Below are 65,980 nucleotides of genomic sequence, written 5' to 3' on the forward strand. Positions count from 1 at the left end.
TAATGTTCATGTTAAAGGTTAAATAACTGTTAATAGTTATCCTCCCTATCCGTGTGGAAGTGGTAAGTTTTTGGCTATTTAAGTTTAAAGGAAATAACTTGAAGGCTACCGTTTAGGTCGCTAGCTCTCTAGTTTGCGAGTTAGCATGTGTCTCAAGACCCTGCAGTTGCGCAATATGTTGTAAATAAAAAGAGTATAAATGTGACTATAGTCGTGTTTTGTCATGTCTACAGGGCTCTAATAATGCTTTGTTCATTTTAATCTGAAAAAAATAATTTGTCTACCCACCAACTATATGTGGTTTCTTAAGTTTTTATTATTTGCCGTTTTATTATTATTATTATTTTTATTTATTACTGATTGATTGATTTTCTTTATTCTTGATTTGGGGGGGGGGCTGATGCGGCCCAGACCCTAGCTCCACTGGTCCCCAGGTAAATTGAGTTTGAGACCCCTGATTTAAATAAACCACAATTCTTTGTGGCAGGCAATTTTTTAATTCCTGGCTCCATTTATCCAGCAACAACTTTTTTTCACAGGCAAACTCAACAAATGTTTGGTGACAAGTTTTAACACACTTCCTACATTTCCATCTGTTAGCCTCCCTCAGGCACCATCTCATAAGATTGCAGCAGTTTTCTTTAAAGCGGACCTATTATGCTCATTTTTCCACTCTTTGTATTGAGTTGTGGTCTCCTATAGAGAAGCTTTTTAACTTTGTAGATCTCCTTGCAGATGCTCCTGTTTTGATATTTTTTTGCAGGTAACCCAAGATATTTCAACATCATAGTAGTTAGCCACCATCTCTGTGTGGAGTTTGCATGTTCTCCCCGTGCATGCGTGGGTTTTCTCCGGGTACTCCAGTTTCCTCCCACATTCCAAAAACATGCTAGGTTAATTGGCGACTCCATATTCATACATCAAAATACAACAGCCAATACAATACAATAAAATACAATGCAAATAAACCACCCAGATTAGGCACAGCAAGTGAAGACTGGGGCTGGAGCTGGTCATCGGTTTGAGCACAGACCTGAAACCTTGCTTTTTAATGCCCAAGACTAGACACACACAAACTAGAAAGCACGTCTAAAAACCTCAAGGTAGGGTTTAACAAGAAGAAACTGATGTTTGGGTTGGTCACCTGTTCAGACACAGTCTCAAGTTCTTGTTTTTTAATGCACAAGATTAGACACATGCAGTCCAGAAAATGATATGTAAATGTTACAAAAAAGTGGACTAATAAATTGACAATAAAAGCACAAATACTGCAGATTTCAGAAAACAACAGATGGAATGATACAGCACTCTACAAGAAGCAATGAAGTCTGGAAAATTAAATAATTTAAAAAAAATCCAAAAATTGTTAACTATAATGATGGAAATGGTAATATTAATGATGATTATAATGATAAAGATTATAACAATAATGATAATAATGATAATGATAATAACAATAATAATATTATAATGATAATAACAGGGGAAAACAAGACAGTGGCATGAACATGATTATATCTTGCAAAAAGGGGTAGGCATTTATAAGCTTTTGCTTCAGCCTACTCCTTTTGGGCTTGTGATCAGAAAGCTGAATACAAATGTAAATTAAAAGTTATAATCCCAGCAAGGATTGGCCATATGTCCCCAACTGGGATCCAAGTGTAGCGTGGGGTTATTTTATTTTAGGGCTATCTGAATAAATAATGCAGAAGAATAGTTCTTAAGAGTCTGAACTGGTGTTAATGAAACACAGGTGCTTTGCAGTGAAATCATATATTGTAAACGGGGGGGACAAAATGACAAACAAAAGCACATTTTCACAAAAGAGGATCACAGCAATCTTGGTATAAGTAGCTGGTATAAGAGTTTGATGAGTCTCTGGGGTAATGGTGGATTTAGGAACGCCACACTAGAGCAGTGTTTTTCAACCTTTTTGAAGCCACGGCACATTTTTTACATTGTAAAAATCTTGTGGCACACCACGAACCAAAAATGTTACAAAATGTCACCACGACCTCACACGTGCATCAATAAGTCTATGGGAGGAACAAGGTAGGTGTTGCCACACGGACCAATATTACATTGCTCTGCCAGTCTTTACACCACAGACACTCCACAGTAGCCACGTTTTTACATCACCACTTTTTCTCTTTCCGAATGACCTTTCGGGAAACAATGGTATCCATGGAAAGGAATATTCCAATCTTGTCTACATGCGCCGTGAAAATCAAACAGAATAGTCAATAGGGCATGCCCAGTAAAACGTAAACATCAACATCACGTTATATCGGCTTCCCCAAGTTTTTCTTTCACTTGTTGGAATAACTCCGTATTGCCAGTTTTTCATCTGTCCAGTCTTGAAATTTAGTTTGAATCAAAAACAAACTTTGCTTAGTCCAGTGCCGATTGCTGGCCTCCATTTTTAAAAGTGAAGAACGTCTGGATCTGCGTGTTACGTCATATCTGAGCATGCGCTGAAAGAACGCACCCGGGATAAATTTAAACAGGAAAAGATCAAATTCAATCTTGCTAATATTTTATAATTAAACTCAGGACATGTTTTATATAGATATATATTTTCTTTTTTAATAAAACTGCACTTGTGAATGGCGTATAGAAGGGTTTAGATTTTGTTTCACAGATGGCGGTAATGCATACGAAAGCTGCTTGCCAACCGCCAATAAACAACAGAAGAAGAAAAACACCACGAAGAAGAAGGCACCCTGACAACTTTCCGTTTTCCGCAAGATACCTCAATCGGATTGGTTAAAGGAATATTCCATCCCTGTTCAATTCTTTCCGTTTGAGCAAATAAACCAAAGTGAATTGGAATATTTGGGTCCATGTATACTATTGACATAATGGCTATTGACATCATATTTGCAAATGATGATTAATAAATGTTAATTATAAAAAGTGATATTGGATAATTCCTCACGGCACATCTGACGGTTTCTCAAGGTACACTAGTGTGCCGCGGCACAGCAGTTGAAAATCACTGCACTAAATGATGTCTCCTACAACAAAACTTATCTTATACGGAGGTGCTAATGCATGCTTTTATATCCTGTCGTTTAGATTACTGTAATGCCCTGCTCTCTGGCCTTCCCCCAAAAAGTATTTTAAATCTCCAATTATTACAGAACTCAGCCGCACGTGTGCTGACAAGGACCAGAGGGCGGGAGCATATTACACCAGTTTTAAAGTCGCTACATTGGCCCCCCCGTTTGCTTCAGGATGGATTTTAAGATTCTCTTACTGGTTTTTAAATGTCTTAACGGCCTTGCACCTTCTTATTTATCTGATCTGCTTTTACCATATCAACCCCCGCCGACCCTGCGGTCCTCCGGCACTGGCCTTTTAACGATACCAAAACCCAGAACAAAAACCCACGGTGAGGCAGCATTTAGCCACTATGGCCCCCACCTGTGGAACAACCTGCCGGAGAGCCTCAGGACTGCAGAGACTGTTGATATTTTTAAAAAAAGATTAAAGACACACCTTTTTAATCAGGCTTTTAACTCATATTTTTAAATCTTAAAATATTTAATATAATATTAAATATTTTTTTCAGCTTTTAACTCCAGTATTTCCTCACAGGGGGTCCTCCACACTGGGGGCTGTGTCGGGTCTGCTGAGGGGGTGCCATCTTTGGATTAGGGTTAGGGGTTCCTCCCTTTAATGTGGGGGTCCGCCCATCTGTCGGAGTCGGGGGGGCCGGGGTGCTGGTCCTGCGGCTCCCCCCAATGTGGATGGCCCCAAAGGTGGCGTTTCCTTGATCCTCAGTGCCATGCCATGTCTCCCTACTGTGTGTGATTGTGTGTGTGTGTGTCTAGTATGGAGGGAGGGAGGGGCTTTCTTAGTAATTGTTTTTCCTTTTAATTGTGGTAATTGTTTTTAATTCTGTAAAGCACTTTGTGTTGCATGTCCTTGCAGCTCTACAAATAAAGTTGATTTGATTTGATATCCTCCATCCTCCATCTATGCCAGAAGAGATCATTGAGGAATTGAACTTGCCTTTGACGCCTCCCGTGTAGAGGTCACTTTTCTTAAAAAGTTCAGGTGGTAACACAGGTTTTTCTATCAACAAGAGGATGTGATTTGGAGTCAAAAGTTCCAAGACACTGGGATCATCTGAGATTTTTGTTAGAGGACGATCTTTCAATATGGAGTCCACCTCACATAAAAAGGGTTCGCAGTCCATCGTCTGTCTGTTGCTGATGAAGTGCAGAGTTGAGTACTTTTCTCAACATGTGAATGATCCTTTCCCATGCTCCACTATGGTACGATGCAGTGGGAGTGTGGAAACTCCACTTCACACTGCAGACTGAAGTAATGAACTTTGAATTTTCTTGTGGTTAAGAGCAGACAAAGCTCCCCGCAGGTCACGTTCTGCAGCCACAAAGTCGGTTTCATAAATTCCATAAGGTCCATAAATTTCCATAACTCTGCTCAGTGCATTACTGCAGGGAATGGTGTCCAGTGAGTCGGGTTCAAGTCCCTCTTTTGGCAAATCTGCCATCTTCTGTTCACCAAGTTTTCCCTTTTAACGTCTGCAAATGACGCAAGAAGCGAGGACCTTTCTTGCATCGGTGATCTAATACTTTTGACAAAGTCTGGAACACAGATGATTTCTTCCACCATGTCCCAACTGCTGTGGGACGTGGTGGGCTGTGGTGTAAAATGAGCGGAGATGTGCCGCTCTTTAGCAAGAACGACTGGATGTTTCACATCAACCAGCATGGCAGCTTCGCTGAGCTGTCCTCCCACTCCCAAAAGTCCATTTTCCAGCACTGTGTCAAGTTCACAAATGTGACGGCTTTTCTTCACTCCAGATGTTCCACTCTTCAATGTAACCACTTCATCAGTGAACCTCGCCAGTTGGCAACACTGAATGATGGCTTTCTCAGCAATGTCAAGATCTTCAAGAGACAGAGCTTCACCGCCCGTTGTGCCTCTGAATTTTTTCATCTCCTTTTCCACTTAGTCCTTCTGTTGTGTTATGTCAAGTCCACGACTTGAAGCAGAAGTCTTTTATTTACATCCTCCTCTGACTCAACAGATGATTCTCAACTGGAGAAAGCAGGAGAAGTTGGGTATTAGCCAGGTTGTTGCAGTCTGTGCCTCCTTGATGACGGACGGATGTATTGGGTGAATCCTTGAGGATCGCAGTATTTACTGTGAGCCTCTCCTTTGACGTCTTCAGTTGCGCTGTCAAAAGATAGAAGTTTCCAGGTAAAGATAAGGTAAAGGGGTATAAAAGTGTAAAATCTTGGACTGCCATCCAAGGTGTCTGTTTCCGCACACCACTGCAACCTCAGCATTTCCTCAACAGTACTGAGATTGTCTCTGTCATAAGGCAATTATTTTACTTCCTTGGCTTTCTTTAGGGCAAAGCTGGCACAGCTGGGTGATGATTCACTAAAATTTGTTAGTTCACCTTGGTTAGTTCACACGGGCTGCACGATGGTCGAGTGGTTAGCGTGCAGCCTGCACAGCTAGGAGATCCGAGTTTGATTCCACCCACGGGCATCTCTGTGTGGAGTTTGCATGTTCTCCCAGTGCATGCATGGGTTTCCTCCCCTATTCCAAAATAGCATAATTCACCATAATTGGTGATTCCAAATTGTCCATAGGTATGAATGTGAGTGTGAATGGTTGTTTGTCTATATGTGCCCTGTGATTGGCTGGCCACCAGTCCAGGGTGTACCCCGCCTCTCGCCCCAAGACAGCTGGGATAGGCTCCAGCACGCCCGCGACCCTCATGAGGATAATGAATGAATGAATGAGTTAGTTCACGGGTTTCTGATGATTTATTAGTTCCAATGAACAATTCCACATCAGCATCAATTACAGGAAGTTGCACTGACTCTCGGCGAGGCCAAGCACTCAAGTCTTCCTACCATAAAATGTTATCACGGGTCCATAGGCATCTTGAACTGAGTGTATACATCAGACAATTCATCAATGCAGTTGCTATTAAATGCAGCTATCTCCATTCCTCAGATGCAAACCGTCCCAGCATCTGAGTGTGAAGCATCTGGGATGAGACTCAGTACCTCCAAATCAGAGGCCATGGTTCTCAGTCGGAAAAGGGTGGAGTGCTCCCTCTGGGTTGGGAATGAGGTCCTGCCCCAGGTGGAGGAGTTTAAGTATCTCAGGGTCTTGTTCACGAGTGAGGGAAGGTGGGAGCGTGAGGTCGACAGACGGATCGGTGCAGCCTCGGCAGTAATGCGGTCGCTGTACCGGACCGTTGTTGTGAAAAGAGAGCTGAGCCGGAGGGCAAAGCTCTTAATTTACCGGTCAATCTATGTTCCCACCCTCACCTATGGTCATGAGCTTTGGGTCATGACCGAAAGAACAAGATGGCGGATACAGGCGGCTGAAATGAGTTTCCTCCGTAGGGTAGCTGGACTCACCCTAAGAGATAGGTGAGCTCAGTCATCCGGGAGGGGCTCAGAGTAGAATCGCTTGTCCTTCACATCGGGCATCTAGTCCGGATGCCTCCCAGATGCCTCCCTGGTGAGGTGTCCCGGGCATGCCCAGCCGGGAAAAGGCCCCGGGGCAGACCTAGGACAAGCTGGAGGGATTATGTCTCACAGCTAGCCTGGGAACGCCTTGGTGTCCTCCTGGTGGAGCTGGAGGAGGTGGCCGGGGACGGGGAAGTCTGGGCTTCCCTACTGAGACTGCTGCCCCCGCGACCCGGACCCGGACAAGCGGAGGAAAATGGATGGCTGGTTAGATGGACGGATAGATGGATGGATGGATGGTTGGATGGATGGATGGATGGATGGTTGGACGGATGGATGGACGGGTGGTTGGGCGGGTGGTTGGGTGGGTGGATGGATGGATCTCCAGTCCTGAGATGACGTGACTTTCAAACCTTTCTTGGTTCATTGTTCTAAATAGAATTTTGAGTTGTCTTCCTCTGTATGCTGTGGATATTCTCTGCTCATTACCAAAGCGGTCTTGTAGGAGTTACTTTTCTCTATGATATCCCGTCTGGTGGCAACACTTTGAATGGGTTCCTTCATGAAATGCATACCGGGATCCTGATTGTGCGGTACATGTGTTTCCTGTAATTCTAGAAACGTGCTTGGTTTTGAATTCAGAGCATGGATTTTTGTTCCAACATGTACTGGGTTCCTTGGGTCTTGCACACCTTGACATGGTGGGTTCGTTGCCTCCAATTGGTAAAAGATTGAATTGGTTTGAATCCTTGAGCTGTGCTGGCAACACATCACAGCCTCCTATAGATGCTTTGAATGTGCCCGCCTTCTGTGGGTGGATGACTGAACTCATGGTGTGAACTCTGTGGAACAAATTCCATAAGAGTTGTTTTAACCTTTCGAGATATGGATTCATTCCATCTGAATGGGCTCTGGAGCTCTGAACATCAGAACCTGCATTCCTAAATACAGTAGCTTTTGAAGACCTTGAAGACCTGTGGCTGCAGCGGCCAACTTCCGAGCACGTTTTACCAACAATGTTGGAAATGCTGTCACCTGAACCAATATCATCAGTCACTACGTTTACATGCAGTCCATATTCCGGTCGAGTTCAATATTCCAGCGACGCACGGAGAACGTTATGATGTAATGCTCGTCATTTCCGCTTCTTCTCCCTGAATATAAAAACAAACCCAGCAAGGCATCTATAGACCGTCTATAAAGGACTTAAACATGTTCCTGTCTTTCACCGCATTAATGAGATGGTTAGTTTCCTCCTCGCTCCAAAAATGTGCAGTTTTGCGTGCCGACATGTTTTCAAATTCAGTATTACCTTTCAAAAACTCATGACTCATTTCCAATGGAACATTCGCATTCACATCAATAATCCTTTCAATGGGGATATCCCGATAGGCGTATACACGACCCAATATTCCGGTTAGAAAAGGAGTAACCCAGAGGTAATATTTCGGTTATTAAAAACCGGAATATGAGGCCGTTATATTCCAGTTATGATAGGGTTATTTGACTGCATGTAAACGTAGCAGCATCATTATTTTTATTGGCCACGTTTGCTGAAGGTTTTATTTTGGAATTGTATCAGGATTCAGTTGTATCCTTTTGTGACAAGGCCAATCTCTTCCACACAGTTGAACAATCCTGAAACGATCCCAATGTGATTCTGCAGCGTTGTTTTGCCTGGGGTGTTACTTGTCTGCATCCAATTAAGCGGAATCGTCTGGGCAGCGAAGGGGGGTGGGGGGGGGGGGGGCAGCAGGAGTGCAGTGCAGCAGTTGAGAGTTGAGGATCAAAAACAAGAAGCTGAGTTTTTCAACCAATATATTTACAATCTACTACAAAACATACCACTTGAAGGATTTTGAAGTCATTTCCAACTCTCGATCATGATTTCGATATGTGTAATTATCTTTATTACCATAATGAATATATTTATGATATACTTTAAAACTGTGAATGTGAAATACTAGCCACTAATTTAGAATAGTATTTCAAAGTTTACTGGTTAGATATAAAAAAATATGTCAAATGTTTTATCAAAAGATAAAATTTGGACTGAAAAAGTGCGTGCACCCCTGATATACAGTGCAATACACATAAATACTCCTATTTATAAGTATAATAAATACATATTTTTTATATTTGGTAATGGTAATGGTTTTATTTCATTTGAACATGCATCAGATTACAATTGAGTGCATCCCATAATCAGTTCACAGTTCCACATGTCCAAAAGGAGTAGGAAGAAGCAAAGCTTATTAAATCCTACCCCTCCATCTGGTACTTTTACAATCAGTAACTGTTACATTTGTTCACTTCCTGCTTTCCATAATACAGTTTAAGGTTTTTTGTTTATTGTTTTTTTTAACAATGCACCTCGTGCCAAAGTGCAAGGTGATATGACCATCCAATGACATAATGGGTACCATGTACCATATACATAATGGGTACTCAAGATATTTAATTTAATTTAATTTAATTTAATTTAATTTAATTTAATTTAATTTAATTTAATTTAATTTAATTTAATTTAATTTAATTTAATTTAATTTAATTTAATTTAATTTAATTTAATTTAATTTAATTTAATTTAATTTAATTTAATTTAATTTAGTGATATATGTAGTATATAGCACATCATGACTGGTTCAAGACTCTTCATCCTTGTATTTAGCAAACATCAACTGCTTGTATTGTTTCTTGAATTGGCTCATCGTTGTGCATTGTTTGATTTCCTTACTCAATCCATTCCATAGTTTGATTCCACATACTGAAATGCTATGGCTAACATAACGTAGTCCTAGCATATAAGTGTTTCAAATGTACTTCTTCCCTGAGATCATATTTCTCCTCTCTTGTAGAGAAGTATTGGATGACATTTTTAGCTAATTGGTTATTTTTAGCCTTATGCATTATTTTAGCTGTTTGAAGATGAACTATATCAGCAAGTTGAAGTATTTGTGATTTTAGAAATAAGGAGTTAGTATGTTCTCTGTAGGCGGCATTATGAATTATCCTTACTGACCTTTTTTGCAGTACATTTAGCGAGTGAAGATTGCTTTTATAGTTATTAGCCCATATTTCCACACAATAAGTAAGATATGGTAGAACCAGAGAGCAATAAAGAGTGTGGAGTGATTTCTGATTGAGAACAAATTTTGCTTTGTTCAATATTGAAATATTTCTGGCCACCTTATGTTGTATATTTGTAATATTTGTCGTAGAAGGTAGGTGTTTGAGTAAAGTTCCAATATCAATTGAATATTTCCTTGCTGGTCCGAGTGTCCTGGTTTTTTGTCATCAATATGGTCACGCTAAATAAAACATGAAATAAATATGAATATTTTTTCCCATTGAACTGTGTTAGAAATTTATTTTCTGTTTGATTGGAATCACTGTTCATATTTTCTCAAGTACAAAATGTTAAGTTCCTAATCAAATTCAGTGCAGAAACACGAGACGATGCTGCGGCGAGCCTCACATGCTGAATGGCGGCCGAAACGCCTTCCAGATCCTTGTTGGAGCTTACACTAATCCATGCGGAACATCACTCACTTTTATCACTCATGTTGCTCTTGAACATATTTATATTCATACAACTGCTATTTGCATATGGCATATTCCTCATTGTTTCAGTTTTATTGGACTGACTTTTTGGCGCTTTCATGTGAGAGAAAAAAACAAAATGATGTACTTTTTGCTGACCAATGACAGTTCTTTGGTTCATGTTGCCGTTGACGCGAGGTTTTTTACAGGGGGAGGAGCCAACATGAAGCGTAATTCAGGCTTTTCTGTGCAGCAAAATCAGACCTGTTGGAGTCATTTATCTACAGCTGTGTGTGACTGGCCAATCACAGACTTTGAAGAGTGAATACATAATGAGCATATTCTTTATACGGATTTTAATACGGATAGGGCGGCACGACGGTCGAGTGGTTAGCGCGCAGACCTCACAGCTAGGAGACCAGGGTTCAATTCCACCGTTGGCCATCTCTGTGTGGAGTTTGCATGTTCTCCCTGTGCATGCGTGGGTTTTCTCCGGGTACTCCGGTTTCCTCCCACATTCCAAAAACATGCTAGGTTAATTGGCCACTCCAAATTGTCCATAGGTATGAATGTGAGTGTGAATGGTTGTTTGTCTATATGTGCCCTGTGATTGGCTGGCCACCAGTCCAGGGTGTACCCCGCCTCTTGCCCGAAGACAGCTGGGATAGGCTCCAGGACCCCCCATGACCCTCGTGAGGATAAGCAATAGAAAATGAATGAATAAATTAGTTCTCCTATTTTGTGTGGAAGTGGTAACTTTTTGGCTTCTTATTTTGTCTTTCCCCACCCTCGCCATCTCTGTGTGGAGTTTGCATGTTCTCCCCGTGCATGCGTGGGTTTTCTCCGGGTACTCCGGTTTCCTCCCACATTCCAAAAACATGCTAGGTTAATTAGCGACTCCAAATTGTCCATAGGTATGAATGTGAGTGTGAATGGTTGTTTGCTGGGATAGGCTCCAGCACCCCGCGTGAGGAAAAAGCGGTAGATGAATGAATGAATGAATACGGATAGTGACAAAATGTACCCTTTTCATACACATATCTGGCAAAAATGTATTATTTGTAACTCATCCCTGGTAAAAACCACAGATGGTTTTCAGTTTATACATCCTCCACATACTCAACACCCCAGTATGATATTGCATATACAGTATTTTATTCATATGGTATTTGACAAGCGGTACATATGCGCCTGAGGCGTGTATGAAAATATCTTGTAGTCATGCATGCTAAAGTGTCCTTGATGAGTTGTCCCATGCTCCTTGTCGGGCTGCTGCAGTCCCTTTGTCTTAAAGTGCGTTCATGCTGGGAAATTGAGGCGAGCTCTCTGACCACCGATCCGTCGGCGTCCACACGCACGGACTCGTCGCCTGCTCAGCAGCGAGGGTTGCCCATCCGGCAGTAACACACCGTTCTGAAGATGCGACAGTGGCAGAAGGCACAGAAGTTGCAGCAAACGTTCCCCGCAGATTTACAGCTGCCCCACAGGGCAACACAGCCTGCGGGTGGGGGAGGGCGCCTCCTGTTGCCGATCTTGTTCTAAATGGAGGACCAACACGACAAACTATGTCTTGGAATATTCATCGGGGCAGTTTCATGACATGAACATAGTCTGCATAGCAGGCTTGGCTGCGGGTGATGTAGGGTTGACTTTTGGATCCTTTTGAGTCTTTGTACATATTTTGGTTTTGAATCGTGACAATTTTCATTAGTAACTTACAAACAGAAATTCTACTGACGAAATGACACGTATATAACACACAAGACTGTTGTTGGCTGTGGGTGAGCGTGTGAGGTTGAAATAAATACTACAAAACGGTGGAACGGTGAATGTGTCAGCTGCCGTGATTCCCCAAGTATAACACCTAAATTTGCACCAAGTAGGAGCCAATCACAAGCTGTAAGAAAATTCACGACAAGCTTGCCAACCCATCAAAATCACAGGAGGTCATTACTCAATGTAACAATCCGACTCAGTGTCATCTTATGTCATCATACAGCAACTTAACACTCAAAAGGTAACTAAGAAACATACAAGAAAAGCACTGATACAAGTTTAAAATAAATAAACAATAAGCAACTATTTTAACCTCTCCCAGCAGAGCAGTTCATTGGTCAATGTCTGCCATGGCTGCCACCAGAGGGAGCTCTTACTCTCTTAGGAGGTCTGAATAAGATATCAGTGGATGAACAATCCAACTCTTGGTGAATTCTGCTTCACAGTAATAGGAAGAGCCGACATCCATGGATTAAAACAAAAGCTTACAAAACTTATATCACTCTCACAAAAACAGGAAGTCCCACATGCGGCGGACATGGTCCTGGACGCTGCTGCAGGGGCCGAGCTGCTCGGCGGAGGGGATCGCCGTTTTAAAGCAAATGGATACTGTGCTGGGCGGCATGGCGGTCCAGTGGTTAGTGCGCAGACCTCACAGTTAGGAGACCAGTTCCACCCTCGGCCATCTCTGTGTGGAGTTTGCATGTTCTCCCCGTGCATGCTTGGGTTTTCTCCGGGTACTCCGGTTTCCTCCCACATTCCAAAAACATGCTAGGTTAATTAGCGACTCCAAATTGTCCATAGGTATGAATGTGAGTGTGAATGGTTGTTTGTCTATATGTGCCCTGTGATTGGCTGGCGACCAGTCCAGGGTGTACCCCGCCTCTCGCCCAAAGACAGCTGGGATAGGCTCCAGCACCCCCGCGACCCTCGTGACGAAAAAGCGGGAGAAAATGAATGAATGAATACTGTGCTTTTTCACTGATATCAGCCAATGCCAATCGGTGGCCCACGGATCCGAGCACCCCTAATACCGAGACTGACTTTCATTGGTGTTTTTTTGTGTATTTAATTTAATATTTTGTTAATTTGTTTACTTTATTCGAGTAGGACATAGTATGCTTTTAACACTTATGTGACCTATAAATGTTGTTAGAATGTAGTCTGTATGTCTGGGTGCTGCTAATAGCCTTTGAACTCACACACGGTAAGTCAGAGGTCTCCAACTCATGAGCTACCAGTTGTTACAATCCAATCCACTTTTCAAGTAGCTGTCCAACACCTTTATTCATGTATTATCAACAGACTATTTGGAAATCCAAAAAAATACAGCTGGAATAGGAACAGATTCTAGAAGATCTAGAAGGCTTTCTGAGTGGGTTATTGTGTGCAGCTGCCCTATAGAAGTCCACACCTCAATACAAAGGGCTGAAAATGAGTCCCCTTTAATAGCTCTTGACATAACAATTACTATGACAAATGCAAGTTTATTGCTTTTGATATGTTGTATTTGCATTTTTATGTCGTATATTATCATTACATTTATAAGAAAATGGTTTCAAAATAATGTTGACAATAATATATCGGCAATCATTTGTGTCCTAGTGAGAGGCCACATGTTTTTACTGTGCATGTGAGTATAGCTGTGGGTGAGCAAGCGTGCTGTGGGGTTGACTTTTGATTCATTGGGAGTCAATCTACATATTTATATCATTAATCATGACAATTTTATTTTATAGTGTGCAAGGGCAATTAGACTGATGAATTGACATGTCTTTTACGTACATGAATGTAGATTTTTTTTGGATAATGTTGAGCCTTTTCATCTCTATTTATTATATTACTTGTGATGCTAATTATGAATACCCAACAAGGAGCAATTACATTTATTAAATGATAATTTTTTATGACGTACACAAATGTGCTGTACATTATGTACATTAAGTGGGCCCTGAGTATCTACGTATAATCGATTAATCATGCCTCGTGTCACACATTCCCGCTCTGCGTGCATATAATCACTTCCAACTCCTTTAGGAAGCAGATATGCGCTTCTTGGAAGTTAAAACCACGGATGCCGAGCAGCGTTCCATTGCCAAGGAACATGTAAACTAATCCCGGACGTTTAAAAACGCGCACTTAAAGCGTGTCAAGTTGCGAATCGGCGCCGTGAGATTTGCGAGGCGATATTTGCAGACGGAACGCTTGTCCACAATAAAGTCTGCAGAATCCGTGGAGACCTCCAAACAACAATGGCCTCTTTAAAGCTGCGTTTTTAAGGCGGGAATGAGGAACCCTTTTTCCTGTGTTGCTGTCTGTTTGAAAAGACATGGAAAAGATTGGATAGCTTCGAGACCTGTCAACATTTCCATGATAAAATAAAGGAAAGATTCTGGTAAAATACAGGCATATGAGGAAAAATAACAAAAATTTTCATCCATCCATCCATGTTCGATCTGCGACCCTCATTAGGGACTTTGGTTGCTAGTCACTTTTGAGAAAATAGATTAAGCAAGAAAGTAGCCAAGTCGGCACCACTGCTGCTGAACATGAGATGGGAAGCCATTCACAGTTGGCGAAAACAAAAAAGAATCGTTCATAAATAGAATGGTTATTGATTCAATTCAGTGGAGGCAAAAAGTTGAACAAACAACTTTGACGAGCCGATATGTGATGGACACTGATGGCCTTTTTTTATTCTAAAATTGGCTACATGTTGTTTTCATTTCAACCAAACATGGGAACCACTCAGTAAGACTTGTAGAGTTAAGCGTTTACATTTTTTTACTATTAAAATATAAAATAAGTGTTTGTGGCTACAAGTATGTATCATTAATGGTTTCATCCATCTTTTTTCTATGCCACCTATTCTCACTAGGGTCATGGGTATGCTGGAGCCTATCCCAGCTGTCTGGACACCAACCATTGTTGTGGCAACTTTATTTCCTAGTAGGCCCACGCATGTCATCACACTTCTGTTTGTTCAATTTTGTGGTTGTAATATTAGTTGGAATAAGTTTTGAAAAGCGGGCTGCACGGCGGTCGTGTGGTTAGCGCGCAGACCTCATGGCTAGGAGACCAGGGTTCAAGTCCCCCCGCCTCTCGCGGAAGACAGCTGGGTTAAGTGGTAGAAAATGAATGAATATAAATATTTTGAAAAAGTACTACAATTAAATAAAACCTCACCTTTTTCACCTTCTTTGTCTTCTTCTTCTTTCCTGGTTTTGCCAGCTCTGCAGGACAGGAAACAGGAAGTGTGAGTAACGACAAACAACACCAAGGACAACTAGGCGGTGTGTTGCTTTCCACGTGCCTACAATGACAACTGGCGGTTGTGAGCCGACGTCACCGCTCTGAGCGAGGGCGTTGGACATGGTCACCTTGTTGGTGGACAGCCTGTCGTCCGCTATCATGTGGGCGGAGCCAAGGAAGTACTTTGAAGTGGCAAAGACGACACAGCCCAGAAGCAGGAAAGTGTGCATTTTTTTGGTCTTTCCTCTGCAGCAGAAAGCGACATTAATGAACATGTTTGTGTGAGGTCATATGTTACAGTAATAACTAATACTAATACTAATACTACTAATACAGCAATCTCATGCTACTGTGGTTTACTGATGTATAAATCAAAGAAAAGCAATAACGAACTCGCCATGGGTACAATAACAGCATGGTTTGATGTGTGCGGGTGATGAACGGGTAGGCGGCGACGTCTTCGATGACGAGTTCTGGGTACAGTAGAACTATGGTTAGTGTCATTAATTCATTCCAGAACGTGGAATGTGTCTCAAGACTCTGCAGTTGTGCAATATGTTGTAAATAAAAAAAGTATAAATGTGACTATAGTCGTGTTTTGTCATGTCTACAGGGCTCTAATAATGCTTTGTTCATTTTAACCTGAAAAAAATAATTTTTCTACCCACCAACTATATGTGGTTTCTTAAGTTTTTATTATTTGCCGTATGCAAACTCCACACAGAGATGGCCGAGGGTGGAATTGAACCCTGGTCTCCAAGCTGTGAGGTCTGCGCGCTAACCACATTTCATTGGCAATTTCACTGCTGTGTTATTGTGCAATGACAATAAAGAAATAAAAAAAAAAGAAAATCAAATAATTGCCCTTATTTCCCCCAAAATATACGCATTAACATAGATTTAGTTGTAGTTATTTACAAAACTACAGTCAACCCTCAGATTTTGTATGTTTTGGCTTTCGTCGAAAACAAATTCAAATAATAATAATCAATAATTTTTGTATAATATTTTGCAATCTGTGAGTGCCATGGCGAGAAGGCTGTATGGGAAGTCAACATCAACAATAAGTTCCATTCATTCACCATTTATAATTAGTTTGAATTGTTTACTGCATATGAAAATGTATTTATATTCTTGTTCATTTGGTTAAGATTCATAGTAATATTTCCTTTGGGAAAAATTGCCTCAGTTTTCGTCGAAGTGGTGCTGTTTGTTTAAAATGATTGCTTCTGAAAGCAGCCCCGTTGTTGGAGACCCATAGTTTAGAGAGCATTCATCATTGGCTGGGGCCCCACAAAGTAACCCCATGAATCACGTTGAACACCTTTACTATATGGACAATATGTCCATACAAGAGAAGTCAATAATATAGAATCACTAAATGGGCTGCAGGAATTGATCTTTGTGCAGATAACATCTGAGAAGGTCCACACTTCTCAGGTGGCACGGCAGAAACAAGCAGGATATTTGCTCATAGTTGAACCTTTGGGCCATGATGTAAGTATAAATTGGTTGGAAAGTATGGAGATCAACATAACAACAGTGCGGCCTTCATTTGAGCAGAACGATAAGACAAGAATTCTCCATTTCAAGCACCAGAATTTATTTTTGCATTTTTGACATTTGTATTTCAAAAGGTTGTAGCTTGAAAATGGTTAGAGATAAAGGCATACTTTAAATGGGGAAAAACATCACTATGACCCAACATTTGTGATGGGAATTATTCATCTCATTTGCATATTATGACGGCTCCGGGATCACAATTTATCAGATCCACTTGTCATATTCCTCCTCATCTCTCAAGCAAACCCAGCTATCATCATCCATCGTCATTTCATCATCATGGGTATCTACCTATCCACTGCATGGTGATCGAGTGGTTAGCATGCAGGCCTCACAGCTAGAAGTCCCGAGTTCAATTTCCCCCATCACTGTGTGGAGTTTGCATATATGAATGTGAGTGTGAATGGTTGTTTGTCTATATGTACCCTGTGATTGGCTGGCCACCAGTCCAGGGTGTACTCCTGAGGACAGCTGGGATAGGCTCCAGCATCCCCCACGACCCTTGTGAGGATAAGCGGTAGAAAATGGATGGATAGATGGATCAGTGTGCAGGAGTAGGGGGTACATGCCTTAAGGGGTACCCCACTGTAAAAAGTTTGGCAAGCACCTGTGTAAACATTGCCCCCTCCCTCTGCCTTTGCCTGAGACTAAATCAATACAACCTGAACAGACGGCTTCTTGAGAAATTGTCTGATTATGAATGCCAAATGAAAATGACACCCAAGACTATTTACTATTTATTATATTTGGATCAAGTGATGAGCTTGTTGGACTCTAGCCTTGAGTAGATCATCATAGTAAGTCAGAGTGACATTAATGTGTATGTCAGCAGCAATACACACTGTATGTACTGTATGTTAGTGCAGCAGAAATACATTTGTATATCAGTCCATAATTATAACTCATAGTAGTCAAATCAAATGGAATAATGGACACAAACAAATCATATTTTCCTGACAATAAATCAATCATTAATATCAGCAAACAGCACTTTGTGTATATATTCGGGCTGTCAATCAATTCAATATTTGATCGTGATTAATCACATTTTAAATCCATAGTTAACTCAGAATTAATCGCATTTAATCACACATAGGAATAGGTTTTTATCTATAGTAAATAAAGGAAATCACTTTCTGGTAAATGACAAGGATAATTACATCAAATTTTATGTAAAAGGATATCAATTTGTGAACTATGGGCCATTATTTAAAACAATACAGTCAGCAAACATATTCTTGTATTCTTTATTATTAGCATATTAGCTCTAAAACTTTCCCACAAACGAGTGAGACGCCTCACACTGACACTTGTTTTTTGATGACAGTGTCAGCTCAAAATAACATTTGTTTATTTATGATACTGGTTTTCGATTCTAAATGTTTGTGAGTAAAAAGCCTATTTAGGAACATTCATAAAGGATTATTATTAAAGATTTGTCACGATGCACCTTTCCTTCATGAAACGTACAAATGAAAATACCTAAAACATAGGGCAATAGTCATAAAACATTTCATCCAAATTGAAAACCTAATGTCTTTACATTTTTCTATTAAAACACATTAAAATACATAGAAATTAATTATTATATTACAGTAAATATTATTTTATTACAATACTGTAACTATTCAATAGAAATCCCACAGTTTTTTAATGTTTAATGCGAGCTGCAATTTGTCCTGCTTTGTTTGACGGTCATTGAACGCAGCATCTAACGTCCTCCGTTGTCCAATGCAAAGAGGGATGTATGTATGTATTTGGATGTATTTTAGCCCTTTTTCTTTCACCTCATATTCGCTCCCAAATGCTGATACTATGTAGGAATGTATAAAGGTAAGATTTGATGACTTTGAGCGCTAACGTGCATCATTGTGGTAGTTCCATGCTAAATGGCTAACGCTAGCAAAACACTGGACTTCAGCCACGGTCATCACATTGACAGCCAGTCAATAGTAGCTGGAAGTCCAATTTGGCTGGCAGTTTAATTCCAAAATCCTCAGAGAGATGTAAAAATGTAAAAAAACTGGTTAGTTGGGCCACGCTTATGCCAAGGTAGCATTGTATATGACAATAAAAACAATACCTGCAGTGCTCCAGTCTCTGGCAGGCCATATAATCCATGATAAGTCAAACACAGCGACAGTAGATACAAATAACTTTGGTCTTGCTACAAGAGCCATCTGCCAGGGCTTTGAAGCTAACTTTACCAATCTAAATACTCTTTTCTTTCTCCATTTATCATCAATATTTGTTCCAGCTTGTGGCTACAGAGTTACCGTGCTTCAACCAAACTACGGTGTGGGCCGTGGGTCAAACAGGAGGAGGGCATGTTAATCGTGTGTCAAAAAAAATGTACTTTTTTAGTTAACTTTGCGTTAACTTTGACAGCCCTACTATAGGTATATGTTTTTGTTTTCCTTTACTATTTGTGATTTATACTGTCCAACTTATAATCTGGAAAATTCAGTAGTAGTAGTATTGCAGGCCCCCGCTCCTGCAAGCGCCCCTACGGTCCTCGCCCCCACACTACAACAACATGGAGATCAGGTCATGGCCACGACTCCTGAAAAATGAGAAACCTTGCTGAGTTTGCTAACCAGCCGCTGAACAGATTTGTGTGGTTTTGGAAGTTCTCGCCTGAGTTGTGATTCCTTTTAATGACTCTAGAGTGTTTAAAAAGGTCGTAAAAGCCAGCCGACCGTGACACCGAGTTAAAACAACAACTAAAACGTTGTTGAGGCGCCTCGTTGAGCTTCAGCGCCGCCCAGCTGTGACGGCGATGAGCCATGGCGCTCTGACTGGAGAGAGGAACATTCCAGAAGATATGAAGACATTGTCTCATTTGGTGTTTTGCTGATGGTGCTGACATCTGCCGACTGTGAGGCCAGAACATCTGATACGCATATTGGAGGAAGTGTCGACATGGATTGCGAGCACCAGCCTCCACCCAGGCAAACACTTCCATGAAGATCACCCCCCCCTCCCCATCCTCTGGTCTGTGTCATAAGGAGCGGCTATAAAGCCACGTTGAGGCTGAACAAGCTGTCATATGAACATCTACATCACGTATGGATGTCACTAATGGGTCCTCATTAGGTGGCACCTCCAAACGGGGCCGTTGTTGGTGCAGTGGGCGGTCAGGTCTCAGGCTTACACGCCACACCACATTGCGGTTCAATTTCAACATATATGGTTTACTATCAGGAGTAAAAAATAAATAATAATAATACATTTTATTTGTATAGCGCTTTTCAAAATACTCAGACACTTTACAGAATAATGGAGTTGAATAAAAACAGAGTAAAATATACGTTAAAATACAACATTGATTGGTTAATACACAGTTAAAACATGAGTCAAAGCGGGACGGGGCACAGCAGTCAGGTATAAAAAGTTAGACTTTTAAAAACAGATTTAAAAAGGTGGCTTTTTAGTCGTTTTTTGAAACTGGGAAGGTCAGGGCAAGCACGGAGTGAATGGGGCAAAGAGTTCCAGAGGGTGGGGGCAGCGATGGAGAAGGCTCTGTCTCCACAAGTTCGGAGCTTGGTCTTACAGGGGAGTGCCAGGAGGTTGGAGGTTGGAGTATGAGGAGCGAAGGGGGATTGTGTGGATGGAGGAGGTCTGTGAGATATGGGGGGGAAGGTCGGATCGTGGAGGGCTTTGTAGGTGATGAGAAGAACTTTGAAGTGAATGCGTTGGGGGACGGGAAGCCAGTGGAGGTTTTTAAGGACCGGGGTAATGTGTTGACGGGAGCGGGTGGAGGTGAGGAGGTTCTGAATATATTGTAGTTTGTTGAGGGTTTTGGATGGTGTACCGTAGAGAATACTGTTGCAGTAGTTTATTCTGGTTGTGATGAATGCATGGATCAGGGATTCAGCGGCAGAGAATGTAAGTGATGGACGGAGTCGGGCTATGTTCTTAAGATGGAAAAATGCAGTCATTTTTGATGCATGATGCACATGATGCACATTTAAGCAAATGTACACAATTTTGGCCTGAATTAAGCGTTTTCAAGCATAAATGTTTCCAATGCTAAACTGTGAGTCTATAGTAGTACTAGTTAGTATGTCTACTGTATTGGGTCATAGCAGTGTCAGGGTGACCATAGGAGTGTTTTTTCATGTTTAGCGGGCTATAATGATGTTGAAAAACATATTTAGTAGGTTGTAAATAGGTTTTCTATGCCATTTATAGATAAGGATTCCATACAAAAAACAGCTGTAATTTTCTGAGAATAAAATCAAACTTAAAGAAAAATCATTTTAGTCATTTTAGTATCATATACAGTGCATCCGGAAAGTATTCACAGCGCTTCACTTTTTCCACATTTTGTCATGTTACAGCCTCATTCCAAATTGTATTAATTTAATCTCTTACCTCAAAATTCTACACAAAATACTCCATTATGACAATGTGAAAAAGTTTTTTTTTGACTTTTTTTGAATTTATTAAAAATAGAAAACTAAGAAATCACATTTACATAAGTATTCACAGCCTTTGCCATGAAGCTCAAAATTGAGCTCAGGTGCATCTTTTTTCCACTGATCATCCTTGAGATCTTTCTACAGCTTAATTGGAGTCCACCTACAGTAAATTCAGTTGATTGGACATGATTTGGAAAGGCACACACCTGTCTATATAAGGTCCCACAGTTGACTGTGCATGTCAGAGCACAAACACCAAGCATGGAGTCAAAAGAACTGTCTGTAGACCTGCGAGACAGGATTGTCTTGAGGCACAAATCTGGGGAAGGATACAGAAACATTTCTGCAGCTTTGAAGGTCCCAATGAGCACAGTGGCCTCCATTATTCGTAAATGGAAGACAAAATTCTCTGGTCTGATGAGACAAAGATTGAACTCTTTGGTGTGAATGCCAGGCGCCATGTTTGGAGGAAACCAGGCACTGCTCATCACCAGGCCAATACCATCCCTACAGTGAAGCATGGTGGTGGCAGCATCATGCTGTGGGGATGTTTTTCAGCAGCAGGAACTGGCAGACTAGTCAGGCTAGAAGGAAAAATGAATGCAGCAATATATAGAGATATCCTGGATGAAAACCTGCTCCAGAGCGCTCTTGACCTCAGGCTGGGGCAAAGGTTCATTTTTCAGCAGGACAACGACCCGAAGCACACAGCCAAGATCTCAAAAGATTGGCTTCAGAACCACTCCATGAATGTCCTGGAGTGGCCCAGCCAGAGTCCAGACTTGAATCCGATCGAACATCTCTGGAGAGATCTGAAAATGGCTGTGCACAGACGTCTCCCATCCAACCCGATGGAGCTTGAGACTTATTGCAAAGAAGAATGGGCAAAACTGCCTAAAGATAGGTGTGCTAAACTTGTGGGATCATATTCAAAAAGACTTGAGGCTGTAATTGCTGCCAAAGGTGGATCAACAAAGTATTAAGCAAAGGCTGTGAATACTTATGTAAATGTGATTTTTTTGTTTTCTATTTTTAATAAATTCGAAACATGTCAAAAAAAATTTTTCACATTGTCATAATAGAGTATTTTGTGTAGAATTTTGAGGTAATAGTTTTATTTAATACAGTTTTGAATGAGGCTGTAACATGACAAAATATAGAAAAAGTGAAGCGCTGTGAATACTTTCCATATGCACTGTAGATAAAATACATTTAATAAAAGTTGTAATGATTGAGAAACAAAAAAAGCAACAAAGTTTTAATTTTTGGAAAATGAAGTCACAAAAAATAACATATTATAGTATTGAAGTCAAAATATCATGGGAATGCAGGCATAATTATGAGAAGGAAATGTGCAAGAAGAAAGATTTTGGCCTGTATTAAGCGTTTTCAAGCATAAAAATGACAAAATGAACTAAAATATAAATATAAGACATTCATAAAACGCACTTAAAGACACATTGTATTGTCACGTTGTATTCCACATTGGTCACTAGGTGTCAGCAATGTTACAATGACGATACAATCACCACCACAGGAAGTACAAAGGAAGTCGTGGAAAACAACTCCCGATGCTAAAGTGTGAGTCTATAGTAGTACTAGTTAGTATGTCTACTGTATTGGGTCATAGCAGTGTCAGGGTGACCATAGGAGTGTTTTTTCATGTTTAGCGGGCTATAATGATGTTGTAAAACATATTTAGTAGGTTATAAATAGGTTTTCTATGCCATTTATAGATAAGGATTCTTACTTTGCATCATTCATTCTGGAACCAATGAACTGTGGTAAACGAGGAGTGACTGTAAAGTGACTGCAAGGCCTCATGGCTCATTAATAGGCTGCACGGTGGACAAGTGTTAGCATGCTAGCCACACAGTCTTGTTGGGTATTCATTCATTCATTCATTCATTCATTTTCTACCACTTAACCCAGCTGTCTTCGGGCAAGAGGTGGGGTACACCCTGGACTGGTGGCCAGCCAATCACAGGGCACATATAGACAAACAACCATTCACACTCACATTCATACCTATGGACAATTTGGAGTTGCTAATTAACCTAGCATGTTTTTGGAATGTGGGGAGAACATGCAAACTCCACACAGAGATGGTGGAATTAAACTCTGGTCTACTAGCTGTGAGGCCTGCGTGCTAACCACTCGTCCGCCGGGCAGCCCTTGTTGGGTATGAGGAAGAATATTATATAAGTCTCCATTAATTGAAACCACTCACAAGCAAAATAAACAACTTTTCTCAAAAGAGTCAGAGTCTCCAAATTGAAAGAATTGACAGAAAAGCCTCCTTGTTCAGTTTGAGTGAGCTGAGAAGTCTGAAGGTGTCCAGAAGGGGCTCACGCGTGCCAAGCGGGGTGTGCGTGCGAGGCCCTGGTCAGCTGAAAGCCGCACTTGTGAAAGGCCAGGAGGACACAAGATAAAGTCGCGATAAGGAACTCCATCATCATTCCTGACGGGAGACGTGATGCCAGGAAGGGGAGCCAAGAGAGGATTTAGATCATCAAAACTAAACAGTCTCCTTCTCATGGAACACCCGCACATCAGAAAAACGTGTTAGCAATAGTTTGTCACTGACAGATGCTTTAATCTGAAGCAAGCGGGGGACAGCTGCCGCACCGGGGCCTTAGTTAGCATCCAGCAATTATCCTCTTTTTTACCTTCTTGTAGCTTCTGTCTTTTGTCACCGTGCCCTCTTTGGTAGGGCAAACCCAAAGCCAGCATCATAATACTAAACCAGGGGTTTCCAGGAGCAGAATACAAAAAAACAGCTGTCATTTTCTGAGAATAAAATCTAATTTAAAGAAAAATAATTGTAGTCATTTTAGTAACATATAGTTGAAATATTAAAGACAAAATACATTTAATAAAAGTTGTAAGGATTGTGAAACAAACAAAGCAACAAAGTTTTAATTTTTGGAAAATGAAGTCACGAAAAATAACATATTATAAGATTGAAGTCAAAATATCAAGGAAATGCAGTCATAATTATGAGAAGGAAATGTGCAAGAAGAAAGTTGAAGTAGTTGGAAAATGTAAAAAACTACAAAACAGCTGAACAAACAGTTGTGATTTTATGAGAATATTAAGAGAAAAATTACAAATATGTTATTTTTTTAGAAGTCGTAATATTATAAGAATATATATACATAAGAAACAAAGTAGAGTTTGCATTTCTTTGAAAGATTAGGTTGCGTAAAAATATATAATATTATGAAAATAAACTCAAAACAGTATGGGGAAAAAGTTAGAATATTATGACAATAAAGTCATAAAAATAAAAATAAAAATAAAAATAAAAATAAAAATAAAAATAAAAATAAAAATAAAAATAAAAATAAAAATAAAAATAAAAATAAAAATAAAAATAAAAATAAAAATAAAAATAAAAATAAAAATAAAAATAAAAATAAAAATAAAAATAAAAATAAAAATAAAAATAAAAATAAAAATGGTTAAATACTGTACGTAATATTAATTAATTCATTCATTTTCTACCGCTTTTTCCTCACGAGGGTTGCAGGGGCTGCTGGAGCCGATCCCAGCTGTCTTTGAGCAAGAGGCGGGGTACACCCTGGACTGGTCGCCAGCCAATCACAGGGCATTAAAATTAAAATTAAAATTAAAATTAAAATTAAAATTAAAATTAAAATTAAAATTAAAATTAAAATTAAAATTAAAATTAAAATTAAAATTAAAATTAAAATTAAAATTAAAATTAAAATTAAAATTAAAATTAAAATTAAAATTAAAATTAAAATTAAAATTAAAATTAAAATTAAAATTAAAATTAATTTAATTTAATAAATACAAATTTTGTACAATTATTTCAGAAGAAAGTTGAAATATTTGGAAAATATTTGGAAAAATACAGCAATAATGTAAAGAAAAGAGCACATAGCCACATTCATATTAATAATGGACTTTTTCCCCTATATGACAAAGCTGAAATGCAGTTTTTTTCTAGCAAGTAACTGGTAGTAGGTATTAACCGTAATGATTGGTGCCTCGTTTCAGTGCCATCATTATCGGCAGAAAAAAACGATGCCCATATGATGAGATATATGATTTTTATGCCAATATTGACGGATAATTGGAAGGTCTGACGAAGACACGTATAGAATGTGACGTTCTTTGTAAACTTTACTGTCTACCTTAACACACCAATAGTAGTGCTCAGTCCCAATGCAGTAAACCTGTTTCTCTGTCGTTCTCCACATCAGCCACACTATTTCTTCATCATCCATCCGTCACACTGACACAAGCGAGATAGACTTAGACTTAGACTTCCTTTATTGTCATTGCACAAAAACACAGTAGTGAAATTGCCAACGAAATGTCGTTGCCTGGCTCCCATATAACAGACACAAAAGAAGATAAGTAATAATAAATAATAACAATAATAATAATGTGGAGAATAAATAGACACCAAATATGAACAACATAATGTAAAGTGCAGCGTGAACAGTAAATAGCCCAAATAATTTAAATAATTAAAATAAATAATAATGATGTAGTAAGGTAGAGGGGCTTATTTGGCATTGAGCAGTCTGATGGCCAGGGGGAAGTAGCTGTCTCTGAACCTGGTCGTCCTACAGCGGATGCTGCAGAGCCTTCTCCCCGATGCCAGGCGAGAGAACAGTCCATGCTGGGGGTGTGTGGGGTCAGAGCAGATTCGATGGGCTCTAGATACACACCGGCTGTTTGCTATTTCCCTAATGGGGGGGAGCTGGGTCCCGATGATCTTCTCCGCTGTCCTCACCACTCTCTGCAGTAACGTCCAGTCCGAGGCCTTGCAGCTCCCAGACCAGACGGAGATGCAGTTGGTCAGCAGGCTCTCGATAGTCCCTCTGTAGAAGGTGGTAAGGATAGGAGGGGAGAGGGAGGCTCTTCTCATCCGCCGCAGGAAGTGCAGTCGCTGCTGTGCCTTCTTCGCCAGAGCGGAGGTGTGGAGTGACCAGCCGAGGTTGTCCGTGATATGCACCCCCAAGTACTTGGTTGTGTTCACAACTTCTACGGCTGTGTCGTTGATGCTGAGTGGAGTGTGGCTGGGTCTAGATCTCCTGAAGTCGACGATGATCTCCTTTGTTTTGTCAACGTTCAGGATCAGGTTGTTCGCCTTGCACCAATCCACAAGGTGTCGCACTTCCTCCCTATAAGCCAGTTCGTTGTTGTCCTGAATGAGGCCCACAACTGTTGTGTCGTCCGCGTACTTCAGGATATGGTTGCTGCTGTACTTGGGGCGACAGTCATGGGTCATCAGGGTAAACAACAGGGGGCTCAGAACACATCCCTGGGGTGAGCCGGTGTTCAGGGAGATGACACTGGATGTGTTGTCGCCCACTCTGACATACTGGGTTCTATCTGTGAGGAAGTCAAGCAGCCAGTTGCACAGGGAGGTCTTGAGGCCCAGTGGCTCCAGCTTGCGTACCAGGTCCTGGGGGATGATCGTGTTGAATGCTGAGCTGAAGTCTAGGAACAGCATCCGTACATGGGTGTTTTTCTTCTCCAGGTGCTCCAGGCTCAGGTGGAGAGCAGCGGAGATGGCGTCTTCAGTGGAGCGGTTTGGCTGGTACGCGAATTGGAAAGGGTCGAGTGATGGGGGGAGTATGGAGGTGATATGGTCCTTAACCACCGTCTCGAAACATTTCATAATGGTTGATGTGAGTGCAACGGGCCGAAAGTCGTTCAGACATGTAATAGATGGTTTCTTGGGCACTGGAATTATTGTGGCGGACTTGAAACACGGGGGGACTACAGCTTGGGCCAGTGAGGTGTTGAAGATGTCTGTGAGCACGTGGGCCAGCTGGTCTGCACATTCCTTGATCACCCGTCCTGGAATGGCGTCTGGGCCTGCAGCTTTCCGCACGTTGACCTTCCTCAGGACTCTCCACACAGCAGCAGTATCAAACTTGACTGCCTGTTCATCTGGGTGGGGGGTAGCCTTCCTCGCAGGGTTATTGTTCAGAGCCTCAAACCTTCCGAAGAAGTCATTTAGCTCATTGAGGAAGCTGATGTCATTCTGGCAGGATGCAGGTCTGGCTTTGTAGTCAGTGACAGTCTGGATGCCCTGCCACAGTCGTCTGGTGTTGCCGGGGTCCTGGAAGAAGCTTTGGATCTTCCGGCTGTGGGCACGCTTTGCCACTCTGATGGCACGGTTCAGATTTGCCCTTGCTGATCTGAGTGCCATCACATCACCAGATTTAAACGCAGCATTGCGTTCTCTTAGTCTTTCACGCACCTCCTGAGTCATCCAAGGTTTCTGGTTGGCCCGTGTGATGATCGTCTTGGTGACTGTAACCTCCTCCATGCACCACTGTATATAGCCTGTTACAGATGCAGCATACTCCCCCACATTGGTGTGTTGGTTGTATGTTGCAGCTTCTCTGAACATGTCCCATTCGGTGCACTCAAAACAGTCTTGCAGTGCAGACATAGCTCCCTCTGGCCACACCCTCACCTTCTTCACAGCAGGCTTTCCCCTGGTGAGCAGGGGCTGGTATGCTGGAATTAGCATAACAGATCTGTGATCTGAGGAGCCAAGGTGTGGGCGGGGGACGGCTTTGAATGCTTCCTTGATGTTTGTGTAAGCCAAGTCCAAAGTATTCTCACCTCTAGTAGCAAAATCCACATGTTGGTAGAAATTCGGAAGCACCGTCTTCATGTTGGCCTGGTTAAAGTCTCCAGCAACAATAAACACGCTGTCCGGGTGTGTGGTTTGCATGTCGCTGATGGCAAGGTAGAGTACATTCAGGGCTTGCTTGCAGTTAGCATCAGGTGGAATGTAGACGGCAACAATGGTGACGCTGGTGAATTCTCGGGGAAGGTAGAAAGGTCTGCATCTCACAATCATAAACTCAATGTCCACACAACAGTGACTGGAGACCAGGGTAGCGTTGTTACACCAACTGTTATTAGTATAGATGCAAACACCGCCCCCCCGGGTTTTACCCGTGAGTGCATGGCTCCTGTCAGACCTGAATGTTGTGAGCCCGTCCAGGCTAATGGCGGAATCCGGGACAGATGAGTTGAGCCATGTCTCGGTGAGGATGAGGATGCAGCAGTTCCTTGTCTCCCGTTTGGTGCTTAAGTCCAATTTCAGGTAGTCCAATTTGTTTTCCAGGGAGCGTACGTTGGCGAGCAAGACTGATGGAAGCGCTGGTCGGAACGGGTTCGCTTTTAGCTTAGCTGTAAGTCCACCACGACAACCCCGCTTCTGCTTCCTCTCGCATCGCCTTCGATGTCTCCACGGGCGGTCTGTACTGTGATCTGTTATTCCTAACTGGCGTAGCAGATCAAGGCTTTCAAAGTTTATGGGCTTCAAATTGCTGATTTTTCTCAGACGAAGGATAGCCTGTCTGTTGTATACTATTCTAGTACTGTTACGCTGGGCATTTGATGCTGAAAACACTGATCTATGTGGCGAAATTATTGATAAAGTGTCTGTATTACCAGGAGCCAAAGCAGCCGCAGCCGGACAGGGCGCCGCCATCTTGAAAAAAAAAAAAAAAAAAAAAAAAAAAAAAACACGGATTTCTGACAATCAACATAACACAAGCATGTTGTTACACTAACTTTGTTTTGTCTAATTAACTAGCAAACACCATTACAACGCTAGGCCTCCATTGACACAACTGTGGATCAGTGATCACTTTCTCTCTAATTGTGTGGAATTGTAACACTGTATATATATATATATATATATACAGGTAAGGGCCAGAAAATTAGAATATTTTCATAAACTTGATTTATTTCAGTCATTGTGTTCAAAAGGTATAACTTTTACATTATATTTAATCATTGCACACAGACTGATGCATTTCAAATGTTTATTTCTTTAATTTTGATGATTATAGGTGGCAACAAATGAAAATCCGAAATTCCGTGGGTCAGAAAATTAGAATATTGTGAAAGGGTTCAATTTTGAAGACACCTGGTGTCCTGCAAAGGGCTTTAAATGGTCTCTCAGTCCAGTTCTGAAGCTTACACAAACATGGGGAAGACTTCAGATTTGACAGCTGTCCAAAAGGCAACCATTGACACATTGCACAAGGAGGGCAAGACTCAAAAGGTTATTGCTGAAAAGGTTGGCTGTTCTCAAACCTCTGTGTCCAAACACATTAATGGAGAGGCAAAGGGAAGGAAAAACTGTGGTAGGAAAAAGTGTACAAGCGATAGGAATCACCGCGCCCTGGTGAAGATTGTGAAAAAAAAACCATTCAAAAATGTGGGGGAGATTCACAAGGACTGGACTGCTGCAGGAGTCAGTGCTTCAAGATCCACCACCAAGAGACGCATGAAAGACATGGGTTTCAACTGCCGCATACCTCGTGTCAAGCCTCTTTTGAACAAGAAACAGCGCGAAAAGCGTCTCACCTAAGGAAAAAAAGAGCTGGACTGCTGCTGAGTGGTCCAAAGTTATGTTTTCTGATGAAAGCAAATTTTGCATTTCCTTTGGAAATCGAGGTCCCAGAGTCTGGAGGAAGAGAGGAGAGGCACAGGATCCACGTTGCTTGAAGTCTAGTGTGAAGTTTCCACCATCAGTGATGGTTTGGGGTGCCATGTCATCTGCTGGTGTCGGTCCACTCTGTTTCCTGAGATCCAAGGTCAACGCAGCCGTCTACCAGCAAGTTTTAGAGCACTTCATGCTTCCTGCTGCTGACCTGCTTTATGGAGATGGGGATTTTACGTTCCAACAGGACTTGGCGCCTGCACACAGCGCCAAATCTACCAGTGCCTGGTTTAAGGACCATGATATTTCTGTTCTCAATTGGCCAGCCAACTCGCCTGACCTTAGCCCCATCGAAAATCTGTGGGGTATTGTTAAGAGGAAGATGCAGAATGCCAGACCCAAAAATGCAGAAGAGCTGAAGGCCACTATCAAAGCAACCTGGGCTCTCATAACACCTGAGCAGTGCCAGAAACTGATCAACTCCATGCCACGCCGCATTAATGCAGTCATTGAGGCAAAAGGAGCTCCAACCAAGTATTGAGTACTGTACATTCTCATATTTTTCACATTCATACTTTTCAGTTGGCCAACATTTCTAAAAATCCTTTTTTTGTATTGGCCTTAGGTAATATTCTAATTTTCTGACCCACGGAATTTCGGATTTTCATTTGTTGCCACCTATAATCATCAAAATTAAAGAAATAAACATTTGAAATGCATCAGTCTGTGTGCAATGATTAAATATAATGTAAAAGTTATACCTTTTGAACACAATGACTGAAATAAATCAAGTTTATGAAAATATTCTAATTTTCTGGCCCTTACCTGTATATATATATATATATATATATATATATATATATATATATATATATATATATATATATATATATATATATATATATATATATATATATATATATATATATATACATAATAAATCATGTGAATACTCAAAAATCATGTGGATGTCCGATGTATTCCGATGCTGATACCAGCTGATATCGATATGTGTAACATGACATATCTCCTGTGGGGGACTGAACACAAATGTGTTGTATACAGCATTTTATCATTTATATCATTTATATATATCATATCATATATCAGTAATATCAGATGGGCTGCACGGTGGTCGAGTGGTTATAGCGCGCAGACCTCACAGCTAGGAGACGAGGGTTCAATTCCACCCTTGGCCATCTCTGTGTGGAGTTTGCATGTTCTCCCCGTGCATGCGTGGGTTTTCTCCGACATTCCAAAAACATGCTAGGTTAATTGGCCACTCCAAATTGTCCAAAGGTATGAATGTGAGTGTGAATGGTTGTTTGTCTATATGTGCCCTGTGATTGGCTGGCCGCCAGTCCAGGGTGAATGAGTTTTCATGATCTGGAAAAAAATCGGGGCCAATAATTATCGATCATCCCTAGTAAATACGCTTTCACCTCTAAAACTTCACTTTCTGGAAAATGTTGACAGGTATGCCCCGAATTAAGGTTATATGGACAAAATATTTATTTTGGAAGTGTAGATCAAATCAATAAAGTTGGTTTGCATTAGTGGAAAAGTACAAACAATTCAATGGTGAATGGGCCTACTTTTAGTAGTAATGTGATGAAATATGTTATTTTGGTTAGTAGATTTGATGAGAACAATAATAGAAGTATGCTGTTATGCTGAGAGTAACTCAAAATGCAAAAAAACTTTTTAATATTTGTCAAAAAATGAAAAACAAAAGTAAGTTACACAGAGGCGCGGGCGGGAGAAACGTGTCGAAAACAGAGGAACAACATCAACATCAGAGCGTCTGCTTCTCATTTACAAATCGTTTTCAGTTATTCCTGTCATTGTGGAAGTCGAAAAAAGAAAAGGAAGACAGACAAAACACACTCCAGTACCCGCTTTGTTTCCGAGAGGCCTGGCTCCACTTTCACACACACACACACACACACACACACACACACACACACACACACACACACACTCACACAACCTGCACTGCTTCACAGCATGTTTGCATGTTAGTTGTTATTAATGCCACACGTAATAGTCAAAGATCAGGCGTATCCATGGATGGTTAAAGGAAATAAAAATGTCTAATAAAAATGAGACAATGCTGGTTTGTGATTCACAGATAAAAGAAGAAACATGAAGCTGGTTGACATCACAAATAAGTCCACATACTTCTTCCCTCTGGGGATTGTTTGTCAGTCACAACAGTTTTGGCTTTCCAACACAAAGCACAATTTCAATGTGTTGCTTTGCCACAGCAGATGCTGCTGTTGAACGTTTAACACATATCTACCATATCTTACTTATTGTGTGGAAATATGGGCTAATAACTATAAAAGCAATCTTCACTCACTAAATGTACTGCAAAAAAGGGCAGTAAGGATAATTCATAATGCCGCCTACAGAGAACATACTAACTCATTATTTCTAAAATCACTTCAACTTGCTGATATAGTTCATCTTCAAACAGCTAAAATAATGCATGAGGCTAAAAATAACCAATTAGCTAAAAATGTCATCCAATACTTCTCTACAAGAGAGGAGAAATATGATCTCAGGGAAGAAGTACATTTGAAACACTTATATGCTAGGACTACGTTATGCTAGCCATAGTATTTCAGTATGTGGAATCAAACTATGGAATGGATTGAGTAAGGAAATCAAACAATGCACAACGATGAGCCAATTCAAGAAACAATACAAGCAGTTGATGTTTGCTAAATACAAGGATGAAGAGTCTTGAACCAGTCATGATGTGCTATATATATCACTATATTGACACTTACTATGGTACCCATTATGTCATTGGATGCTCATATCACCTCATACTTCGGTACGAGGTGCATTATTAAAAAAACAAAACAAAAAACAACCTTAAACTGTATTATGGAAAGCAGGAAGTGAACAAATGTAACAGTTACTGATTGTAAAAGTACCAGATGGAGGGGTAGGATTTAATAAGCTTTGCTTCTTCCTACTCCTTTTGGACATGTGGAACTGTGAACTGATTATGGGATGCACTCAATTGTAATCTGATGCATGTTCAAATGAAATAAAACAATTACCATTACCATTACCATTACCATTACCATTTTATCAGGTGGAGAATGTCCAGAGTTAAAAGGTGCACTTTTCTTCCTATGATCCCCCTCGCATCTGAAAGTGAAGCTTCTCATCCCCGAGCTGAAAAAGCTTAATACATTACATTACTTAGTTACATTTTGCAAACCAACCCATGTCAATATATATTGAAAGAAAAAACTTATATAGTTGTAAGTATAGGTATAGGTGAAAAGGTGGGTGTATAGTTATATTGTGTTGTATACCCCAACATCATGTTCCTAAAATCAAAAGTTAATTTTTTGTTTTGTCATAATATGCCAACTTTAGAATATGTTTTTTCTTTAATATTTCAACTTTAATTTTAATGATTTGGATTTTAATTACATCTACTGACAATTTAATTCTCAATTTTTATAATTACAGTATAGCACTGCTGTTATTGTTTTGTCTGTTATTATGACTTTATACTGGTAAAATTAATAATTTGTTCTTCAAACGACTATGGATTTTTTATACTCATACTCATACTCAAAGAATTGCTGCTGGATTTTTTTCTTTTTCTTTGTATTTTGTATTGTGAAACATTTTTGTGTTGAGTTTTTAGAATGTGCTACAGAACAATAAAAAAAACAGCCATGGGCCGCAAATGGCCCCGTGCTGCCTTAGGAGGTTGTGGTCATATTTTTAAAACAAATAATACAAAACAAATACAGCCTGATTACTTCTAATTATTTAAACTTTCAAGACTACTTAAAATTATATTTTTCCATCCATCCATCTTCTATCTGACCTGTCCTGACCTGTGACCTCACCTTGACAACACCCCCTAATGCAGGGGTGGGCAAACTACGGCCCGGGGGCCACATGCGGCCCACCAAGCGTTTGAATCCGGCCCGCCAGTTGCTTTCTAAGTAACTTCAACTTTTAACATACAAACTGGCAACATGACTAGCAAGTCGGATGTCTGATTTAGTAAAAAATAAACAACAAAACTGTCAAATTAAATGACATAGTTTGATGTGGTGTGATGTTTAAAGTGCTCATAAAAAAGGGACATGAGAACATACAACTGATATAGGATAACACTTTTACAGATAAAATTAGACAAATAATTCAAGGAAAATGATAAGCATAAAATAGTGTGTGTGTGTTAAATATATGTTCTGGCCCCCCAGACAATTTTGTTAACTCAATGCGGCCCTCGAGTCCAAATATTTGCCCACCCCTGCCCTAATGCCTAATGGTAGTGATGGAAGATCCGCTCTAAAAAACTACTTTTGCCTCAGCTCGCTAAACGGTCGCTTCTTAAAAATTAAAATCTTATGAGCTATTTATGTTATCATCAATATATATGTCCAAACAAATGTACATTTGCTTATATCAGGCATTAAAGTGAAGAAATAAAGTGAAGAAATATGGGTGGTCTAATTATAAACACAAAAACAAAGACCCATATCAATTGGACATAAAGGTCCTGACTGTGTGTATTGTTTATCAATTTTCAGCTACTTACAGTGAAACACCACATCATCAACAAAACATGCACAATCAAATATAAACTAATCTGTGCAAAATTAAAAGAAAAAGCAACATCTGTGTAACAAGTTTTGCGTTTTCTCACTTTTCCATTTTGCGTACCACGCATTTTGAACAATCACATGCCGGTTTAAGTGAAAAATAGGAGAAAAACAAACGACTGCTCGTCGACCTCAAAGAGCCGACTCGAAGAAATGTTTTGTTCACGAACAACCCATCACGACCTGCTAGATGACGTCACATAAAAGGGGTCCCTGTAGCAGACGACATTTACCTATTTCACTTTTAAATTACCAGTACAGCTCATGTTTTTATCTGTTATCCAAATACTTTTAAACACTTGATATTTAAAAGTCAGTGTGATTAAAAACACACAAAAGCGTGTTGATGTCATTAGAGTCGCGTTAGCACTAACGTGACATCCCGGTGAGTAAGCCCGCCGAGCAAGTATCTAATTAGCCGCTAATGCTAATGCCTGTGCCTAAGTTAGTATCACAAAACTGCTAGCATTAGTGCTAATGGATCCTCAATGGCAGTTGATGGCTCCAATTATATCATCTGTAAGAAGTACAATTGATGGGCTAGATAAATGAGCGGATGCTGAGTTGGTCATTGTTTGTTACATGGTTTCACATATTGTTTTAATGAAGTCTGCTTTATTATAGTTGTGAAGCACAGGGTTGTCCAATGTGTATGCTCAGGGCCGTTTGCAGCCCAGGTGGTAATACAATTTGGAATACAAAATAAAAAACGCAAAAAATGCGAGAAAACTGCACAATGTCAAGAGAGAAAGCTGAATATATGTATGTATATATATAGATACACACACACGCACACACACACACACACACACACATATATATATATATATATATATATATATATATATATATATATATATATTATATTTATATGTATATTTTTTCAGCTTGTGGCCCTCAAAAGAGTTTGGAAACCCCTGCAATTTAAAATGTTAATTCTCCACAATTGATGGGATTTGTGACTTTCGTTATCAAGCTAATCCTTAAACTTTAACCTGCAGTTACAAACACAAACTTGCCTCTTTTTTGTTTTGGCAAGGACCGGCTGAGACTTTGAAGGGGATTTCAGACCAAAGAACGTACGCTACTGCTACAGGTAGGATTTAACCACCACATACTCAGTTCCGGGAATATTCTTCTCTAGAGTTTCCCAGACTTTTGCAGCTCAAGACCCAAATTAGGAATTTGATTCCTCCTCGGGACTTAACAAATTGAACCTGAAACCCTGACTCTATGTTTGGTGTCTAAATTGGTTGTCTATTCTGTATTTGTTGAACTGTTAATGACAATTAGGATAGGTGTACATGTCAATCACCTAGTAAACAGTTCAGTTAACACTGATTTATTATACTAAATACTAGTCTTTTCAGTCATCAATGAAAGTACGAAGTATGAAGTACGACTTCTTGTTGTATCTCGTTGTGACCACTAGATGGCAGTGGTGTCATGAGTACTCACGCAACGACTGCTGGGATGTTTCCATCTGCTAATGTTTGCCTAATTATTATTTTATTTCATATTGCATTTTAGTCCTGGTGCTCATGTGAGCATAGTTTGTGTATTCTTTTGTCACAAAATCTATATCACTTGTAGATGGCAGAGCAAACGTGACATTTCTTTAATTACACAATTGTATTAATTTTTATTAACACAGTAACACACATGCACTCATACGTATAAACACTGTGTGATCATAGTACCTGCATTTCTCTGGGACTGCGGTCTTCAAATATTTCTATTAGGGGTGTCCGGATCCGATGTTCATTTTTGAAGATCGGATAATATCGGCTCCTGCCAGAAAATCAGGCCGATCTGGTTGCCATATCACGTTCGTAATTCTTGGACACAAACCAACATGCTAGGTGCGGTACTGCTCCTCAAAGCTGGTTGCCACTTGACGCCCGCAAGAAGAAAACAAACATGCGGTGAAGTTCGTTTCACGTGGATGTTAGGCTCTGTAGCAACAGTGGTAGTTGCCCCACACTAAGTGCTGTGTTGTGGTGTAACGAGCTTGCACAGGAAGTGTTGCTCTAACCGCCGGTTGTGATTACTACGCACCATCAATAAATTATTATTGTGTTGTAGAGAGTGTAGATGGGCGGGTGAGGAGTCCCATAATGTTAAGGGAGTCGGAGCTGCAGGAGGCACGTTTATTGTTATTATTCACGCACCACTTATTTCCTCCACTTACTCTCGGTGTAGCGAAGTGAAAGCTTCTCAATGATAACAGCAACGGATGTCCTTTTTTGGAACTAAAAGTTCCCTTTTATTGACGGTCACACTGTACCAGAAACATAAGGCATTAATATTACTTCTCTCTGTTTAACTGACAAAATGGCTGACAGAACATCCTGTTTAGTGCCCTTCAAAATAAGGTACATCCAGTTCACCAAATAAAATACATTTTGTGTACTCTTTCAGTTTCTATTCAAATAACACTCCTCACAACGATACAAAAAATGGTTTGACATTAGATGTCAAATAAGTTCCAACACTCGGCAAGTGACCTCAACACTTGAAAATAACAACACATCCTGTGCGGGTAACAAAATATCATATATTCTAAATCACACCACAAATTGATCTACAACCATGTCAAATTATTAGTCCTATTCTTCAAGTGTTTTGCACACCCATTTTTTCCAATGTTTTCTTTTATTAGATTGACTTTTATTGGATTAGGGACCTGACTCAGAGGTTTGGTAAAGAAAACAATTAATAATAATAATAATACTTTACCTTTATTAATACAGTCATGGAAAAAAGAAACAAGGCTGGTCTGCTGCGTTGTTTTGTCGCATCATGGAAACTAGTTACATGACAGACAGCTGTCTCTGCAGGTGATGTGCCGCTTCGAGTGATTGTTGCTTCCGCCCTTTGCAATATTTACAAAACATGAGGTTGTTGTCAAATCCAATCTGATTTAAACATGCAAACTTTGCTATCACTGTCAATAACAGTCGTGCTAAGTGGTAATGCTAGCCGTTGCCTCTAGATTGACTAGATTGTCTGTTGTCCCAGATTTCACATCTCTCACCTCTCCCTCCTTGCTTCCATTTTGAAAATACGACTCGATTTTCATTTTTCCTGCAACGGACCAGTATCCAACTCTTAACCAATAGCTATGTGACGTCATCGTGCATAAACACCAGAGTTTTGTGTTTTGCAGTCTGACGATGCGAAAAAAGGAAAATGATATCAATTTATATACATATGCACGAAAATTGTACTCTCGTCTCAGGGACCCCATACATTTTCAATAAATGGTGACACCTTCACCATCTCATGTATTAGTTAAACAGTGAACCAGGCTGCACGGTGGTGGAGTGGTTATTGTGCAGGCCACACATCTCGCTGACACGGGTTTGCTTCCCCGGTCAGGCATCTCTGTGTGGAGTTTGCATGTTCTTCCCGTACCCGTTACAGCAATATGCCAGTACCTATGGCTCTGGCATCCACCCTCATGCTCCTCGGAACCAACGTCACAGTAAGTTCTACATAAACTGCCATTGCCAAAATTCTTCATTTGGTGAAGAAAATATCGACTCCCGTTGTACAAAATCCTTGAAATTGCCACAAGACTGCAGCAGCTTTTACTTTGGTTAACAAACAGAAGTAAAGACTTTGAGACGTTGTGCTTTTGCTTTTGCACGTCACTTCCCTGATGCTTTGTGTTCACATTGAAAAGTCACATTGTTTGGGTAATATGAACGTCAGTCTGATCATTTGCAAATATTTGAGATTTTCAATTGAGTGTGTTGTAGGGCTGGGTGATTTTATCGATCTTGCAATACATATCTACGTATATCTTGTTTCCAAGGAAAGTATCAATCTTATTGCCGCTACGCTCGTTATTACTAGCATTAGCAGACGTCTTCCTCTTATGGCACGCAAGAGGAACTCTTTAGCAGCTTGGTGCTTAAAGTCAGATGTGTGGGAGAAGTTTGGCTGTAAAAAGGAGAGCGATACTAGCAGATGCAAGCTGTGTTGTTCCATTGTAAAATGCTCGGGCAAATACTGCCCACTCTGCTCCACACCCCAAATGTCACCACCTAGACAAGCTAATAATAGCTAATAGTAATTCTACGAGGCTACGGAGAAGAAAACAGTATGCTTGTCACTTGAATTATTGACAATTTTAGAGATGCTTCTATATTTATGTAAGCCAAGGTTTGAGAATTCCTGCTGGTGCCATGGAAGTTTAGTGTTTAAATACAGCAACGGTTAAGGGAGCGCTGTATTCCACATCTTGTTCACCAGGGGTCTCAAACACGCGGCCCGCGGGCCAAATGTGGCCCGCAGGACACTAGTTTGAGGCCCCTCCTTGATATGAAAGTTTAATGTTAGTGCGGCCCGCGCAAGTTTGATATGGATGCTGTATGGTACCATGTACCCAGAAAAAATCATTACGTTTGATTAATGTTCATGTTAAAGGTTAAATAACTGTTAATAGTTATCCTCCCTATCCGTGTGGAAGTGGTAAGCTTTTGGCTATTTAAGTTTAAAGGAAATAACTTGAAGGCTACCGTTTAGGTCGCTAGCTCTCTAGTTTGCGAGTTAGCATGTGTCTCAAGACCTTGCAGTTGCGCAATATGTTGCAAATAAAAAGAGTATAAATGTGACTATAGTCGTGTTTTGTCATGTCTACAGGGCTCTAATAATGCTTTGTTCATTTTAATCTGAAAAAAATAATTTGTCTACCCACCAACTATATGTGGTTTCTTAAGTTATTATTTGCCGTTTTATTATTATTATTATATTTATTTATTACTGATTGATAGATTTTCTTTGTTCTTGATTAGTTTATTTATTTTTCATCTTATTTTGTGCAGAAAAATAAAAATTAAGATATTTGAGAACAGTGGAATGTTTCATCAGAGCTTTTATTGTAGAACATCGGAACCAAAGCACTGAAAAAGTTTGTATATTTTTCTGTTTTTAATAAATGCGTTTTTTTTGTTTTGTTTTGGAAAGCCTGATGTGGCCCAGCCTTGCCCAGACCCTAGCTCCAGTGGCCCCCAGGTAAATTGAGTTTGAGACCCCTGCTGTTTACTTGTTGCAAAATAAGGGTGTAAAAGGGTGTAAGAAATAGTTGACTGACCTGATGGCTCGACTGGCAACCTGTCAGTGTTCAGTGTCAAGCAGAACAAGCAGCGAGGGTGTAGATTACATTGCTGTCCATTAACTAAATCCAGAATGCTATGTCAGCACTCTTTTTTTCTGACTACGTCCTGTAACACTGGTCTTATTTTATGTCAGAAATAAGACTTAAGATTAAAGTCTTGAGACTTGCAAAACACTGTCTTTCTCCCACCTTTAGAGGCCCAAGTTAGTCTGTTTTGAGTTCAAAACTTTCTTGTGTAAACAGGAACTTAAGCAAGACATCAGTATATTCTGTCTTTTTTTTATTTGTTTCTTTAAACTGAATTGAAAAGTTGTCTGGCTGGACACACTGTGTATACATAGCTAAAATGCCCCCCAGTGTGTGTTGATGTCTCCTGACTGGTGCTGTTCTTTATCTTTGTTCCATCGGATCCATTCCTCAGCGCTAATGTTTCCTCTCCATCTTACACACACCCCACCCTGCCTTCATCACCGCTGTGTTCCCCCTAGGTTTACATCTTATGGTTGGCTGGTGGGGGGCATCGACTAAACTACATGCACACATGTACACACGTATGTGGGTAGCGGAGCATAAGCTAATGCGATGGTCCCCAATGGACAGTTATATTTGGGGTGCATGCATGCACGTAAATGCACACCATGTTAGTGTTAACATTTCCCAAACTTTCACAATAGAAAGCAAAAATATACTCCGAATAGGTCTGCAAAATCCCAATAAGGATGTCTCATTAACGAATGCACATGAGAAATTAGGAACATGACCATGTAGAGACAGGTCCCACATGTACAACCTACACTGCGTTTAGAGCACCACAATCCCTGCAGGGCTCTCAAACACATTCTCTGCAAATACTTAAATATCTTGCTGCCATGAGGTACAGACATTTTTCTTTTTCTTTTCAGTTTTCTAGTTAAATTATATTTATTGCATATGCCACAGGCCAAAAAGAAAACAACCATGACAATCACCTGAAAAGAAGCCTCCAAGCCGCCCTTTGGACACCATTTTCTCGATTATTGTACAACGTTGCGCGTAACAGACTGTTGTATTTTACACTCGGTATGCTGAATCTTGTGGTTTTAATAAAGATGTGGACGATAGTCCAGCATTGCTTGTCTAATCTGCCATAATGGATCACACACCCAACACCACATCTGGTGTTGCTTTACACAATACTAAGGTGTCCTGTAAGGCTGTGATTCTCAACTGGTGGAGCCCGCTTGTGGGTCACAGAGCTGTTTTCAGTGGGTCACAGGTCTTTGCCTGTGCAAAAAAAAAACCCCACTATACTAGTATATGTATTGACCCGCTGTCCGTGAATGCACCTTGCACTCTTGTCTGCGCTATTTGCTTGCTATGTCACCGCAAGGTGAGTACCATGTGAGGGTTTGTTTATAAAACAATATGCCTTCAAAACAGTGATACATTTAGATCACAAAACCATTTTCCACAAAAAAGTCAGACGTCACAATCGCTTGATGTTATTTTCTCTCCTTTTGAATCAATGCGCTCTGCCACCGTCAACTTGCATATATTTTCATCATCTGTTTCACAGAGTTTAGTGCTGGGATAGTGGAAGTAAACATGACTACGAAACAAGAGGGCTACCTATCTGAACAGGAATATACTGCTGCCAAAGGTGTTCAGATGGAGAAGTGCGAGAAAGGAGGGGAAGCTGGTCTAAACTGAAGCTGGACCCATTTCAGTAACTGTGAGTAGACTCCACCTTTTTTCATGTTGTATTCACTGATCTCCAAATGACACTGGACATCTCATGTATGTCAGTGTTTTTTGTTTTTTTTTAAAACACTGCTAACATATATCGCGACAGGAGGTATACTCGTACAATTAGCTCACTGACGTAGCTCATGGTTATCAGTTAGGTTATGTAGCGGCTTCACTGGTAATATGACATTTGGTGTTTTGCTGGACACAAAGTTACGAGCTGATTCTTGGTAGCATGTAAACAAGGTGCTAATAGGTGCCATCCAATCATCTAGTAGGCAATAGCTAGTTCTTACCTGGGGTCTGGAAGTCTTGAAAACATGCGTCTTCCTCTGTCTTGTGCGTGTAGGAACGTAATGGTCCTCGCTTAAGTGTTCACTTCACACATGAATGACTTTGGATCCCATTTTATGGCCAAAATGGCAAGGGGCCGGAGTTGTCTAATAACAATGTCCGTGACAGGAAAATAATAAACACATTGATTGATACACGTTTTTGTTCTTACAACCCAGATAATTACAAGTACTCCTCATTTTTAAAAGATATTTTGTTTTTTGACAAAACCACTCTTCACTTTAAGTCTCTCATTTCACAGCAGTTGTCATCTGTACATGTCAACATTTGGAACACATGTACGCAGGCGGGCGCTCGCAGTGATATGAAGGGAGAGAAAATAACACCAAGCAATTGTGAGGTCTGACTTTTTTTTGTGGAAAATGGTTTTGTGTGATCTTTTCAACGCATATTGAGAAGCAAAGCTCTTGACTTGACCCCACCAATTACTTTCCTCAACCCCGAAAACCGACCACAACCCTCACTACACTGCTGATGGGATGTCATACAACTTCATGTCAAAAAAATCCAAACTATCCCTCTAACTCTTTCAAATCCCACCATTGTTCAAAAGCCATCCCTCTCTGTAGCGTCCATTTTGATGAACCCAGAAGATTGTGTTCTTGTGCTATATTGACATGGTATATACCAAAACAAAGATTAGACTCTCATCTTTCATCAGCAAAATGATTGTTTTCTACCTTTTTCTTCTTTACTAATCAGCAGTAGAACACAGGTAAGTTTCAGTAAAATATCAGTTCTCAATCAAAAAGGGAGAAAGAAGGCTTTTTGTGAAAACCTACTGTACATTTCAAGCACAACTTTCACTTTGATACAAAACGATACCACAACATAACTGGGAACTTTGCCCAGACTGAATTCAAATGTTAGCACTGCATCTCTGCAGTTCTTCTAACCAAGATCTGTTTAGGGAAAAAATACATTTACAAAGAGGTGAAGAAAAGAGGTGATGGTGGATCCACAGTCAGACCAGTTGAGAACCACTACAGAATGGCATATTCACTTAGTAAACTCTATGAAATGTTCCACAAACAAGTCCATTTGTTGAATTGGCAATAAGTTCTATCCCTGCCAAGAAGGAAGAAATGAAGGAAGCTAATGTTGTGACAGGGCTGAAGGTATTGCATGAACAAATCAGGGATCGGTATCGATAATTCTAATACTGATAATTATCGGCCTGATATCAGCATAAAAATATATGATACCATATATATATGATATGTGGTATTAGTCGACGTCAGTGTCTGATTTTTTTCCCGATCATGAAAACCGATATTAAAAAAAAAAGTCTGTATACAACACATACACTACGTGTTCATTCATGTTACAAATATTGGTAGATATCTGCATATCGGTTTTCAGCAAATAAGCCAATATCCGATGATAAGAAAATTATGTGTACCAGTAGAAATGATCATTTTCTTAATTCAGAGTTAAGAGACTGTTGACGCATTGGCGCTTGACATCTACAAATAGCTTGGTCCAGTGGTGGCGGAGAAAGCAGAGCAAACAACAACACAACCAAAAGAGAGAAAATGATCATGGCTGAAAGTGGAGGAAAAGTGTAGACGATAGACAAAGAAATTGTTGGTAAATGGGAGGTACCTCTGTAATATGGAAGTGATTTCATTTCAATAGAGCAGACGTTGTACAGACGTGTGGAGCAGCCGAGCGACTCAAACATATTATTAGCCTCACGGTCCACTACATAACCAGTGAATGGACTTTGAAGTCGTCCTGTTTTTTCCGGAGGAACGCACAGGTGAAAACATTGCAAGTGAGTTGAAGTTTCTCCCGGAATGGGAGAATAAGTGTGTGTAGCTACTAAGAGTGGGTGGAATGTTATGAAAACAGCTACCCTCAACAACTGGAATCAACTGGCTTGTTTTGGACCCTTTGCCATAGGTAAGGGTACTTTTAAGTTAATTATTTTTTTATTATATGGGTTAAGGTTTGTTGCTGAATTTATCGTCATATCATGATACATCTCAAAAATATTGTGATACTACATGCTAAGGTCTAAGCATGCTCTGCTAAATCCAGCTAACCTAGCTAGTCGACTTCCAGTCACAGTCTGTAAGAGTCCGTGAAGTTTCACACCTACTTTCATTTTGGACATGTTTAGTTTTGGAGGGGATGGGTTAGTGTTTGTGAGGAAATTCCTCCATGATTAACCGGTAAAATATTTATTGTTACAGTTTTAAATAGTATGTTCCATTTTTATTGGACAATTTTGCGATTTTGCAGAAATAATAGGGCCTTAAACATACAGACTTTTTGAGATACTTTTAAATCACGCAATGCTTCTTGAAAAAAGATCTAGTTCTATATTCAATACTGATGAGTATTTTGTCTTGGCTCAGTGATCGTACTCCTAGTTTGTTCACACGGGACTCTGATTAGATTTTGGAGAATCCATAGTGGTTCACTTACTGTTACTTTACTTACTGTCTTTTGAATGTTTCATATTGCTTTCAATACAAATATGAACACAATCGTACTGTATGTGTGGTATTAGATTAAGCTGACTGTGTTTGTTTGTTCTTGTGATTTAAATGAAGATCAAACGACATTTTTGACCAACTTAAGGAAGAATTCAAGCTATTTCCAGAGGGTTTACATACTTTTTCTCCCAAGTGTATATAAAGACAGGCAAAACACTGCACAGGCATTGATGCTTCTTTCACTCTGCAAAAAGTCTGCTTGCTAAATAATTCACCTGCGTCTTCCAAGGATGTTCTGCAACCCCATCCAGTGTTAACTTTGAAAATAAATGAAAGGGCTGCAATGTAAACCGTCAACATTCTCAGCACACATGCAAAGCTTCATGAGGTCTAGGGCTCATGATCCTCTCAGAAATGCGATGCACGGCGGACCAGGAAGACCGAGGAGAACCCTCGGAATTACAATGAAGCCTTGGCGGCCCTCTGGATTTAATAAAGGAGTAATCCCCATGGGCCCTCCAAGGATTCAGAACAATGCTTCAGATTACCCGCTTTACAGTACAAGAGAGGACGAGTGAAGAGGTCAAACGTTCACGTCTGGGTAACAATCTGTGTGTTTCGGCTCGTCCTGGCGTGTTTGGACAAACCCGTCAAGCTGAAGACAGGCATAGTTTATTCTTGTGTGGCTACTAAAGCCTCCTCACCAAACAATCGTCTCTCCTGCTCCTACAAAGAAAGATGAACCCCTGGGATCGTCCACCCTGATGAAGAAAAGGCTGACATTGACGCATTTCTGATACAGAGACAGAAAGCAAGCAGCATTGCTCTACCCTGACAGCTTCACCGAGTCCTTTTCGGGTGTCATCAACTTGTCATCAGCATCTGCGGCACAGACCCAAATGGCATGAGATCAGTGTGTAGGAACGACAAACATGCGATATGCCGCTTGGGAAAGGTTGCAGGTCAGTCTCCTAGCTCGCTAACAGGCCAAGTCGATGCGCAACAGCGGGAAAACACAGCTAGCTGGCACGCTCCTTTACCAGAATGCCAACACTTTTCTTTACTCCACTCATTTGACCCTCAAATACACTGGTACACTTTGTTGCTCTCTAGGTACGCATTTGGTTGCAGTTGACCAGCTCACTCCCCTCCCTGCAAAAATGCATAGTGTGACATTCATTCGGAGGGTTGACATCCCACCTCCACCATCTGAATATTTTGCAATAAAAATCATGGTTGTAACACATGGATTAATTCCAGCTGCAAGATCAACCCCTTCTTTCTTTAATTCCCGTCACATCACAACCCTCACAAATAGCTATAAAAGTGCGGATGTCCAAAGTGCGGGCCGTTAGCAGTCCATGACTCTTTTTTTATTTGTGGAAGTAATTTTTTTTTAAAACAGAACAAATTTCAAAATAGTGCAAAAAGCATAATGTAATGATAAAGCTGAAAGTTTCAAGGTTGCCATGTCTGACTAAAATGGGAGGATCCAAATGAAAGGAGTGTAAATGGAAGCAGCACAGTGAGGATGCAGGATGTGACTCTCTTTTCTCATCTTATGACATTTGCTGCTAACTGTAAACTTCTATTTATATAAAAACATGACTTCCATAGCAGGGATAACGTCACCCTGCATGAATTTTACAGACTAAGAACTGCTTTGAAGATGTTTTGGGGCGTTACATCCAAATATGATGTTGCCTAACCTGACCTTTGGAGTAACTACAACCTGATGACAGCATTGTAAAGTCCTGTGCTGGGGTACTGTACTCACATCACTGCATTTTAATGAGTATACTGTGTACACTGAGTACTAATTTTTGACAAAGGAGTGCGGTCCCACATCTGTACTGCTTCTCTCCTTTTTAATGGTAAATTGCAACCACATTTGTCACCAACATTTGGATTGCCCCATTCCCACATCCTGATTGTAGAAGAATTAAAAATGAATACTTTTTCACCACAACACATAGAAATTACGAGTACAACGACACTTCGGTTTTTGTTATTCATTTGTTTCAAAAGATCTGATGGAAACTGAAATGTATGAAACCGAGGCAATTGTTTCCATTGGAAATAATGTAAATCTATTTAATCAGTTCCAGACACAAAAATATGAACTAAAAGCCAGTTTTACAGAGCAGGGGTGTCAAACTAATTTTCATTGAGCACCACATCGCAGTTATGGCTGTCCTCACACTTCCACTTGTCCACTTGTAACTGTCAATGTATATGAATATGTTAATGTTATTGCACAATTCCGCATGCATTTGATTGTATATTTTTACTAGGGCTGTCATTGATTACAATTTTTTATCAGGTTAATTAGTTTTCAAATTAATGATTAATCACCATGTCACACTATGTCTGAAATATGGTAATTTTTACTGTATAAGAAGGATAAATGAGAGAGCGGGATCATATATATTTGTGTGTATCAACAGTGCCAAATGAACTGAAAATTTAAATAAAGTTAAGAAATGGCACGCATGTCTGAAAATCTACTTCCATAATTCCAGGTAATTAATAATAATAATTTATATTAATTAATAATAATTCTTAAACAGCAGAATATGATTTATTTCAAGTCAGTTGTTCCTGCTGCTCTTTTCATTTTTTTGTATATATTTTGTATTTGTACAATGTGCCATGTGCCAATAATAGGACTGCACTTTGGACACCCTGCTTTTGCATGTATGAACAAAAGCAAACAAATTATTGTATGAATTCTGTTTGAAGCCAGCATTTTTGAACACACCGTAGTTACATGTTATGAGATGCAATGGTGAAACTTTTGCATAACTTTCTCCGACAGGGAGACAGGTATTTTTCCCTTTTTTCCATCGTCTTTTCCCAAATGCTGGCTCTGCGTGTGAATGCATGAATCTGAGTTTTGATGACATTATTCCTTCCACCAACCAGGTGGAATGAACCATTATTGAACTTTCAATAATGGTTGTTTTTTATAACCAACATATATATATATATATATATTTTAAATCTTCCAAACATAACAAAAGCCCAGTGGCCCTCTGTGCTCGGCGTCCTGGGTTTGTCTCACAAATGAAAATCATCAGTGTTTTGTCAGAAAAAAGGCCCCTAAAATCTGAATGAGAGGGCACATAGTATATACTGGCCGCCGTCAATTATACCGAGTCCCTTTTATTTCTATCACACCACTTCACAACAGGACTCATGTCAAGGCTTGTCACACGGCGCAGGTCCACTCCAAGCATGCTCCTCATACATTTTAAAGAGCACCAGCTGAAACTGACATGCAAGCAATTTGGCGACATAGACGAGGAAAAAGTGCCCCTAATCAAATCAGCAAACTGATTCAATCAGCAGAGAAAAAGCTTTGCAATGCAGTTATCCGCTGTTGTCAACGCAACCTTATAGGCCTCAAACACTCGGCACATGTTAGCCAATTAGCTTTCTCCGTTCACTAGTTTGCTTACTTGAAACCAGAAACAGTCCTTGAAGCTGCCATACACACAAAGACAATACAGAATATACAATAGATCCAGTGATAGAATAAGGATATGTTCAACAACATTGAGAGAGCGTAAGTGTTCTTAAATATGAATTTGTTGTATATGAAGTGAAATTACAATGTAAGCACGGGGCTTGTTATTTGGACTTGTTTATATCATTATTGAAAGTTTGTAAAATTGTTGCTTATTATTATTACTAATTGTTGCAATTGTTTTGACATTGAATATCATCGTCATTTTCTCAATGTCATTTTGTTAATATATTAATTCAATATTAAATAGTCAATGTTTTTAATATAGTTGTATGTATTTAAAAATATTTAATGTATATGTAACTTTACAAATGTTCCAAATGTTTAGTCACATTTGTTACAATTATACACACACACACACACACACAAGATATATAAAATTATTTAAACTTTTTAAAACAAGGTTTTTTTTTCGTGTAGTTGAATTTTGTAGAATAGAATTATTTTCTTTCAAAAGATTGCTTTTAAATTGAAAAATCCTCGGCTGCTTTGACATGAGAAGCGCTCTGGTTACTTCCGCAAGTTGAGGTATCACTTTCAAAGATAAAACACACACTTCATGCGTGTTTGCGTTGACGCTGTTTTTGACGCTTGGAAGACCAAAAGAGGTACGCACAAATGTTTGTGCCCTTTTCTGGCAAATGTTTGTCCATCCAGCTATATTGTGAAGTGCCAAATGTTGCAATGCACCTTGATGCTTGATCATCAGTGCCGTGCCATGTCTCCCTACTGTGTGTGATTGTGTGTGTGTGTGTGTGTGTAGTATGGAGGGTAGAAGGGAGTGTAATTGTTTTTCCTTTTAATTGTGGTAATTGTTTTTAATTCTGTAAAGCACTTTGTGTTGCATGTCTTTGCAGGAAAGGTGCTCTACAAATAAAGTTGATTTGATTTGATTTAAATCAAATCTCCATGAATAAATTCACAGTGTTATGATTACCGGCACATTTTGCTATAGAATGAAATATGATATATTTATGTTAGGTAATGAATTTTAGTGGCTATGTAAATTATGACATGATTTCACACAAATTTTGTTTTGTTTTTTTTGAAGAGTTTTACTGGGAACTTTTACTGAAGTTCATAAAACGCTGGTTTGGCAGCGGCTGGCTGTGAACAAATATTTTATTGGGAAGGTAAATTGTGCGTGCCGCCACATGAAGAATCAGCTTATTTTACCAGATGGCATTCCGTCTTCTTTTTCCATCTTTGGACTGAAAGGATCCATGGGAGGGACACATGGTACCCAACAGGAACGTGATGGAGGAGCCTCGTGTGTTTTTACTGCACACTTCGCCGCAAAAGAGCTTGAAATGAGCTGACAGCGTTTGTGGCTGCCGTGCGTAACGTTTCACAATGCGGATCACTAGAAAGATGTCAGAACGCTGCTGTCAGATCAAGCCTTCAGAATTTCACGCTTGGGCCCATGTTGACATCCAAGGCCATAAACAGAGAAATCCTCCCGAATCTCCTGAACAAACCTGGAGAGCAGGATCTCCTCCATGTGGGATCAGAACATTTTATTGCTCGTATGATGCCAGCTGCATGGAAATAAGGTCAACAGATGCATTCACCTTACCTTTGGCCCCAGCTCAGTTGTCTCTTTGCCTCTTGATGTTCTTTCTTTTCCGCGTCTCCTTGATGCTGCCCACGCTCCTCCTGCGATTTGTCTTCTTCTACTCTGACTTGTTAGATCTGTCACTTTGGGGTCCTTCCTCTCTCCCCGCCTTTGCTGGTGTGCCGCTGCTTCACCGCTGTGGCCGCTTTTAATCTTTCCCCGGACCTCCTGGTACCCTCCCATTCTGTATACTTATCTCCCTCAGGCACTGATACCTTGCCCCGCTGCTAATAATATGGACTTACTGGAAGGTTTGGAGCTGGGGGGGCGGGGCCAGAGCTGCACTCTGGGCTGGGGGACGGGAAAGGTCAAATTTAGCAGATGATGGACAGAAAAATGTGAAGCAAGGCCAATGTGTGCAGGCTTACACCGGAAAGGCCCTTTGACTGAAACCATTGTGTGCACCATTTCCATTTCTTTCTATGCACTATTCACATTTACATGACTTTATATGCTCTATTTACATGACGTGACACGCAACGTGTGTAGATTGCGACCACAAACCATTCTGAGATGCTGTTCCATATTCCATTCTGATCCTTGGAGGAAATAATGCAAATAATCTGTTCCAGAATCTTATTGACTGTACGGCCAATGTTTTAAGTCACATGTTAACATTTTAACTGTCACATACCAGTGTAAAAATCAAATGAAGCCGTGTTAAAACAATACAAGAGTCTGTTAACTCTGCTAACAAATCCAGGCTTACTGCTTTTAGGGTGTAATGGTACATGTGTTAGTAATCTGATTTTTCGGTACTGAGCATTCGATTTTGTGCAGTTCCAACACAGAACACGTCCGGTCTCTGGTCCAGACCAAACATTTTTGAACAACTTGGTTGGTCTGGTTAGTGTTCACGCTCACATTTTTGTCAGGTGACCAAATAATGCTGCAATAAGCATACAACGTCGCATAAACTCCTCTGACTTTCTGTGGTCGACTGTTTAGCAGCTGGGATATTAAATAATTAAAATTAAGCAGTTTCATGTTTGGAATTTTGTTCCTTTATTGTCTTCTTCTTCTTTCTCTTTGGGCTTTTCCCTTCAGGGGTCGCCACAGCAAATCAAGCGCCTCCATCCAACCCTGTCTTCCGCATCTGTCTCTCTCTCATGTCCTCCTCCACTACATCCATAAACCTCCTTATTGTACCCATAGTAAACCAAGATTTGTATGGTCACTATGGCAACTTCTAGTCATTTTACATCAGGGGTGTAAACTAAGGACATCTAAGGATGCGGACTCCCACTTTGATCATTTTGAAATTTTATACAAGGCTAAAAATTTTTTACATATTTTACATATGGGTGGTTAGCACACAGGCCTCACAGCTAGGAGAACCGAGTTCAATTCCACCCTCGGCCATCTCTGTGTGGAGATTGCATGTTCTCCCCGTGCATGCGTGGGTCTTCTCCGAGTACTCCGGTTTCCTCCTACATTCCACATCCCATAATTGGCGACTCCAAATTATCCATAGGTATGAATGTGAGTGTGAATGGTTGTTTGTCTATATGTGCCCTGTGATTGGCTGGCCACCAGTCCAGGGTGTACCCCGCCTCTCGCCTGAACACAGCTGGGATAGGCTCCAGCACCCCCGCGACCCCCGTGAGGATAAGCGATAGAAACTGAACGAATGAATTAATATTAAGTACAGTATTTAACCTTCTTCTTGTTTTAGGGTAGGCACTGACCCGTGTAAAGTTTTAAATGCATAAAAGAATCACATTAAAAATGTTATTGCATCAAGGCTTTTTGACTTTGACAGGAAACTCTATTTCAACAAAACAAAACCAATAAAAGCCTTTTCACTAAATGTTTAAATGCTCTGGTTGAAATTATGACTGTTGTATTGTAAGGGTGGGTTTTGACCCGGTTATAATAATATTATATAGCAATAATCACAGCCAAAACTGAAAGTGCACTGTCAGCCAACAACACTGACGGCCAGCTCCTTCCTCTAGCTTTCTTCTAACTGTAGGGGATTCTCATTTTGACGGGTTTTCCAGTGTACCTGCAGAAAAACAAGGGTGGAACTCACCAAAAAACACAAGAGGAGAATGTTTGGGGGTTGGGAAAGTCCCTTGTTTTTATTATTATTTTTTTTTATTAATATAATTATCTTGAGGTTCATTTGACCTTTTTTTTTTTAAATGAAATCGAGGGGTAGTATGTTGACGAAAATAAGGCCTACATGTCCACACCAAAAGTATTAAAACCAACATTTTCATTCATGAGGAAGCCTAACAATATAACCAAGCGATGAGAAACAAATCGGATGGTAACTTATTGTTTTTAGTGTATTTTATAGCTGATTTAATACATGGGTCAAAACTGACCTGTTAACATAAGAGATGATACCAGAAAGCTAACAGAAGGGAAAGGTTAAAATCAAACCTTTTGTTTTATTCATTATTAATATCAATATTCCAGCTTTTTGCAACCTTTTGCTCGATTTTTCCCGTTTTTTTTTTTAGAATGTAATTTTATTTCTAAAACATGCCCTGGGCCAAGAATAAATGACCCCCCTTGGATGTCAATGACCAAGTGTTGAGTTGCTGTTGTGGACGGCGATACAGAGAAATATGTGTATGTGTGGAGTTGGAATCGAGCACTGCTGTTGGTGTGTTAAGGTTGACGGTAAAGTTGAAAAAGAGCATCAAACAGAGCATGCATCTGTCACACAAGACAATATCACCTTCAAGCTGAGTCTGCTTTCGTTTAGCACACAAATGAGGTACAGATCTCCACTTTTTAATTCAGTCCAGTTACTACCGTTTACCTCAGCACCAGTGCCATTACAATACTGAGTTTTGGCTCGCATCTCTACCCAATGCCCACCGTTCAACGTGACTTGTCTTCACCCAGTGTTTCAGTGCATTGTCGGTGTAGCGGTGACTCAGCTCTATACTTTCACATCTTTGGACAGATTTGGTGGAGAACCCAATTGGGTGAGGAGTTCAGCTCAAAATCACACGTCCTCTGCTGCTAGCATCATCCATGCCCGTTTCTGTGTTTAAAAGCTTTCAGCGTAAACATAAGCAAAGCTTAGCCTCGCCTCTTTCTTCTCATAGGATGCTGACTGGCTGCATCAGCTTGATGTCTGACTTTTACAGCCTTACAGAAGTTTTTTCAAAGTGTCAAAGTGCAGTTGGACCTTTCCTGTAGGGATGCAAAGATCCACCGATCCGACAACAGTTCCTGAATTTGAGAGCTATGTTTGCTTTAAATTATTCAATGCCAAAAGAGTAGTTAGACATTTTTATAAACTTGAACGCCTGATCCCAAGATCATATTTATACATCTTATATGTTTTTTTTTTGTGTGTGAGAGAGACTGACCGGAACTAGCAATGTATTATACTTCAGAGCAATGTTAATGCTATATAAAAACAGACACTAGGTGGCAGAAATGCATTTGATAAGAGCCTGACAGGGACCAGGAAGAGGAAGTGGAAGTGTTGCGTGCAGGTTACGCATTATAGGAAAACGCATCTCACACACACACATAGTTCAGTTCAAAATGTGAAAACTGTTAATAGTTAATGGTGGTATATTTGAATATATATTGTTATTATTTTCATGTCAGGAAAAAAAAAATGTGTTGTATATGTTGTGGTATCAACCGGTCCAGGATGTAGCCAGCATCTCGCCCGAAGACAGCTGTGATAGGTTCCAGCATAACCGCGAGCCTAGTGACATAGTGACATAGAAAATGGATGGATGTTGTGGTATTGTTGTTTTGGATATTTGAGCTGTCTTGAACTAATATTTGCCTGAAATTTACGTATGTTCTAATGCTGATTACTAAATAACGGAATAACTAATCTTTCTTTTGGTAGGTTCCATGTTTATATACTGTAGCCATAGAACACAATATTCCGTGCACCTTGAAAGATCAGTCAAAATCGTCTAAAATGGCTGGTACTGGAGGGGTTGTTTTTTTGAAAAATGGCTGACATTGAATAAGTTATTATGCAACCACGCCAAAAAAATATCAGCAAATGTAGTGAAAAGAAAATCAGCGAACGTAGCTGTATCCACACATGCAGCACCTCACACGCACACACACACACACAAACAGTTGGAACAACATCAAACTCTTTGATATGTTGATTTGAAAATATATAATAAATTCCTGCCTTATAGGCAAGTATGATATTATCATGACTTGGAAGCTTTTGGAAATCTCCGACTTTTTTGTATGGCTGTGAATGCGTCAGGTGTAGTGTGTGTGTCTGTGGAGACAGCCCATTTTGCTGATCATCTTTTGGCCACGTTTGCTGATCATCTTCTTCTTGCTGATGTTGGAATTATGGTGGTATCAAAACCCGATAACAGCACTGGATCAGGTCAGCCCAGTCCCTGATTTCCTTTGGACTTTATGCTCATATTGAGGAATAATAGATAATGAAAAAGTTATTCTATTCATTTTGATACTGAAGAGAGAAAATGAAATGTGAGCCTGTTATTTATTTATTTGTTTTTTTTGGGGTTTTTTTTGTAGATTAAACCCCCTCCAAAACTTTTTTTTTTTTTGGACGATCACACTTAAACCACATCTTCTTTTTATTGTCGGTTGCTTCACAAAATCATTACATTTACATAACGGGTTTCCATTTTCCCTCAGAAATAATAAAAAGTCATGCGAGGACAACATGCTGATGAACAGGAAACAGAGAACACACGCAACAAAAAAATGTTGGAGATGTCAGTGACAGCTTACACACAAAAAATATGAAACATTTATGAAGCTTTCCTATTTTCTTCCTCCAAATTTGCCACAGTGTCCTCCTACGTGACAGTGTATTGAAATTGTACATGGTGTGTGGAATGCATGACAGTCGGTTTGGCTGCGGTGATGGAAACCTTTAAAAGCTGAACGGGAAACAAGGGCGTCCCCTGGAGGCCGAAGTTTAAAACTACATGTACAATTAGTGCACGTGACACACTTCTTATTAACTCCCTGTGATTTGGAAAAAAAATCACATCCTTTCTTTGACTTACAGTAGCTGGAGGTGTTTCCCTGGGGATTCCGAAAGGACATCATGCGGGCCCAGCAGCTCCGCTTTAGTGTGGCTTCATCACCTCATCCATCTGACATGGAAAAGGCCGCAGATGGAGCGTTATAATAAGTGTGGAAATCAGACAAAGCTGCTGTTGTGCATAATGCTGTTTCTACATTCGCTTTAACTTTGGTGTAAAAAGCTGTGTTGAAAGTAGCCATCCGTCATTTCAAACTGGAGTGAAAATGAACGCAATCATTTACACATGTTGAAGCCACACTTTGCTCACGTCCGGCTCATTTGCCAGCATCTTTGCTACGTCCGTGCTAGCTAAAACAGCAACAGTGGCAGTTGGAGTTGATTACAGTCAACTCCTATCAAAACCTTTGTCGATTAATCGAGTAATTGGAAAAAAATAACATATTTTTACTTGTTTTAAGAGCAATAATAAATTTCATTCATTCATTTTCTACCGCTTTTTCCTCACGAGGGTCGCGGAGGGTGCTGGAGTCTATCCCAGCTGTCTTGGTGCACCCTGGACTGGTGGCCAGCCAATCACAGGGCACATATAGACAAACAACCATTCACACTCACATTCATACCTATGGACAATTTGGAGTCGCCAATTAACCTAGCATGTTTTTGGAATGTGGGAGGAAACCGGAGTACCCGGAGAAAACCCACGCATGCAAACTCCACACAGAGATGGCCGAGGGTGGAATTGAACCCTGTTCCCCTGGCTGTGAGGTCTGCGCGCTAACCACTAGTCCACCGTGCCGCCCCAATAATAAATTTAAAAGAAAAAAATCTAACATTTCACTAAATAATGAACAATCAATTGGTTTAATTTTTTTTTAGAATAATTCCCATTTCAGCTCAATATGGCAATAAAGATCACATTTTCCGTTTTTTGTTTTTTAAAAATTGTTGTTTTCCTTCTCGTTCATTGCCTTGTCGCTTGCCTCTTCAATCTACCCGTGTCTTTAAACACCTGCTTCCTTCTTGGTCTTCTGCATGGGTGACGCACACGCGTTGGTCACATAAGCATGATGAAAAAAAAGACAAAATCGAGGTACTGGAATTATTCGAATAATATTTTACCCCCATAATATTTTGACTTAATCGTCATAATATAACTTTTCCCAACATAATTTTCCAAAAATTGCAACTTTAGTTTTAGTTTTGTTTTCCATTATATGATGATCTTAGAAAAGTGTCAAAAATGTTAACTTTAATTTTAATGAATCTGACTTTAATTTCATTTATTTTTTATAAATATATATATTTTACTAATTATGTTGTTGTTGTAATGTGAGTGTGAATGGTTGTTTGTCTATATGTACCCTGTTATTGGCTGGCCACCAGTCCAGGGTGTACCCCGCCCCAAGACAGCTGGGATAGGCTCCAGCACCCCCTGCGACCCTTGTGAGGAAAAGCGGTAGAAAATGAATGAATGAATGTTGTTGTTGTTTCCTCATGATATTAAAACTTTATTTCCATAATGTTGTTACTTTTTTCTCATAACATAATAATTAAGTTAAAAAAATAAAAATAATTCAATTTTTAAACTTTATTCTCATAAAATTATTAATAAATAAATAAAATATTCCAGCTTTTTTCTTTATATTGCGACCTTTTGCTCTATTTTTCAAATTGTTGCTGTTTTTTTAGAATATAATTTTATTTTGACAACATGCCAATAAATCAGGCCAATAAAAATTACATATTAAATAATAATATCTTCAGATTAAGGTTTGGATTTCCAATTAAGGTTAGGGTTTCCAATTTGGGTTTCAAATTAGGGTTACCCGTTTGGGGTAAGGGATATCAAATAGGATAAAGGGTTCAGATTTGTGTTAAGGTTTCCAATTAGGATTTCAAACTTGGGTTTGAGGTTCCAATTTGGGTTTTGTAGTTACCAGTTAGTGTCGGGGTTAGAGTTATGGTGGGTTTTTTATATGTTGGCAACGCCTTGTTTTCTTTTTTTTTTTTACATTAAATCTCAAAAAGTTATTTCAAAGTACTCTTTCAGTCGTGTGAATTCACTCAATGCATGGAAAGAGGTATAAACTTAAATGCATCTGTTGTTGGAACAGGTAAAATAAGGTTTCAGGCTCCAGGCTTTATTATTATTATATTTTTATTCCAAGACGAGGCAGGTAAAGTAAGTGGCTCTTTTGATGGTAAAGATCAGGGGTCTCAAACACGCGGCCCACGGGCCAAATGTGGCCCGCAGGACACTAGTTTGAGGCCCCCGCCTTGATATGAAAGTTTAATGTTAGTGCGGCCCGCGCAAGTTTGATATGGATGCTGTATGGTATCATGTACCCAGAAAAAATTATTACGTTTGATTAATGTTCATGTTAAAGGTTAAATAACTGTTAATAGATAACCTCCCTATCCGTGTGGAAGTGGTAAGTTTTTGGCTATTTAAGTTTAAAGGAAATAACTTGGAGGCTACTGTTTAGGTCGCTAGCTCTCTAGTTAGCATGTGTCACAAGACCCTGCAGTTGCGCAATATGTTGTAAATAAAAAAAAGTATAAATGTGACTATAGTCGTGCTTTGTCATGTCTACAGGGCTCTAATAATGCTTTGTTCATTTTAATCTGAAAAAAATAATTTGTCTACCCACCAACTATATGTGGTTTCTTAAGTTTTTATTATTTGCCGTTTTATTATTATTATTATTATATTTATTTATTACTGATTGATTGATTTTCTTTATTCTTGGTTTGTTCATTTATTTTTCAACTTATTTTGTGTAGAACAATAAAAATATATTTGAGAACAGTGGAATGTTTTATCAGAGCTTTTATTGTAGAAAATCGGAACCAAAGCAAAGTTTATTCATTTTTCTGTTTTTAATAAATGCGTTTTTTGTTTTTGTTTTTGGAAAACCTGATGCGTCCCAACCTCACCCAGATCCTAGCTCCAGTGGCCCCCAGGTAAATTGAGTTTGAGACCTCTGGTATAGATCGTTAATGCTTCGGTTTGGGATTCCAATTAGGTTTCAAATTAGGGTTTAGGATTTCATATTACGGTTTATCTTTTAAAATTGGCTTTCAGATTAGGGTTATAGTCTTCAATTATGGTTTTCAGATTAGGGTTATGGTCTCCTTTTAGTGTTTATTGCTTAATGTTAATGTTAAAGATTTAGCATTAGAGCAGCGGTTCTCAATAGAAAGAAGCGTTTTTGTGCCTGCATGATTTGAAATACTATTCAGAAACTTGAACTTGAAACTGAAAGCAATGGAATGCAACAAAATGGACAGCAATGATGCTTAGATCTTGGCAGGTCTGAAAGTCCGCTGGGCCCGCCCCATTATTTGGGAAGCACTGGCTTAGGGTTTCAGTTTAGAAGACCAAATTTGATTAGCATTTCAATGCCTCTTCGTCTGAGGTCTGGTTTTATTTTTTTTTAATTCCCACTTTTCTGTAATACCTCTAAAGTTCTCAGAGTGGCCACATTTCTGTGGTGTGTGTGCCTGGGGTCAGAGGTCAGCAGCAGATGTCAATTACCTCGTTTGGTAAGCGGGGAGGAAAGAGAGGCTTTTTTTTGGTATTTAATCACTAGAAGATGTCATGACATTTTTCCTCAACAACTTTTCCATTGTTTCTACACTTGTTTGGTTTGTGGTCATCCACAAGGGTTCCATTTTTGCCCCAAGCAAAGCAGCGTGGGTTGTTTGCAATCGTCACCTCTCCAGACTTGACAGTTTTGATCCTGATCCATGCTTCAACTACAAAAGCATCATTTAAGCGAATTCACTGTTGTGAAGAAGAGACATTCAAACTGTGTCAGGTTTTGGCATTGACACTTACTTTGATGGCAAAACAATAATCGTTGAAAATCAGTTGAACATGGTGGAAACCTAACCCGGTGTTAATTAGTACAAAGATACTCTTTCTAAATCTTATTTACATTCCAGATATTTTGCTTTATATAAGCAGTGCTGATTTAATGACAACCTGAATGATGCCAACATTAATTGCCGTTTCAATTTCAAACACCGGGTAACCTCTACTGACCTCCGCCATGTATTTGCTTTGGTCTCTTGCTTCGACACTGGTCAGACATTGGAGGGTAGAATGTGTTTCTGTTCCACTTTCGCCTCCATCCCAGCACCCTTCTCAGGGCTCTACATTAAAAACCAAAATGACTTGCCCATGGGGAATCCTTAAGGTGAGAACTACTTGCCCCAACTTGCCCGAATATGCTGATAATTCATCAGATAATAGTACTGATGCATTATATTTGGAGGAATGTCTGAAACGTATGTTAACATGGCATGCCATACTACCTTACACATGGTAGTCATAGTAAGCAGTGATATTTATAAGTTGTGCACCACAATGAAACATTATTGAATAGACACATTTGTGTACTAGAAAAGTGTTTTGAATCCAGAAAAAAATGCTCAATGGTCAAACAATAATTTGTGAAGCAAAGGTGAGAAAAATACACAGAGAAATGGAAGTGCTAGATTTTGTAGCTTGTGCAAAATCAGCACTTGGTATTGGATCTAATGGGTGGTGTTTCATTGTGACCACTTCAAATTGTCACAGCAATGTGATTCACTCACCTGTGACATCATTTGATTTGCTGCCGCTAATAAAATACTTGTTTAGGAGGCACTGGTTCAGTGGATTGTTCCCTAACAAGAACGGGTGTGGGTAAAACTCAGACTGTGGTCTAAATAAACGATTCTGATTGGTCCATTTCAAGATTTGCAAGGATTGGTTTGCAAATTACCACCGGAATTACGCAGTCCGTGTTTTACCAACACCCAACAAGAACCGCTTTTTAAAAAACTCTTGGCAGTATGGCATGCCAAAGTGTACTTGCCCAACGGGAATATCACTGATTGGATTTACTTGCCCCAATTTAGTTTTAACTTGCCCCGGGCAATCAGTACATCGTTATTGTCGAGCCCTGTGGTATTTTCAAAGGAAAAGTCAATTCAACAAACACTGAGAACACAGGTCGACCAAAGTCTTCAAAAGCGCGGGAGAACGTCCCTTCCGTCACATAGCTTCCTGCTCTCGCCCACAAGCCAACCACTCTGCTCCATATCACTGCCTTGGCTTCCGGGAGCATTCCGTATGATTACCACAATGACACATACATCCTTAGAAAGTGATGCTTTTGTTTCAGAAACGATTGGGGTAATTGATATACTAGTTCTAGGTTTATGGTCATTTTAAAATACTGTCACATTTCAAATACTACTACTGGTTACAGCTTTGATATAAATCGGGACAAGAAAATCATTTAGAAAGTCGGTGGGCGAGATTAAAATGCTTACCGGGCCGGTTTGCCCAAGTCTGCACTTTGTTATGATTGCGGCAGCCTTAAAATTCAGCCTGTGAAAGATTTTGCCCACGGCTACTGAAAGTGGAAGGTGAACCAGGAGAGCGCTAGTCCTCCAGCGAGATGACGATAATGTCTTACTGATGTTACTATCATCTTCCACACATCATTTGCTGGGGAACGCCAAGATACTGACTATCCCTCAGATGTCTCTCAGCGTCCAAACAGACACTTTGAAGCAGAGATCAAATATGAACACTGGCGGCCAAACACGACAGCTGTTACATTGCATCGTTACATCTTTAGCGCCTCGCCGTTCTTCCACGAGACAACATGTTCGTCAGAAGCAGGGCTCGACAATAACGATGTACCGATGGCCCGGGGCAAGTTAAAACAAAATTGGGGCAAGTAAATCCAATCAGTGATATTCCCGTGGGGCAAGTGTACTTTGGCATGCCATACTGCCAAGAGTTTTTTTTTAAGCGGTTCTTGTTGGGTGTTGGTAAAACACAGACTGCGTAATTCCGGTGGTAATTTGCAAACCAATCCTTGCAAATCTTGAAATGGACCAATCAGAATAGTTTATTTAGACCCGGGTCCGCAGTCCACAGCCGTTCTTGTTTGCGATCAACCAATCAACGATGGTTTGACAAGGAAAATCTACCATGGCGTCCCTGCCAACATGGTCTAATTCTTCATCAACTTGTGAAGGAAAACAGCAAAAAGTGATGAACCAGTGCCTCCTAAACAAGTATTTTATTAGCGGCAGCAAATCAAATGATGGCACAGGTGAGTGAATCACATTGTCAAGTCAAACCATTGTCCAAAATAGTTTAGATAAAACAAACATGAGAAAAAAATAAATAAAAATAAAAAATACTTTTCATAGCCCTCATTAAGGGAATAATAAATTTTCGTTGTAATTATCACGTTATTTTGCTAAATTAAACACGGGAGATCAGGTGGGAAAAATCTAAACCGGAAGTGGGAATCAGCTTTAAGCGCACCTGGGCGTCTGCATTAGGGCACTTCCTTTTTTTTTTAGCAGGTAAGGCTGCAGACAGGTGGGATCGAAAGGTAGTCAGAACTGCACCCCAAACCTTGTGCGAGCTGGAGCTATACAACACCGAAGAGACAGCCGGTAAGAAATTCCCTTTAATATTAGTGCTGTGGTTTGACGCGCCCGTGCCACGTAAGGCACGGCTTTTTTTCTTTTTTTTTTTTGGATGAGACGGCCGCCGGTGACGCGCGCCTCACTTTAGTTATTGTTACTGGATTAAAAGTATTAACATGGTGCAATTGGTTAGAAAGTGGGATCTGGAACACCGTCGATCGCCTGTGTCGCGGTGCACACGGCGGCTCGCGGTGGTTCATTTAATTGGCTGATGCTTTGGGCATCGAAAAATGCGTTATGCTCATTTCTTTGCAGTGTGCTTATGTTATTTAATAATTATTTTAGTTACTTGGCAAGATAGGCGCAATGCAAATGGTTTATTAAACAGATCAAATAAAATAACGAAATAATGAAGAAAGAAATTAAATAAATAGGTTAATAAATGCAGGTAAAGGGGATAAAAGTATTTCCAACCGTTGTCAAAATGTTTAATGGTTAATGTACTGCTGAACAACATGATTTATATACCTTATATAAATACTTATATATGTATATTATTGTGCATTATATATATTTAGAAATGGTATGTATATTGTGTATACTTATACTTTCCCCTTTTTTATTTGAAGGTTTTCTGCTGTGCTGTGCTGTGCTGTCCCTTGCCCTTGCTAAATAAAAACCCCAAAACAGTGAGAGCATCGAGTGGATCCAGTATTTCCTCAGTGTGGCCCCCCTTTTTCAAGTTCAGGGGATGCGCAAGGCAAGAAGGAACTTGACACACATTGCTGTGACAATTTGAAGTGGTCACAATGAAACACCACCGATTAGATCCAATACCAAGTGCTGATTTTGCACAAGCTACAAAATCTAGCGCTTCCATTTCTCTGTGGATTTTTCTCACCTTTGCTTCACAAATTATTGTTTGACCATTGAGCATTTTTTTCTGGATTCAAAACACTTTACTAGTACACAAATGTGTCTATTCAATAATGTTTCATTGTGGTGCACAACTTATAAAAGGCAAAGTGCCTAGAAGTCTCTTGACAATCCAGATTTCCATGCAACGTCATGATCTATGTACACTCTTAAAAATGCTGGGTTAAAAACAACCCAATCTGGGTTGTTTCCCAACCCAACGCTGGTTAAATATAGGACCAACCTCGCGTTGGGTTATTTTAACCCAACAAGTTGGGTTGGTTCTCTTAACCCAACAATTGGGTTGTACATTGGGTTGTTCAAATGACCCAACGCTGGGTTCATATTTACTACACGGCTGGGTTATTTCAACCCAGCAAGTTGGGTTGCCAATATACCATATATATTTATATATATATATATATATTTTATTATTATTTATTTATTTTTATTGTATGCTAATACTATTAATAATATATTACAATGATAATGACACCAATGTAACAATAAAATATTTATTAAAATTCAACATTTCCAGAACATACAAATATAACAACTCACAACATTTCCTTCACATATGAACAAATTATGTACAAAAAAATAACATTTTAAGAACGGGTGAGGGGGACAGCTATGAGAGAGTGATATACGTATACATAGAACAAGAGGCTCTGTGAGCAGCAGCACAAATAGGTAGGCGATTCTGCCTGCTGCAAGTATTCCACCATGTTAGCTCCGACCTATGATGAGAAAAGAAAAAAAGGTAAGTATTTTGTAAGTATTTCTAGCAGTGCAGAGCAATTGTCATCAGCTCTCTACTGAAGCTATTTCAATATACATTCTACAGGGAGAAGTATGACACCTGTAAATTCAATGGCGTGTTGTTCAACAATTTATTCAGGGGGTTTGGCCAGTCTTATGTTTGGTCTGTGGTTTATACGTCACACATCACTATGGAGTAACAACTTACACCAAGTTACATCTTGTAAGAATAGTGCTTCATGAAATGAGAAACACAACCAAATGTTATGTTGTCACACATTCCACGAAATACAATCTTTTCAAGTAGCTCCTCATAAAAAGAGTCCTGCTTTACAACTGTGTAAGAGAACAACTGGAGTCATTTCACAATTCATTTACATTTTAATTTCTATTGAAAGGTAAATTACTTACGGGCTTAACATCGATGAAGGCTCTCTTCACCTCCTGAATACTCGCCCGGACCAATTTCCTGCCCTTTTTAAACACAGGCGGAGGGAGCAAGATGGGCAGCAGCGTCAGGGCGACTTCTCCCCTGGCATCTGTAGGACAATTATGGGTGTCATTACCACATTGTTGAGAACATAAGTTTTAAATAATATAATATAATATTACAATTTTAGATAAAATTGTCTTGTTTTCAATATGTTCCACTACTGTGCAGTGTTGTCGTATTGCAATCAACCCTAACATAATATTAAGAAAATGTCTTGATTATGTTTACTTGGTCTATTTTAAAGCACAAAAACACACCCCAAACATTTTTTTTTACCAATTGGGATCATAATGTGTACCATAGAGGGTTTGTCATCATTGTCTAGAGCAGTGGTGAGCAAATTTTTTGACTCGCAGGCTGATATAACAGCAATATATATTGGAATCACAAGATGGATCAAAATCAAATCAAAATTTGGGTATTGGTACAAGCTACAGTGACTGGCCCACCGCCATTTCTTATGCATAGAACATATAGTAGGCACAGTAGCTACTGTAAAACAATACCCATAAAATGAAGGCATGAAGATGACTTACCTTTCAATCAGCCACGGTAGCTGCCACTCAGTCAATTTGGAACTGACAAACTCATCCATAGATGCTTTTCAGCGAACTGAAACATCACAAAGAGGGTCCATAAGAACAAACGTACCATGAAATGAACTAAGATTCAGTAGTCTAAACGTATTCTCCACATTTATATGCGACTTACAAAACTGTCGTCGAATTCGCGCCCAAACTAGTTGAAACTGCTAAGTATACAGTGGACTATCGGTGGCTAACGGAAGCCCGCTAGCATGCAGCAGTCTAGCTTAAAAAAACACCGGTTCATCAGCACGCTCGTATTAATTCACGAGATTCATTAACTTGATATCACATAAAATGGCAAATTGACGAGATAACTGACGTTGTCCTCATAACTATCACACATAGTGCATGTCTCTTGTAATTTCATCAACATAGTTTGGTTCCTACATAGCTCGCCAGCGAATGTGTTTGCTTACCACTTTTGGAGGGAATGGAAGTTTGCCAAGGTTACCGATCCATTCCTGAAGCTAGTACTCAACAGTGCTTCACGAACTTACATTTTAACAAGTTTATGAAGCTTTATATAATAATATAAAGTCAATTCTACGGTAAAACAATAGTGGGCATGTAACAAACCTTGCTCCGTGCTGAAATTCGTCTCCTCAGATGAAATGTGGGGTCCGAACGAAGTAAGTTTGTGGGCGGGGCTTTGTTGCTCGTGTTCAAAATTCTACCCAACGCTTTGGGTTGTCCAAAATAAGGACAAAAAAATAACCCAGCATTTTTAAGAGTGTAAGTGATGAATAAATCACACAACACAACAAAGGGATATTGAAATAATAATTAAACCGCAGCTTCAGACAAACTAAGAAACTGAACATGTACTTCGCTTAAGGACAAAAAATGGCAGAAAAAGTCCTAACACTTGAATCTGCTAAGTGTGCAACTGCACAGGCGAGAGGGGCTACCAAAGGCGGCTTCTTTTTCCTCTTTCCTTATCTTGGCTGTTTGTTTTCCTGGAGAGCTGCTGATCCTTAATTCCAACACCACAATAAATCATAAACAAAGATTGGTGCTCCAACAACATACCAAGACTCTTACTCTTACACAAGTCAGACATGTTTTGCTACAAATCATGTGTATTGTGGTGTTCACGTTGCACCAAAAGTAAACTGAAGCTCCCAGTAAAGCATGTGTGGACAGATGAGGATCCACAGCTGGAAGTACATTTGCCAGTGGTGTGCTAGCAAAAAAATTGATCACTATAGATCAGGGGTCTCAAACACACAGCCCGCGAGCCAAATGTGGCCCGCAGGACACTAGTTTGAGGCCCCCGCCTTGATATGAAAGTTTAATGTTAGTGCGGCCCGCGCAAGTTTGATATGGATGCTGTATGGTATCATGTACCCAGAAAAAATTATTACGTTTGATTAATGTTCATGTTCAAGGTTAAGTAACTGTTAATAGTTATCCTCCCTATCCGTGTGGAAGTGGTAAGTTTTTGGCTATTTAAGTTTAAAGGAAATAACCTGAAGGCTACAGTTTAAATAAAAAGAGTATAAATGTGACTATAGTCGTGTTTTGTCATGTCTACAGGGCTCTAATAATGCTTTGTTCATTTTAATCTGAAAAAAATAATTTGTCTACCCACCAACTATATGTGGTTTCTTACGTTTTTATTATTTGCCGTTTTATTATTATTATTATATTTATTTATTACTGATTGATTGATTCTCTTTATTCTTGATTTGTTTATTTATTGTTCATCTTATTTTGTGCAGAAAAATAAAAATTAAGATATTTGAGAACAGTGGAATGTTTTATCAGAGCTTTTATTGTAGAAAATTGGAACCAAAGCACTGAAAAAGTTTGTATATTTTTCTGTTTTTAATAAATGCGTTTTTTTTTTCTGGAAAACCTGATGCGACCCAGCCTTGCCCAGACCCTAGCTCCAGTGGCCCCCAAGTAAATTGAGACCCCTGCTATAGATGTTAGGGCTACTAGTCTAAAAATACACTCTAATAATGTGCTTTGAGCGGGAACTCTATGACTGTCCGACGATGCACCTATTTGCTCCGAAGGAGTTCTGACTGAAAACCTTATTTGTAAATATGCTACTCACCTGCTGTGCTGCATGTCAGGGACGTCTAAAATCAAAGAAACTATTAGAAAACAAAAGGCCAGATCACCCACTTTCATTGGAGTCACATCTTAGAATGCCGGAGGCACTTTGGATCAGTGAATGTTCCATTTGGGAGGTGTTCAACGTTCCGAGATCTTCCATCAATCAGCACCTTCAACAAGCCTGGCGACAGACGACGCGGTGTACAAGTGTGCTGACAGTTGAGCGTTTACTGAGAACATATGTGTCAAACTCGGGCTGCAATTTTATCCGGCCGTTTGCAAAATAGTATCGGGTTGGCGTGCGTCACAGACCTCAGCTAACTTAGTGTGTGCTGAAGTCGGCATATTCAAGTAATTCTTCACATTTTAACTACTCCTTCGGCTTGCAAGATTATAGTGATCGCAGTGTTACACAAATTGCACAACCATTGTTACTAAATGTGCCGGAGTCAATGTATCAATAGTTTAACTGTTCATGACGGAAAAAGGACACCACTTTAACCGTTACACCCTGGCTTACACCCCGAAGAAGACAGTCATAAGTGATCATTTGGACTACCAGTGGTGTCCAAACTGCAGCTCGGGGGCCATTTTTGTTATTGAGCCGTGGCAAATTCTAAAAAAAATAATTGAACAAAAAAAAAAACTCTATCAAAACAGCAGTAATTTTACAAGAAAAAAGTTTAAACATTAGGAGAATAAAATAATATTATTATGAGAAAAAAGTCCTATAAATGCAGTTGGAATGTTGTATTCTCATCTTAAACGATGCAGAAGTTTCAGATTACGAGTTTTGCACATTTG

General features: G+C 39.8%; 1 protein-coding gene and 1 long non-coding RNA gene across 3 annotated transcripts; one reads left to right on the plus strand and one right to left on the minus strand.

Moving 5' to 3' along the window:
* Positions 1–11,070: 11,070 nt before the first annotated feature.
* Positions 11,071–49,122, minus strand: asip1 (agouti signaling protein 1). The gene is made up of 4 exons (XM_058055509.1): positions 48,892–49,122; positions 15,103–15,287; positions 14,976–15,022; positions 11,071–11,551 (listed from the first exon to the last, which is right to left on the minus strand). The coding sequence occupies exons 2-4, from the start codon at positions 15,269–15,271 to the stop codon at positions 11,387–11,389; spliced, it is 381 nt and encodes a 126-aa protein (XP_057911492.1). The 5' UTR covers positions 15,272–15,287; positions 48,892–49,122; the 3' UTR covers positions 11,071–11,386.
* LOC131106439 (uncharacterized) lies at positions 34,340–54,363 on the plus strand. Of its 2 annotated transcripts, none has more exons than XR_009120076.1 (4): positions 34,340–34,523; positions 35,178–35,234; positions 40,819–40,974; positions 53,933–54,363. It is a non-coding gene; the product is annotated as an uncharacterized LOC131106439 (long non-coding RNA). The 2 variants fall into 2 exon arrangements; XR_009120075.1 differs by lacking the exon at positions 53,933–54,363 and adding an exon at positions 41,338–41,572.
* Positions 54,364–65,980: the final 11,617 nt, after the last annotated feature.

The sequence above is a fragment of the Doryrhamphus excisus genome, chromosome 18, assembly GCF_030265055.1.
Source record: "Doryrhamphus excisus isolate RoL2022-K1 chromosome 18, RoL_Dexc_1.0, whole genome shotgun sequence".
NCBI classification, from domain to species: domain Eukaryota; kingdom Metazoa; phylum Chordata; class Actinopteri; order Syngnathiformes; family Syngnathidae; genus Doryrhamphus; species Doryrhamphus excisus.

Bases quoted from the DNA above. Each gene is read 5' to 3' on its own strand.
- asip1 (XM_058055509.1), bottom strand. From the start codon at position 15,271: ATGCACACTTTCCTGCTTCTGGGCTGTGTCGTCTTTGCCACTTCAAAG. The intron at 15,023-15,102 runs GCACGTGGAAAG...CCTGTCCTGCAG, and splicing joins ACCGCCAGTTGTCATTGTAG to AGCTGGCAAAACCAGGAAAG. The intron at 11,552-14,975 runs GTGAGGTTTTAT...TCCTCCATTTAG, and splicing joins AGACAAAGAAGGTGAAAAAG to AACAAGATCGGCAACAGGAG.